Here is a 72,089-nt window from a genome sequence, read left to right on the forward strand (position 1 = left end):
GGAGGATGGCTCTTCTGAGAAGGACCAAACTGTGGAGAGAGAGCTTAGGCCCCTAGCAGAAATTCTGGGACCCCCAGTGGGGCACAAAAGGAGCAGTATAATCCCATAGCCCATAAGTAGAGGAGAGAGTAACATGGATGCAACTGAGGGATGTCCCAATGGCGACTGCATGGAACAGTGGATGTTGTGTGAGCCAAGGACTGGATGGGTCCTTGCCCCAGTGCACTGTCTTTATTCACATCTCTTGAAATTAGACTTAACCCCAAGACGGTAATGGCAGTGGGAAGAAGAGACTCCAAATTGATTGAGAATGCTTTGCCTGATCCTAGTGAAATGAGGTTTGAAATTACCAATGAGTAGAGATTTGGAAAACAACTTGGAAAATAAAGAAGGCTAGGTTCCTTGCACACTTAACGTTTGTAGACTGAGATATATACTTGTTATTTGTGTCTCTGTGACAATCCTGAAAATGACAGACTCACCAACTGTGCATGCTGCTGGCTTGGGAAGGCAGCAGGGGAGACACTTGTCTCTGGGGTCCATCATCAGTCCCATTGTGCATTTGACTTATCAGGGGTCGACTTGCAAGGTGAGGTTGTGGCGTGGAGGACCTCAAGTCACAAACAGAGCAACATGGGTCTGGACACTTCCCTATTGCCAAAGTAAATTCAATGCAAACTTTACCCAATCCAGTTTTAACTGTAAAACTGGACTATAAATCTCAGAAGAGCAGCCAGCATTGCCTGTCAGGTGGTTAACTTACCGTCTGCCTCAGCTCCTCATGAACCAGATGAACAATTTTCCCTTTGGTGCTTAATTTGATAAGTCTGTTCCCATTGTAAGCATAAAAGATGAGGTGTTAGAGCAGACAAAATGAAAAAGGGTGGTGGGACAACATGCATTCCATAAATCAGCATGAAGATTGTCTTTATTAGTATAACCAATTGGCTATGGGTATATAATCATACATTTTCAAAAATAAATATATATTCTTTGTTTTTAAGAAAAGTTCACATTACTGTATTCTTTACTACATCAAATTTATGTGTCTGTCTTCCTTGCCAAAACCAAGTTGGTGAGCTAATTTCCAACATGAAGTGATTCTGCCTTGTGGAAGGCAAGGGCCTGCCAGTGGCATGAAATAGTAGCAGGACCAACCTGCTCTCAGAAGCATACTGTGAACATTGGTCTGGAAAATAGGCAGACAGTGTCATAATAAATCCCCTTTTTTCAATTCTTTTGAAATAGGAGTTGGCCAGCTCAGTTCAAATCACCCATAAATCATTTTTTCAGACATCTCCTAGGTAGAGATAAAAATCTCACTAAAATTGGAGTTATTGAGTGGCATTTGTGATTTGTCCCTTTTCCCAACATCTCAGGGTCATAATGGAATCTACCAATCATAGCAACTGGCCACTTACTCACTGGAAGTGAAGGTGAAAGGCTCCCATTATACTGAGGCAGGACAGAAACTGAAAATGTCAACTTACATTTTCTGTTTTATTGTTTTTCTTTTCCTTGTGGCTGGAGATGAGGATGTAGACTAGGAAGGGGTCAGTCTCTGAAAGAACCTTCCAGAATTACTTCAAAAAATACCAGTAGTAGTGGATACTTTGTATTAGCTGTACTGTAATTTTATTTTATCTTGTTTATTGCTTTCAATCAAATTAATCAACAATAAGATCTTAAAGAAATCTTTGGTTATGGCATTTATATTCTCAGAGCAAGGCACAAAGTTATATATAATCACAATTTTTAAAAAAATCATAGGGGCAGAGTGGAAAGCAAGATAGAAATAGCAACAACTCCGTGATACCTATGGATGGTAAGATTGTAGATTTTTGTTTTCTCCTTTTTACTTTTTTGTGTTCTCTATGTTCATTATTAGTATCATACATTTTACCTTTTATGTTTGGGGGGGAATGAAATTGTAAGTGCCAGAGAAAAAAATACTTTAAAACCATCTAATAATTGTGAGTATTGGGATATACAGAACTGACTGGGAGTATGATAAATTAGGCAAACATTGAAAAAAAATGCTGTGGTTTATATCAGATGGAATAGATTGACTATAGCCCAGTTGAATCAACAGTGATAGAAAATGGAATGGTCCTATGTTCAACCCATTCTCTGCGAAGGTCCCTATACTAGTACTATATTTTTTTTTAATCTGATCGTGGGTTTGTGCTTAGATCAAGATCTATCATCTGATCTGATAGAACAATGGGATGTCTACAAGTGTACCTCATTTTTGAACATGACAGCGCCCCTCCCTCTAAACATGTACTTGCATCCAGTGATTCATGAAAATGCCAAGGAGCCTGGAAAAGGGGTAAAGACGGGAACTGAGAGAAAAAAGAACAAACTTATAGTGGCTGTACAATTGGCACTGAAGTATATGCAAAAATTGTTTAAAAAAACAAAAAACAAAACTCCTTTGTTTGGAGGTTGTGGAGAGAAGGCTGTCCCTGAAGTTGGGTTGCAGTGAGATTGCAGGAAACTGGGACGGAGTCTGAAATTGAAAAAGAAGAGGGGGATCTTTGTGATGACTAGACTCTGAATGGGAGGGGAGTCACGGCTTCCACATTCTTTGTGAGAACTGGTGCTTAGAACCTGTCTTAACTCAGCCACCCTGATAGGCATGTATGAGGTCTAGGGGAAAAGCAGTTTCACGAAACTGCTGCAAGTTTATCCTCTTTTTAACACTTCAGGGACCAAGCAATCCTTTTGCAGGATCCTCCCCATTCCCAATTACCCATAACTAGGAGTACATTTTCTCACTCTTACAGCCAAAGAGCATCATGGGCCCAGGTAAGTCACCTACACCACAGGGTGACAGAGACAAGCAAGAGACAGGACTCAGGTCAGAACACACCCCTCAACACCCTGGATGAGCAACTCTACTGGCTAGAAGGGCAGCTGAGCTCCTACAGCAACAGAGGCCCCAGCAAGGTAGGAGCAGGACTTTTATGGAAGTTGTAAGAGACCTCTTGGGGAGTCAAAGGGACTTTGTAAGGGGTTTGGGTGCTGCGTTCACAGGTACAGGTCAAGAGTCAGAATTCATGCTACTGGGACTACATTAAAACTAAAAAGCTGATGATGCCTGAGTACTAGCAGATACAGAAAAAAAGAGCCTTATTCATGGGTTTTTAATCCCTCTAACAATTATATAATTTCACACAGAGAAAATACAGGTTCATAACCAAAGAAAGGGAACTAACTTCAGCCACCATTTTACCTCCAAAATGTGTAACTCTGAGGGACAGTGACATTTTCAGTTGCTTTTTGAGTATTCTTGAGGGTGTGTGTATGTCTTTCACTGTGTTCCAAGAAACTTTTAGGCCATTTAAGACAAATCAAAACATTAATATGCCTTAAAAGTGAAGTTAGAGTACTGCAAATTCCAAGCCACTACAGACTTTAAGCCAAATAACAATTAATTTAAAAAGTAAGACATGCAGGTTTTGAAAACCTCTGCTGCTGACTGTGAAAAAGTAACTGACATTCTTGGATTACCTGCTCTGTACCAGGCACACGATGGCCGTTTTGTCTGCTGCACTACAAATGCAGCTGGTCTGGAGACAGATTCTAAGCATCCTTCTTGCATTTTATTGCTGCTTCCAAACCACTATTTCTCCCTCACCTCTATTTTTCCCTACACAGAGACTCTGAAGATAAGATCACAAGACAATACTACCAGATACCTCCCTTTGTTGCAGTCCTCTCCAGAATTAAAGAATCCCAACCTTCAGTACTTGAAAATGTTCACACCCAGCGCTTGTCTCTCTCTGTCTTGTGCTATAGTTCTTACTGATTTCAATACCCATGTGGACTATTTTCTCAAATACTGGCCGGCTCTCCTCCCATATTTTACACCATACCTGAGACTCTTACGCCCATGACCATACCCTAGATACTGTCATCACCTAATTATGACATCTCATCCATTATGCTGGTTTCCTGGCCATCATAACTTATCTTTGTATCTCATTCATTCTAGTATCCTGATTCCAACATTTCTTTCACCCCACTCCTCTAAGACCCCAAATATATTGACTTAACTACCTCTCCACTGGCTATCACTTCCTAAGGTACTCACTTACCTCTCTTCCAGCTTAGATTCTATAGTCCATCATTGCTATCACTCCCTTACATACACCAAAATTCCTTTATTTCTTTTTCACTCCTTCAATCTCATCATATTTCTCTAATCCAGTAACTCTTCTACTCTTCTAAATGTCAACTTTATGTTTTCTTTTCTCTCCCCAAACTAACAGTATCTTTCCCTTCCTTCCTCATCTCAACTGGTGACCATGAAAAAAATAAGACCAATCAGAAGCAAGCTTCCCCACACTCCCATCACCAAATCTACCAACCCGTATACAATGGTCCTTATAAACTCTACCTTTTTTCATCTACAATGGATCAACCATCCATGTTCCTTTTTATGGACACTTGTTCACTGGAACTTAGCTCTCACATTCTCAGGAATCTCACTTCTGAAATTATCTCCTCTCTCTCCTGCATTATTTTTTTTCCTTTCTGTTGTAATATCTCCCAAATTTAAGAAAAAGAGAGAGAGAGAAAGGGAGGAAAGGAGGAGAAGAAGAGAGGAGAAGAGGAAGAGAGGAAGGAAGGAGGGAGGGAGGGAAGGAGAGAGGAAGGAAGGAAGGAAGGAAGGGAGGGAGAGAGGGAGGGAGAGAAGGAATGTAGTACCTCCCTTGGTGCTACATTTCCCTCCAGCTATCATCCAATTTTGTGCTATTCATTATGGCTAATCTCTTCCTTATGGCTAAGAGTTGTTCCTAACCACACTCTCCACTTCTCTCCTTCCATTCTCCCTTTCACTGTTCTAGTCAGATTGAGTCCTCATTACTCCATTTTTATTGTTCTTACCAATAACACCAGCCACCTCCATGTTGCCAAATCCATTAACCAATTTTCGGTTTTACTGCCCTCATGTATCTGCACACTTTGACTAGTCACTCACCCCTTCTTGAAACAGCTTCTTCACATGTCCCCCAGAGCACCACTCTCACGGTTCATCTGACATACTTGATGCCCCTTCTCAATCTCCACTCTGATTTCTTCCCTTCTCCCTGCCTGCTATTATTTTAAGTCCTCCAAAAGTCAGTCCTTGGAAGTCTTTTCTTCTCTACTCACATTCACTCCTTAAGTAACATCACACGGGCCATGGTTTTAAGTACCATATTTATGAGGTTGACTCGAAGTTTTATCTCACACAGCTGAACTCTAAGCTTCTAAATCTGTCTCCTTTACATCCTTACTTGGATGTCTAATAAAAACCTTACATCTAACTTGGTTAAAGATGTGATTCCTACTCCTTAACTTTTTCTTTATCCAGTCTTTATTCACTCAATAAAAGGAAACTTTTTCTGATTGCCCAGAACAAAAGGATCAGTCATCTTTGACTCTTCTTTTCTTTTATACCCAACATGTAATTCATCATCAAATCCTATTAGATTTACCTTTAAAAAGAACCCAAAGTTCTTAGATGTGAAATCAAAAGCACAATCCATAAAAAATAATAAGTAGGACCTTATCAAATTTTAACACTTTCATGGTTCAAAGGATACTTTAAGAAATTAAAAGACAAGCCAAAGATTAGGAGAAAATATTCGTAAAGGATAAATATGACAAAGGTCTTGTGTCCCAAATATATGAAGCACACTTATAACTCAATAACAAGAAAGAAAGTAAACCACTTAAAAACTCAGTAGAAGATTTGAATAGACAATTCATTAGAGAAGATATACAAATGGCCAATAATTGCATGAAAATATGTTCAATATCATTAGTCATTAGGGACATGCAAATTAAAATGACAAGATACTACATCATATCTACTAGAATAGCTACAATAAAAAAGATGATAAGTTTTGGTGAGGATATGGAGAAACCTGAATCCCCACACATCATTTAATGGTAATATATAATGACACAGTCACTTTGGAAAATTGTTTTTCACTTCCTTAACATGTTGGATATAAACTTACATTAAGATCCAGCAATTCCACTCCTAGGCATCTATTCAAGAAAGATGAAAGCATACATCCACCCAAAGACTCATGTATAAATATTCAAAGGAATATTATTCATATTAAGCATTAAGTAATGACTAATGTCCATCAATTGTTGAATAAACAAAATGTGATCTATTCATTCAGTGGAATACCATTCAGCAATGAAAAGGAATAGACTACTGTTCCATGCTACAACACAGATGAACCTCAAAAGCTCAATGTTAAGTGGAAAAAGCAAGATGCAAAAGACTACATATTGTATGATTTCATTTATATGAAATGTCCGGGAAAGGCAAATCCATAGACAGAAAGCATATTAGTGGTTGCCTGGAACTGGGAGTGGGAGCAGGAATTAAACGCAAATGGCAATGAGAGATCTTTTGGGAATGATGGAAATGTTCTAAAACTGAATTGTGGTGATGCTTGCACAAATCTATAAATTTTTATAAAAATTACGCATTTTAAATGGATGAAATTCATGGTATATAAATGATACCTCAACAAAGATGTTAAAAATATGGGGAAGAAATCTGAAGTATGACCATTTTTTTACTACCTCTCCTACTGACCATGCAGCCACTGTCTCTTGCATAAATTACTTTAAAAGCTTAACAGAAATCTGTTTCCACCCTTTGGAATCTAGTCTTTACACAACTGACAGAAGAATCCTTTCAAAATAAAAAACAAATTGCATAATGGCTCTGCTCATAAATCTCTAATGACTCCTCATCCTGCTCAGAATAAAATCCAAAGTCCTTCTATGGCCAACGAAGTGCTGCATGCTCTGCTCTGTGAGGTCCCTGACTCTAGTTCTATTATTCCCTTCTCATTCATCAGTCCCAGCCACACAGGCCTTCTTGCTGCTCTTCAACACATCAGTCATACTCCTGCCTCAGGGCCTTTGCATTAATCCTTCCCCCTGCCTGTAATATTTTTTCTTGAGGTATCTTCATTGCCACTCTCACTTCACTTGGGTTTCCTGAATCTTATCAAAGAAGACATCCCTGACTACATCATATTTAAAGGAGAACACCATTACTCATTCCCTGTCCCCTCATATCATCACTATCCTCTTATCCGCTTTATTTTTTTTATAGCACTTATCATCTTTTTACACATTTTGATTTGTGTGTGTTTGTGTGTGTGTGTGTGTGTGTGTGTGTGTGGTCCCCTCACCACCCTGCCTAGAAAGGAAGCTCCATGAAAACAAGCAACCAGCCTCTTGTCTATTTTGTTCATCGCTGAATCCCATTTGATTCCCACAAACACCATGTGACCTAGGTCACTTACAGAGGAAAACAATGAAGCTCATGAGATTTAGGCATTTATCAAAGGTCATACAGACACTGATCACGTAAGCTGGAATTCAAGGCTAGGGCTGCCTGACTCCAACCAAGAGAGACTCCCAAGAAAAAGAGTTAAATCACATCCCAAAGAACAAAGTTTTATTTATTCTGTTCCTCTTCAATCAGAGTTAACAGTCTTAATCACCATGTTGAATTCCTTGAGTCTTTGTATGGCAGCAAGATCTGTGTAATACAAAAGTAAGAGATGTTGCTGCAATATCTTGGCTTCTTCACATTTGCTTCAGTTTTAAAGAATTCAACCCCCTTGTTCCATAAGCTGAAGTAAAAACATTTCAAAAAGAAAAATTAAAAATCCCAACGCTTACATAACTCCAATTTAACGTCAAGATTAGAAGGGTAGGAATATGTAAGACAGATGACACCAATCCATCACAATCCCTCTCTTCCTCCAGAGCAAATACACTTACTACACATCTTCATAGCAATCTGCATGATATATTAGTGTAATCACAAGATAGCCGTACCTTTTATTTTTTTATTTTATTTTTTTAACATCTTTATTGGGGTATAATTGCTTTACAATGGTGTGTTAGTTTCTGCTTTATAACAAAGTGAATCAGTTATACATACACATATGTTCCCATATCTCTTCCCTCTTGCATCTCCCTCCCTCCCACCCTCCCTATCCCACCCCTCCAGGCGGTCACAAAGCACCGAGCCAATATCCCTGTGCCATGCGGCTGCTTCCCACTAGCTATCTACCTTACGTATGTTAGTGTATATATGTCCATGACTCTCTCTCGCCCTGTCACATCTCATCCTTCCCCCTCCCCATATCCTCAAATCCGTTCTCCAGTAGGTCTGTGTCTTTATTCCTGTCTTATCCCTAGGTTCTTCATGACATTTTTTTTTCTTAAATTCCATATATATGTGTTAGCATACAGTATTTGTCTTTTTCTTTCTGACTTACTTCGCCGTACCTTTTAAAATTGTGGTTTTGTTCAAAAATTGTATGCATAAAATGTAATCAAGGAAAGAATAAACTATTTATTTACATCTAAGCTCATTTCAATGCCAAGAGACTTTGTTTTTACAGTTTCCTTCTTTCTATCTCTTCCTTTATATCTTAGAAATCTTCCCGATATACAGATGTACTTATGGACACAGTGATGATTCCAGGATGCTCTGAGGATATTAGTTAGTGCCAGAGAGAAAAGAAAGAAACAAAAAGGAAAAGTGATGCCTGGGGCAATGATAGCATGACTTAGGAAGTGTTCTTGAGGCTGAAGATTTAACTTTATCTTGTAGTCATTTTGAAGAGTTGACTACAGCTCCAGTGAATAATGCAAGTAAAAATGTTCCTAAAAGGACATATGTAAACAGAAATATTTGGTGTTGTTTCTTACTTCCAAGGCATCAAGATAATGTACCAAGGGTGTACATCAAGGGTGTACTGGGATCTTTTCATTTTTATGCAGTTTTCCTCTCCTTGTTGATCTTGCTTTTGGCAAGATAGATGGAGAAACACTTCATTGGTTAGGAGGAAAAAGATTTCCAAACTCTTAATCTTTCATCTTTAGCCATGAAGTTATTCATTATTTGGAAACACACAGGTGATTACGATTAATATATCAACTCTATGAAATTAATTTTTCAAGGTGAATGTGGTGAGAAATAAGCTATCTTCTTACATTACTAGCCACCCTAAATCTTCCAACTTTCAAATAATCTGCTACCTCTATATTTTGTCAAATTTAACTCTCCTGTGTTCTTAATGGATTCCAGCCTTAAACATGATGAAGAGAGAGCTAACTAAGCAATGACTTCTTTCAAATTTTTATTGAAGTATAACACACATATCAAAAAATACACATAAGTTAACAGCTAAGAGAATTTTCATGATCTGAACACATGAGTGTATTCACTATGCAGATCAAGAAACAACCTCAACTGCACTAAGTAACTCATTTTTTAATTTAACGTTCATCTCCAATGTCTTCTTTACTAAACATTATGAATCTATTATATGGAATGTAAACTTTTTAGTATACTCACATTCAATCCTATAAATATAAGTTTTAATCCAAACATACAAAACACGATTTCTTTAACAAATATCAAAGGATTGTTGGTCTCGATGAAGTGCAGCCAATCTCACCATTATGTTCCTTTGTTGTTGTCAATCAAAATATTTAAATAATCTTGATTCCTTCAATTCTTTGGAATTGACCCAAGACAATTGTTTCCAAACATCCCACAAAATTTGAATACTGTAATGAGATAATAAGTTGGGGAATTCCAATCAAGAGACAAAAATAATCACAGAAAATAATTAAAACAATCACAACAGTACACTAATAATCAGTTTGCCTATTCTGTTTACAATGAAGAATAAACACTAAGGCCTATATTTAGCCCAGGTGGAAAGTTAATGGCTTAGACGTAAATAACCATTTTTTCTCTCAACTTATTTTGATGTGGATATGCCTCAAAGGCTAAAAGTACAGCTCTTTCATGTAGTTTTCCTAAGGTATGAAATGAATCTTCTTCCCAAATGGAGCTGCCATTAGTGGTACGAGGAGGACAGAGAAAAGTATTCATGCTACAGGTTTCTCTGCTTATGACTGTGTCGCCTTGGTCTGCAGCCCACTCACAAATGGTCTGTTGGTCTGTGGCAGGAGACAGTAGTCTGTCCATGGAACACCTGAGGCACACAGGATACTCGACCTCAGCTGAACAGCCCCAGAGATTTGCTTAGATGTCCACGATTCATTGGGACTTGCACTTCCTACTGGTGAAGGTACAGGTATATGATACTGTAAAGAGACCCATCATGGGAAATGTTTCTAAATAAATTATATTAATTTGGTTGTGAGATATATTACCCAAATACCACAGAAATCCCAATGGAACTCAAGTTGTCCCCTAAAAAATCTCAACTCTTCAAAATGACTACAAAATAAAGTTAATTCTTCAGCTTCAAGAACATTTCCTAAGTCACATTTTTGTTTATCCGTCACTGCTTCTCCTTTCTTCTTTCCTACTCATCTCCTGGCTATACTCCCTACTCACCTAGCACATATTTGCTGAGTGTTTGCATTGTCCCAGTCACTCTGCCAGACACTGATATAAAGTCCTGAGTAGAGCAAAAATTGGCCTTACCTTAAAAGAGCTTATAGTCTAATGCGAGAGGCAAATTAATCAAATAACCAACAAAAATATCTTGGTCTGTTATACCTCCACTCCTTTTTGCTTACATCATTGCTCTCCTTTTTTTTTTAACAACTTTATACGAGTATAATTGCCTTACAATGGTGTGTTAGTTTCTGCTGTATAACAAAGTGAATCAGATATACACAAACATATATCCCAATATCTCCACTTTCTTACGTCTCTCTAACCCACCCCTCTAGGTGGACACAAAGGACCGAGCTGATCTCCCTGTGCTATGTGGCTGCTTCCCACTAGCTACCTATTTTACATTTGGTAGTGTATATATGTCCATGTCACTCTCTCACTTCATCCCAGCTTACCCTTCCCATTCCCTGTGTCCTCAAGTCCATTCTCTACACCTGCATCTTTACTCCTGTCCTGCACTAGGTTCTTCAGAAACATTTTTTTTTACATGCCACGTATATGTGCTAGCATACGGTATTTGTTTTTCTCTTTCTGACTTACTACACTCTGTATGACAGTCTCTAGGTCCACTGACCTCACTACAAATAACTCAATTTCATTTCTTTTTATGGCTGAGTAATATTCCATTGTATAGAAGTGCCACATCTTCTTTATCCATTCATCTGTCGATGGACACTAAGTTTGCTTCCATGTCCTGAATATTGTAAATACAGATGCAGTGAACATTGTGTTACATGACTCTTTTTGAATTATGTTTTTTTCAGTGTATATGCCCATTAGTGGGATTGCTGAGCCATATGGTAGTTCTATTTTTAGATTTTTAAGGAAACTCCATACTGTTCTCCATAGTGGCTGTATCAATTTACATTCCCATCAACAGTGTAAGATGGTTCCCTTTTCTCCACACCCTCTCCAGCGTTTATTTTTTGTAGATTTTTTGATGATGGCCATTCTGACCAGTGTGAGGTGTTACCTCATTGTACTTTTGAATTGCATTTCTCTAATGATTAGTGATGTTGAGCATACTTTCATGTGTTTGTTGGCAATCTGTATATCTTCTTTGGAGAGATGTCTATTTAGGTCTTCTGCCCATTTTGGGATTGAGTTGTTGGTTTATTTCATAATGAGCTGGATGAGCTGCCTGTATACTTTGGAGACTAATCCTTTGTCAGTTGCTTCATTTCCAAATATTTTCTCCCATTCTGAGTGTTGTCTTTTCATCTTGTTTATGGTTTCCTTTGCTGTGCAAAAGCCTTTAAGTTTCATTAGGTTCCATTTGTTTATTTTTGTTTTTATTTCCATTTCTCTAGGAGGTGGGTCAAAAAGGACCTTACTGTGATGTATGTCATAGAGTGTTCTGCCTATGTTTTCCTATAAGAGTTTGATAGTGTCTGGCCTTACATTTAGGTCTTTAATCCATTTTGAGTTTATTTTTGTGTATGGTGTTAGGGAGTGCTCTAATTTCATTCTTTTACATGTAGCTGTCCACTTTTCCAAGCACCACTTATTGAAGAGGCTGTCTTTTCTCCATTGTATATTCTTGCCTCTTTTTATCAAAGATAAGGTGACCATATCTGCATGGGTTTATCTCTGTGCTTTCTATGCTGTTACACTGATCATATTTCTGTTTTTGTACCAGTACCATACCATCTTGATTACTGTAGCTTTGTAGTATAGTCTGAAGTCAGGGAGCCTGATTCCACCAGCTCCATTTTTCTTTTTCAAGACTGCTTTAGCTATTCGGGGTCTTTTGTGTCTCCATACAAATTTTAAGATTTTTTGTTCCAGTTCTTTAAAAAATGCCTTTGGTAATTTTATAGGGATTGCATTGAATCTGTAGATTGCTTTGGGTAGTATAGTCATTTTCACAATACCGATTCCTGTAATCCAAGAACATGGTACATATCTCCATCTGTTTGTATCATCTTTAATTTCTTTAATCAGTGTCATACTTTTCTGCATACAGGTCTTTTATCTCCTTAGGTAGGGTTATTCCAAGTTCCCTATATGCCTACTTTTTGGAGGTTTTTTGTCATAAATCGGTGTTGAATTTTGTCAAAAGCTTTTTCTGCATCTATTGAGATGATCGTATGGTATTTTTCCTTCAATTTGTTAATATGGTGTATGACATTGATTGATTTGCATATATTGAAGAATCCTTGCATACCTGGGATAAACCCTACTTGATCATGGTGTATGATCCCTTTAAGGTGCTGTTGGATTCTGTTTGCTAGTATTTTGTTTAGGATTTTTGCATCTATGTTTGCTAGTGTTATTGGTCTGTAGTTTTCTTTTTTAGTGACATCTTTGTTGGGTTTGGTATCAGGGTGATGATGGCCTCATAGAATGAGTTTGGGAGTGTTCCTCCCTCTGCTATATTTTGGAAGAGTTTGAGAAGGATAGGCGTTAGCTCTTCTCTAGATGTTTGATAGAATTCGCCTGTGATGCCTTCTGGTCCTGGGCTTTGGTTTGTTGGAAGATTTTTTAATCACAGTTTCAATTTCAGTGCTTGTGATTGGTATGTTTATATTTTCTATTTCTTCCTGGTTCAGTCTCTGGAGATTGTACTTTTCTAAGAATTTGTCCCTATCTTCCAGGTTGTCCATTTTATTGGCATATAGTTGCTTGTAGTAATCTCTCATGATCCTTTGTATTTCTGCAGTGTCAGTTGTTACTTCTCCTTTTTCATTTCTAATTCTATTGATTTGAGTCTTCTCCCTTTTTTTCCTGATGAGTCTGACTAGTGGTTTGTCAATTTTGTTTATCTTCTCAAAGAACCAGCTTTTAGTTTTATTATTGTTGCTATTGTTTCCTTCATTTCTTTTTCATTTATTTCTGATATGATCTTTATGATTTCTTTCCTTCTGCTAACTTTGGGCTTTTTTTGTTCTTCTTTCTCTAATTGCTTTAGGTGTAAGTTTAGGTTGGAGATGTTTCTTGTTTCCTGAGGTAGGATTGTATTGCTATAAACTTCCTTCTTAGAACTGCTTTTGCTGCATCCTGTAAGTTTTGGGTCATCATGTTTTCATTGTCATTTGTTTCTAGGTATTTTCTGATTTCCACTTTGATTTATTCAGTGATCTCTTGGTCATTAGGTAGTGTATTGTTTAGCCTCCATGTGTTTGAATTTTTCACAGATTTTTTCCTGTAATTGATATCTAGTGTAATAGTGTTGTTGTTGGAAAAGATAGTTGAAACGATTTCAATTTTTTAAAATTTACCAAGGCTTGATTTGCGACCTAAGATATGATCTATCCTGGAGAATGTTCCATGAGCACTTGAGAAGAAAGTGTATTCTGTTGTTTTTGGATGGAGTGTCCTATAAATATCAATTAAGTCCATCTTGTTTAACGTATCATTTAAAGCTTTGTTTCCTTATTTATTTTCATTTTGGATGATCTGTCCATTGGTGAATTTGGGATGTTAAAGTCCCCTACTGTGATTGTGTTACTGTTGATTTCCCCTTTTATGGCTGCTAGCATTTGCATTATGTATTGAGATGCTTCTATATTGGGTGGATAAATATTTACAATTGTTATATCTTCTTCTTGGATTGATCCCTTGATAATTATGTAGTGTCCTTCTTTGTCTCTTGTAATAGTCTTTACTTTAAAGTCTATTTTGTCTGATATGAGAATTGCTACTCCAGCTTTCTTTTGATTTCCATTTTCATGGAATATCTTTTTACATTCCTTCACTCTCAGTCTGTATGTGTCCCTAGGTCTGAAGTAGGTCTCTTGTAGACAGCATATGTACAAGTCTTGTTTTTGTATCCATTCAGCCAGTCTATGTCTTAAGTGTAAATGGATTAAAGTCTATGTCTTTAATCCATTTACACTTAAGATAGTTATTGATATGTGTGTTCCTTCGACCATTTTCTTAATTGTTTTGGGTTTGTTATTGTAAGTGTTTCCCTTCTCTTGTATTTCCTGCCTAGAGAAATTCCTTTAGCCTTTGCTGTAGAGTTGTTTTGGTGGTGCTGAATTCTCTTAGCTTTTGCTTGTCTGTAAATGTTCTAATTTCTCCATCGAATCTGAATGAGATCCTTGCTGGATAGAATAATCTTGGTTGTAGGTTTTTCCCTTTCATCACTTTAGATATATCCTGCTACTCCCTTCTGGTTTGCAGAGTTTCTGCTGAATTATCAATTGTTAACCTTATGGGGATTCCTTTGTATGTTATTTGCTGCTTTTCCCTTGCTGCTTTTAATATTTTCTCTTTGTATTTAATTTTTGACAGTTTGATTAATATGTGTCTTGGCATGTTTCTCCTTGGATTTAACCTGTATGGGACTCTCTGTACTTCCTGGACTTGATTGACTATTTCCTTTCCCATATTAGGGATGTTTTCAACTATAAACTCTTCAAATATTTTCTCAGTCCCTTTCTTTTTATCTTCTTCTTCTGGAACCCCTACTATTTGGATGTTGGCGTGTTTAATGTTGTCCCAGAGGTCTCTGAGACTGTCCTCAATTCTTTTCGTTCTTTTTTCTTTATTCTGCTCTGTGGTAGTTATCTCCAATATTTTTTCTTCCAGGTCACTCATCCGTTTTCCCCCCTCAGTTATTCTGCTATTGATTCCTTCTAGAGAATTTTAAATTTCATTTATTGTGTTGTTCATCATTGTTTGTTTGCTCTTTAGTTCTTCAAGGTCCTTGTTAAATGTTTCTTCTGTTTTCTCCATTCTATTTCCAAGATTTTAGATCATCTTTACTATCATTATTCTGAATTCTTTTTCAGGTAGGTTGCCTATTTCCTCTTCATTTGTTTGGTCTGGTGGGTTTTTACCTTGCTCCTTCATCTGCTGTGTATTTCTCTGTCTTCTCATTTTGCTTAATTTACTGTGTTTGGGATCTCCTTTTCGCAGGCTGCAGGCTCATAGTTCCCTTTGTTTTTGGTGTCTGCCCCTAGTGGCTAAGGTTTGTTCAGTGGGTTGTGTAGGCTTCCTGTTGGAGGGGACTGGTTCCTGTTTTCTGGTGGATGAGGCTGGATCTCATCTGTTTGGTGGGCAGGACCATGTCCGGTAGTGTGTTTTGGTGTGTCTGTGAACTTATTATGATTTTAGGCATCCTCTCTGCTAATGGGTGGCATTGTGTTCCTGTCTTGCTAGTTGTTTGGCATAGGGTGTCCAGCACTGTAGCTTGCTGGTCGTTGAGTGGAGCTGGAGATGGAGATCTTCACGTTGAGATGGAGGTCTTTGAGAGAGCTTTCGCTGTTTGATATTACATGGTGCTGGGAGGTCTCTGGTGGATCAGTGTCCTGAACTCTGCTCTCCCATCTCAGAGGCTCAGGCCTGACATCCAGCTAGAGCACCAAGACCCTGTCAGCCACACAGCAGGTTTGTCTTGGGCACTGCAAGATAAGCAGACCTCCGCACTGGACTCCAGAACCTTAAAATGTATATAAAGTCTTTAATGAGGTTCAGTCATGTATACAGACCATCCAGGTGGTCTCAGCCACCTATCGTACTCCTCTCCTTTGGCTTTTAAGTGCTACTCATCTTCCATGGCCAGGTTGAAGTCTTTTTACCCATACAAGCTTTTGTTGACTTACTGCAGTCAACCCACAGTAACCTGCACTTTCTCTGAAACCCATACACCATTAACCTTACCAGCATCATCAAATCATCTAAATGCATGCCACCACTAATGAGTTTATAACACAAGGCAGACATCAGTAACTGATAACAACACTCTTTCCACCGAGCCAGGAAGTCACCTCAAGATTGCACTCAATACAGAATGTCAGGCAGCCTTGCCAGTCAAGTGGAGTTTATTCTTTTAAAGAAACATACTGTCATCCTCCCTCCATTCCATTAACTAGGCAATTATCATTCACCTCTATCTTCTGTTGTCATTACATCCTCATGTGTAGGTATTATCTCCACAACCACATACTAGATACCTTAAGTGATGGCAACTATGTCTTATGTTTCTTTTAATAGTTCTAATTCAGCAGCTATATGTTGAGCTCAGAGGATGGGAAAGCCCTGTTTTTGGTGCTACAGAGAATACAGGGATGAATAAGACACAGTCCCTCCTGCCAAAGGTTCCATTTTTTTGAGGGATAAGTAGTTCATAAATATCTACAACTCATAGCAGAGTAAAATGAATGTCATAAGAAAGTCCTGAAGGTTCAGAGAAGCCACAGATCAGATCCAGTTGGAAGGAGAGGGAAAGGTTTCTTAGAGAAAGTGGTACCTGAGATGAACACTGATGATTGGAGAAAGAGAAAGAGGAGGAAGAATGTCACTCTCCAGGCACAATGAAGAGCATTAGCAAAGCCACCAAAAGAGGAAAGTTTAGAACCCTTCACATATCTACTTTGGCCTCAAAGTATTGTTACTTAGTCTGATCTCTCATTCGTAGTAGGTATTCAGTGAGTGCTAGTAAGTAGATACTTTAGGCAGTACCTGATTAATTAACAACATAAAGGAACCAAAGAGTCTGTGAGCACCTTATATGAACACACGCACACCCACACAACACACTCCAGAAGATCAGACATTTCCAAAAATGGGACTCCAGGCTCCAACCGGTTACAGAGATATAAGTGAGGGAACACGGAGCAGATTCCTTTTTCTGATTGTGTTGATGCTATTGATGGATTACGGTTTTATTCTTTTGGGATTATGGATCTGAGAGATTTTTAGTCTTCAATCTTTTGAGGAATTTATGTTCAATAGATGTTCTTGGGATGTTTATCAATGGTATGGAAAGAAGTTTTGTACTCAGGTTAACTTGAGGAAACACGTGTCAATTGAGGAGAAAAAAAAAAGCACAACATGAGAATTTTGAGTTAAGTTTTATTTGAGACGAAATAAGGACTCTAGCCTGAGAGACAGCCTCTCAGATAGCTCCGAGAAACTGCTCTGAAAAGGTGGGGTTGGGGGGTCAGTCTACATGTGATTTTGGTGAAGGGGGATACATGCAATCAGGCACACATTTTGGTAGAGGCTTGCTGCTAGTCACAAGGAGCAGATGTCTCCGTTAATGATTTTAGTGCTTTTCTGGATATGAGAAGATGCAAGAATTTGGGCTCATAAAATCTCCCGAAAATATTTATCTGAAGGCCTGTTCTGCCAGTTTTTCTCAGAGCAGAGTGCCTCATTCCTGATCTCCACACTGAACTCCACACTGAACTCCTTTCACGGTGTGTTGAAGGTCAGCAACTGCAGTGGCTAGTGACTTCATTCTTGTAGAGGCAGATGGCAAGTGACAATTCTTAGCTGGCACACAGGGCTAAGTGAGGTTTAATAGCTATCTTTTTCATAGTACTTTTCAGAGACTTTGACAAGCTATGTCACCATGATTCTCCAACAGAAGGAGGATGGTATGATCATTTCCTAAATACCTTTGACTAGAGTACCTTTTTCTAAATGGAGGCTCTCATGGTACAAATATTCCATAGAACAATTTATGACTTGATGAGTTAAATACAATTATTTAGAAAATACAGAAAATTAAATCCAGTTTTGCCTAAATGGTGAAGACAGAAGCATCAACCAGTAAATGTAAGCATACGGGAAATCTTATAGATTCTTGATCTATTCCCTTTTTTATCTATCCTCCCTTTTACCACCTCCTATTCCAGCCTATCCACTAGGGATAATAAAAGCTATCATTTATTGAGTCTCCACTATGTGCCAGGCTCTGTTTTCAGTGTTTTGACCCTCGTAATAATCCTATGAAGTCAGCACTATTATTATTCTAATTTTATAAATGAGGCAACCTAAGGCACAGAGAAATTGAAGAATTTCCCCATGGTCACCCATATAGTAAGTGGTAAAGCCAGTATACAAATGTATAGCAGGAGAGCTACACTTCTAACTACCACATCAGTGTCTACCCCAGAGAGCAAGAAGGGGAGAGAGAGAAAGATAGAGAGAGCACATGACTAGTCTTCTCTCCTCTTTCACCCGCTGCTTATGACAGGTTAATTTGCCGATACTCCTCTCACCCATCCATCTCTTCACCCACCCATCCATCTCTGCACCCACGCATCTCCTCTACCCAGGCTTCAGAGAAATGGGAATCCACTCTTCCCTCATACAGCACCTGGTGCTTCTGGTTAAGATCATCTCAGTCTAGCCATGTGGCCTTTTGTTTCCTTACTCTATAATGTGAAACTTCTTCCCAAATATCTCATTCAGCAGTTCCACCTTGATGAGAGAAATCACAAGTTTCAGGAGGAAGCAAATTATACAGCCTTAGCAATTACTCTAGGCAGCACAGTGTGAAAGGAAATCAACATATATTACTTGTATTTGATTGAAATTTCTTTTGGAAGGATTGAGGGGAGAGGCGGTGGGGGGGGGTGCAAATTTCTCTCAGCAGAGATTCCTCTAAATTTCCTTCCTAGCTTCCAAAATAATAATTCCAGGTCACTGCTCTGGCCTTCCACTTTCAGCAGTCTGTCCCAATTTTTACTACTTCCTCCCAAAGAAAGAAAAAAATCTCTTTGACCTTCTCCCTCGTCCTCTCTCATCAAACTCCACCTTGCTGTCATGCTTGGGCACTCCTAACTCCCACACAAAACCTTTTCTTTCACCTCATTTCTTTTTTTTTTCTCATTATGGATTCATATCTTTGCTCCTCTCTGCCTCTCACTGCCATGTGACAAATCCCTCTTAAAATAACACTGGTGACTCACCCAGTGGATACTGTATTCCCTTTATGTGTACCTTTTTTCCCCAAGGGGCATAAGGTTTCACAGATATTCAGTTTTATTTTTACCTCATCCTTGTAAAAAGATAGTCTGTCAAACAGGGATAGAAATGTAGTTTGGGCTTTAAGTCTGAATTATTTGAGTATTAAGGTTGATAATCAGTTTTTTCATCTTTCAGACCTCCTCCTTCTCTGCATCCCTTCCTTGGTACTATTTATTTTCTTCAGAGTCTATTAGTAACCACACTAAAATCTTACCAATCAGTCGTGCTGTTTCTTAACCATCCACCCAAGCTGGAAACCTCAGTGCAGTTTCAACTCCTCCAACTAACTTATTTTCCACATCCAGTTGATAACCAAGCCATTCTAATTCTGTCTCAGGCCCCTCACTGCTACAGCCTAATTCAGGCCACCATATCCTCCAGCCTGGACCCATCTTTTCCAACCTGACTCAGTGTTCACTTTACTATTCCCCTCCACCCTCAACCATTTTCTGCCCTCCTCCAAGTCAAATCTGATTATGCTGCTCCCTGGGACCCACTATTTAAAATCACACCCTTTGGCATGGCACTCTGGGTGATCTCAATCTAGCCTTGGCTTCCTTTCCTCTGTGATTTCTGAGTTCTATACCCCCAGCTACCCTAGAAATGAGCAGTTTCCCTGAACAGGCCTTGATTTACCTGCCTCTGTTCTTTCTCATTCGCACAGTTCCCTCTGGCAGGAGTGTCCACCCTTACTGTTTCATCCTGGCATTTTTCTTCTCAGGTTTAAAGGTACAGTTTTTATATCACCTTTTCTGCAGAGCTTTTCCTAACCTTCCCAGCACAGATTTAAATATTCTCTCTTCTGCATTCCTATAGCTCTTTATGATAACTGCTAAGGTACAGATATGTATAATGTAGTGTATATGCCACAAAAATGTATTGGAAGCCTATGATGTGCCAGGCACTATACCAGGTACTAGGTACATAGAGATCAAATTCGCAGTCCCTACCCTGACTACTAAGTAAGATAGAAAGTAAAGAAAAATAAATTTGTATTTCAGAGTAATATGAATGATAGTAGAGGTAAGCCCAGGGGCTGAGTGGGCCCATGAGAGGGGTGTCACCTAGGCTGGGGACATCAGAAAGGTCTCTAAGAGGAGGTGAGCCCTGAGCTAAGTTGTTTGGAACATTCAAGTGGGAAAGGCTTTGGTGACTGCACTTTCTCCCCATGAGATCATGGGCTTTATGATAGCAGACTAGATCCTGTGCTCCTTGTAGTATGCAGGTGCTCCACAAATATTCAGAAAATTGAATAACTGATATCAAGTTTATTGCCTCTCAACCCTGCCTTCTCCTTCCTCTTGGTGGTTGGCTTCAATCTTGACTACACAGATCCAATCTCAGCTCAGCCAATAAAAAAGTGTAAATAATAAAGCAAGTCCCATAAATGCAATATTCTCCCATCTCAAATCTGGCTCCCCACATCCAAAGAAGCAGTGATTGGATTTGCTGGTCTGAGGCATTTGGCATGTACAGCGGGGCTACACAGCCAGAGTTAGGCAATTACGCATCGTTAATGTGCTCCCGGGCTAAGCAGAAAAAAAACATGAGGAAAAGGAAAAATGTGTCACAGCATGCCAGGCCAAGTTCAAAAGTTATCAAGCCCAGAGCCACTTCCCAACTGTCTTCCCAGCTCCTGTCTTCCTCTCTGCACACCGTTTACCACCTGGCAGCCAGCGTCATTTCCCACTACCTTTAGGATGGAGTAAAACTCCTCCATCTGGCAGACAAAGCCATTGGTGATCTCCTCCATCTCTCTAACCTCACCTTTTGCTCACACTCTCTTTTTTGTCAAAGCTTAGCTTTGTCCCTCAGTCATATTAAACTACTTTCATTTCCTTAATGCATCTGGATTTCTCTCGCCTGCTGGTCTTTTCATGTGTTGCTTGTTCCTTTGCCTGGATTGCACTGAACTCCCCTGGATAACTCTGACTCATTCTTTAGGTCTCAGGTTAAAAGGTATTTTCAAGGGGAAGCCTGTCCTGACCCTCTCCACCTGCTAAGACCTGGACAGGTTTGCTCCTGTCTGCCCAAACTTCACACTCCCTGCTTCCCCTATCATCACAGGTTACAGTATTGTTGAAATTGTCTGCTTAGTTGGGTAAGCTCCCTGAAGGTGAGGATTGTGTCTGGTTTCACCACTGCGTTCCAGTGCTCAGCAAAGTGTCTGAACTACGTTAGGCACTCAGTAAGAATCTGTTGGTTGAGTGAGTAGATAAAAGAACCCTGGGGTGGAGTGGAAGGTTGGGGTTAGCAGATGCAAACTATTATATATAGAATGGATAAACAACAAAGTCCTACTGTATAGCACAGAGAACTATATTCAATCTCCTGTGATAAACCATAATGGAAAAGAATATAAAAAAGAATATATATATACATATATAATATACACATATATAAAAAACGGAATCACTTTGCTGTACAGCAGTAATAACACAACATTGTAAATCAACTATACTTCAATATAAAAAAATAAATATAAATAAATAAATAAATACCCTGGAGTAAGGAATAGAAGGCACATCTTATCAGAATGTAAGCTCTGTGAAAGCAGGGGCTTTGTTCTGCTTATGGTTACAGCCTCTGGCATATAATAGACCCTCAACAAATATTTACTGAATGAATGAGCTAATTAATTAATTAGGTTGGTTAAATGAAAATATTATGTAGGTCTTAGTAGACTTTTCATGGATATATTACATATGGTTTGGTCTTCGGGAAACTGGCTCCTAAAGCGAGGAAGGCAGCATGACATAGTGGTCAAGAGCATGAACTTGGAGCCAGGCTTCCATGGGTTCAAATCTGAACTCTATCCAACACAAGACAATAGTTTATGTCTTAGGCGTTTTGTCTTTAACTGAGGTCTATAATGTGATTAAATGTCTTAACATTTGAAAATCAATGAAATAGTGCTGGTTACATAGTAAACACTATTTAAGTATTTGCTATAGACAACAGAACAATATTACAAAATGGAAAGTCAAGAAGTATTGTCCACAGTTGACCAAATAAGAAATAAATGATAGGTGTATTACCTAAATCTATAAACATAGATAATTAAAATATCAACATAATCATATGTAGAGAATGGAAGAAGTGAACTAAATCCTCATGTATCATAAAGGCAGCCACAAACAATGCCCAAAATTCATAGCCCGGGAATTAATGGTGACCAAACATTGGTGATTTGAAGGTGACTATCAGAAGAACCATCAGCTAAAAGAGTTAAAGCAGTTGTCTGTGAGGAGGAAGGTTAGAAAACAGGAAGAATAGGGCAGGAAATTATCCATTTTCATTAGTACTCCTTTTGTACTACTTAAACTTTTGACCATGTTCACGTATTACTTTGATAAAATAAAAATATTTTTTAAATAATTGCATAGAAAAAGGCAAATGGGAAGTACTTGTTGTAGTCTTCAAATTCTTCTAATTTATTTGTAAAAATCTGAGACTGGTGAGATAATGTGGCCCTGCTCAGAGATTGCCTACATCATACCCACTCTAAGAAGACTTGTACATTATCACTCTCCTTCCTGAGGCTGAGATATCACAGAAAGTTGCTATCTGAGATCAGGCTCAGTTTCTCAATAACTGTGTGCTCTTAGCCAAGACAATCAAGCTCTCTGTGGCTCAGTTTTCTCACCAATTAAATTGCAGTAACAGTTTTATACTCACTTTATTGTTACATCAAATATCTAGGAAAGAATAGAATACGCTACAAATGTTACAATCACAGTGGAAGAATTTCCTAGAGAAGAGAGAAATATGTGACACCATCTTTCTTCAAACCAACTTAGGATGCATCCTCCATTTCTTATTAATAATAGTCATTCATAATTATATATAAATTCAGAAAAAAATTTAGAGAACATTCTCAGGATAATTATTGCCTTCTCTCTTGAGCATGCCCATATTATTACCTGTTTCAAACGCTTGACTACAATTGGTTTTCTTACATCATAGTGTCATCCACTGGACTATGATTTCCTGGAGAGCAGAAGTGGTGTTTTATTTATCTTGATGTATACTAAGCGTAACACAGTGACTGTCATATAGCAAGTACCCAAAAATGTTTGTTGAATTGAACTTTCTGTTAATAAAGTTTATTTTGTGTTATATATAATTTTAGAAATATGAAAGAGTAGAATGAAGGAAATAATGTAATATATGTTATCCCTCCCATTCATCCAACAAATATCAATTGACTCCCCACACACAGTTCTATGCTAGGCACTGGGGACCTGGTGTAATAATACACACAAGCAGCTTCCAGTCTAATTTCAGGATTGGGGTGGGGGAAGCACAGACAGGCAAATAAGCAATTTCAATATAAATTGGTAAGTTTTAGGTTAAAGTTAAGTATAAGACACCACAAGAGCACAAAAGGGGGGTCACCAGCCACTAAAAAAATTAATATTTTGAGATCTCTTCTTCTTAGATTATTTCTTTGAATTGAATTGAAATCCATTAAACCACAGCACTATAGTTAGTAGACACAGGTCCTACCTAAATGATTCAAAACATCGAGTCAGTTAGTTAAAAGTTATGTGCACTATTTGGTTGAAACCACTTAGCATCACATAGCCACCTTAGATAATGTGCCAAGTTAGTAAAATGTGTTTACCCATATCCTTCCACATGTCGTATTATTATTATCTCATGAAAACCTCTAGGGTTTGGGAGACATTTGGGGAATGCAAGTACATGTTCATTAAGGAAACTTTCCTTTCATCTTCTGTGACTTGACTTTGCTATGTTTCACCCCTCATAAAACAGGTGTTTTCTTCTCAGTGTTTTCTTAAAAACCAGCTTTGAAAGTTATTGTGGGCAAATAGCAATAGGGAAGGATAGATGACCCCACTTTTCACTATGAGGAAGTGTTTTAATGGTTTCCTCTGTGGTTCACTAGTTGGATGAGATTAGAAGTAAAACTGATTCCAACAAACTGCCCTCAGATAACACTCTAAAAATACTTGACATTGTGGAGTGTCCCCTTAGGACTAGAAAACAGTTAGTCCTTTCTCTTCCCTTGAAGTTATCAAGGTCTGATCAGTTCTTAACTATTTAAAGTCAGAAAAAAGTGAACGTGTACATCATCAGCTACTTGGATAGTAGAGTCTTAAACACGAAGCAAATTAGAAATTTAATAAGAACAGGAGGGCATGAGTCTGGGGTGTTTAGTGACCAGATGAAGTAGCTTTAATTAAAACTTTACTGCAAATTGTGATCACATTCAAAAAATATTCCTGGTGACAGTTTGGGATGTTAAAGCCTTACTGGCAAAAAAAAAAAAAAAAAAAAAGCATGACTTGTATGATAACTAGAGTAGTGACAATTATGGAAATCACAGAAAGACAGTGAGATCATTGCCCAATTTGAGGAGAACTCATTTTTGTTTGAATAAATTATCCTTTCATCAAAAGTCTGATCCTTGCTACTTTGGCAAATGAAAGAAGTGGCAAGTTATATTTGTTTTCTTTCCTTTACAGGACATCAAATGAAACACAGAGGTATGTGTTTGCTCCAGATCAAACTTGAATGAAGCCACTTTTTGAGTAGCAAACCCTCAGTATGGGGACCAAATAATTGTTGGATGATTTTCTTGCTTATTCCATAAAAAAAGAACTCCGTTATGAAGACAGGTTGAAATAGATATTAAATTGTCATTACCACAGGTGTCAACTATGACTCATGTGTAGGTTGAAATAGATATTAAATTGTATTGTCAGAGGTGCCAACTATGACTCATGTGTAGATAACCATTTCACTCTAGAACCTAAAAATGATGAATATATCTTTCATCGCTGATAAACACTGACCAAAATCTCTCCCATCATGGATACCATCAACGAAGTACAGTTAGGCCAGAAATAGAACACAAATGATGTATTATTTTTCCCAATATGTAATGAATAAACTTTGGGACTGTTCTTAATAATAAATATTTATTAATTAGAGCATCTAAATGAATATGAAAGACATAAAAATATAAAAACAATAATTTGACTCATGCAGCACTTTTATGAAAGGTGAATATAATGTAATGAGTCCATGAGCTTTAAAGGGAAATGAGCTGCCTGGCTAGTGAGGGGACAAGACGCCAGAGGGTCACTACCCACTCAGGGTCACAGCTGTACTGCTGGATTGCTGGGCTCCTGTAGGCTTGGTCTGGCTCACATTTCTCCTGGTGGACTTTATTGTTCGGACTGCTTTCTTCACCCATTCAACTTGTGGATCAGCACAGACTTTAAGGCCACGTCTGGTAATAAATCTGCAATGCAAAGAAAAAATAGACAAAGTTAGTCACATCCTCAAAGCCTTGGGACCAGAAGTTAAGATCAGATCATATATAAGAGATCTTGTGCAGAAATGACCGGACAAAACAGTCTTTCAGATTCAGGAGAACATAAATGAAAATCTTTCCTCTGCAATCTATTTTCCCATAAAGGAGAAATAGCTCCAGGTAATACCCAGATCCCTGGCTCAGCATAAATTGCAGGCTCCTTTTCTCATCATTGCTACCAGGTGATGTAATTAAACTGGACATTTGAGGTCATCTAGTCCAATTATTACATATCATCTTCTTTTTCAAATTTAAATACACTCATCTTATTTTCTGGACAAAAGGTAATTTCTTTATCATAGTTTTGGGGGTAAAGTTGCAATTGTGTGTTGGGAAGAGTTGCTGTTCTGAAGATGAGATCCTAGAAAGAGAACGGTACCATGTAGGTTAGTTGTTGACACTATTCCTCGAGATATGGCAACTGATAAAATATGGCACTCTACTCCAGCCCACCATAAGGGCAGAGAAAGGCAGGGAACGGGAAGGATGGGAAGGGAGGCATCCGACACCAGTGTGTCTCTATGGTCAAATCCTGATCTGAACCAGCCAGCTCTAAACCTAACCCTCGGGACTGAGCATATTATTCATCTGATTCCCAGTTAGATTCTTCTGCTAAGATAAATGAGAAAGGAGTGTGATATCCTTCACTTTTTGCCAATTTTTCGTCATTAACATTGTTTGGGGCTACATAAAGACATGGTTCATATGGAAAAACAGAAAGACTATTGGCTATGTTGAGGTTTTCCTCCTTGTTGACATTTTTCCTGAGGAGGGCAGCATTTCTATATACTGTGTTCCATCAAGCCCAGATCTGGGGGAGAGCAACTCACATCACTGCTTTCATGGGGCCCTCCTTGATGGTGTAGGTCTTGAGTTTTTTAATTGGCAGTTGCTGGGTAGTCAGACTCACACAGATGGTCTTTTCTAGGACTTCAGTCCCCACACCTGGTAAAGAAAACCAAACAAACAAAAATAAAATATAATTGTTAATACTATCAATGTTAGAGTGCTGTAAATAAAATAAAGAGTGATCTGATAAAGAGTAATTTGGGGAAGGCAACACTAAATGCGGGAGAGGTAGTTCATTTTTGACTGAATAAATAAAGGTGTCCTCATTTTAAATGGTAAAATGTGAAATATGTAAGGGAAGTAGTTCATTAAATACTCATCCTCAATAGAAATGGCCCCGGAGGATTAAACCTTCTAAGTTTAGAGAACATCTTACATTGGAGAAGGGAAAATAACTTGGGAGAGTTAATAATAGTAAGGGTTTTCTAAAATCTAAAAAGGGTTTCTAAGTGCTGATTTATTCCTAAGCTGGAGACTGGCATTTGCTACTCAGGGAAGCAAGTATTCTCAGAGAATATTTCTCAGAGAAATATTCAGCAAAAAAGCATCTTAAATAATAGCCAATGTTGATGAAGTTTGAGCTATAGTGTTGCTGGTATCAGAAGGCTTTTTATAAACATGAAACTGACCCGGTGTTCACTACCATTGCTCTTCAGCTCTCCTTCTCTCCATCACACAATATCCAGCCTGCACATTCTTAATCCTCTACATTTGCCAACTTACTTTTAATGCTGAACTGTCGCTGACCGCAGTGAAAGAGGGAAATACCCAAGTGTCTACAGTCTTCCTCAGTCTTATTTCCCCTACCCGTACATGGGTTTCTACCAAATGGCAGCCTGTTTTCTCAGACAAATGCCAGCCAGCCATGGTTAAGACATTTGGCCTAAAGTTTTTGTTTCATCAATATTTTTTTTTTAATTTGGGGCACAATTTCAGGGAGTTCCAGACATTGCCATCTCTATTTACGGACACCCTTGGCATCCATGATCAGGTTCAGATATTCTAGTCTAAGTAATAAGTCTACGGATTAGGAGGTTGAAAGGAGAGTTAACTGAAACATTAATTATACCCAAAGGATATTCCCTCTTGTGGCCAGAGCCACAAGGAGAAATATACTCCAACCAGCTTGGAAAAAATGATCTTTGAAGAAATATGTGTAGAATGCTCAGGTAAGTCTCAGTATAACTAAGTCTCATCTGGGTATGTCTTGTAGGTTTATCTGATTGTATATAAGACGTTGATATTTGTTAGCACTTATGGTCTCTTATAAACTCAAGAAATTGATCATCAGTAGGAACAACATTCATAGCAGTAATAACAGACTCTCCTACACACTTAATGTAAAATTGATTTCCTGGGTGTAAAGGTGTGAGCTACCAGTCATTTTTGTTTTAATAGAACATTGTTTTGCTTCAGAACATAAACCATCTACTTCATTCCCACTTTGCGAACTCTCAAAATTTTTGAGAATTTATCAAGGTCAGTATTAAATAGGCAAAAGCTTCAAAGGTATATACAATCGTCATCAGCATTCCACAACTAACATTAATCAAGAAGTTAGGACTTGTGTGGAAACCTGATAAGTGATCATAAGATTTATTTCACTTTAATCCCAGGTAAGTGTATCGGTTATTACATTCTTCTTATAGATAAGGAAGCACAGGCACAGAGAGGTAAAGAAATTTACCCCAAATCGCCCAATTGTGAAAAATAGGAGCCCAGACTGTAACCAAGTTTTATCTTCGAAATCTACAGTCTCCTAGAGTCAAATTATTCCCATTTTGCACATGGGAAGCCTGAGGCTTAGGTCGGAGAAAGTATACTCCAGTCAAAGCCTGAGTTAAAACCAAAATGTGTGGCCACTGCCTGCATACATAGATGCTCCTTATCTCATAAATAAGCTTTTGACTTACCTTCCACAGTGTATGCGGCGAGACAGCAGATCCCGAGGAAGGCCAGGATGAGAAGTCTCATGGCTGAGGTCCTGATGAGCTGTGCAGCGAGAGGCTGAGGAACTGATCCTTTCAGTCTCTTTTATTCCTCCAATGATCAGCGCACTTCCTGTGGTGAGAGGGCGCTTTCGAGGTGGGTGTGGAATCATGGAAAGTCTTTGCAATACTGATGCTTTCTTTGGTTGAAAAAATAAGTTCCTTTGTCCCCACTCATACTAACCCAACACCTTGTGGCCTTTTCTCCTCCTCCTGTGGTTAATGTGTCCGCGAAACCAAATATGTGCACAGAAGAAACATAGTTGTCTCATCTCCTGCCACCAGTCTAAATTCAAACCTTCCACTGCACACATGCCCCAAGGCCATGCCAGTGTCATGGCCCAGCACAGGGACAGTGTAAAGGAAACAAGGTGGAGTGGTCCCTGTGGTCCATCTCCCCCACCTGCCTCATGTAACATCAGCTGTGACATGAGGCTTCCACCACTGTGGATCCTAAGCCCAGTGACGCCTTAGGGAGGTGAAAGGATGCTGTTGCTTCCCTGAGCTCCTCACTCCTCTGCCTTAATCTTATTTCTCTCCTCTGCCCTCATTCAAGTGATCCCCTTTCTTTACACCAGCCTCCCCACATACCCAAGAAACATTTCAATAATGTTTGGAGCCTGTCTATATGCACGCGTTTGGTTTATTGTAACTTAATACATACCTTTTTAAAAGATTTTGAAAAGTTGTCCTGACATAAAATTTTGGAAAAAAGCAAAAGGAAATTATCTATAATCTTACCATTCTGACTGTTTTCATTTTTAATGTTTTTCAATGAGTCTCTATTGTTATACATGTTTTGCAGAGTTGTGACAATTATAAATACTAATTTTACATCTATGTAAATATGCTGCCATGTTTCTTCATAATCTTCCTGTTTCTACTCTGATTAAACACATACACAGACACATTAAACCATTCCCTTTTAACTTATTTTTATGTAAACCACATCTATAAGGTAAATTTTCATTAAATACACTGAATCTTTTGCTTTTAATCATCAGGAGTAGGTTTACTAGGCAAAATCATATGATCATCTTTATAACCCTTGCTACATATTGACATATATACTTCCCAAAATGTAATTTCCATTTGCAATGCTTCCAGCAGGGTTTCACTGTAATTGTTGCAAGACAACCTCTCTGTCGCTCCATTTGCTTTTTTGGGTTTTGTCTTGTTTTGTTTAATATAGGTATGTATAAAATGCATTTATTAATTATATGTGTAGCTAAAAGGTTTTGTCATTACTATTCAGGGATATGAAAATAATATTCTGATTAAATATATGTATAGCTAAAAGTTTTTGCCATTGCTATTAAGGATATGAAAACAAATTCCTATATTTCTAAGAAAATTATAGGTTAAGCTCTAAGATAGTTTTCATTAGTGGCATTTAATTTACCACCCAGATTTTACTCAGAAATTCAAATAGCTTTTTAGTTATCTCCACTTAGCTACACCATCAGTTCTTAAACTCTGAACACACCATTCCACTCAAAATGCTTCTCTTCCTATTACTCCTTGACATGGAATAATGTGTTGTCATCTATTCAGTTTCCAAATACAGATTACTTGCATCATCTTAGACATTGCTAGTCACCCATATGTTGTTCTCAACCAAGCTGGACTAAGTATACCTTCAAAGTAGCTCTTCTATATGTCTTCTCCTCTCTCTCCACACTGCTCAAGGCAGGACCTCATCACTCCTTGTTAGGACTACTGCAGTACACCAACTGATTCCCCAGGCCTGGGTCTCCTCTCTTTCCAATGTATCCTACACAGCCTTGCCAGAATAACCATTCTAAAGCCTTAATCTAATCAACTTGTTTTCCTGCTGAGAACCTCTTTGCTACTTCCCATTGCCTACAGGATTCATTTCAAACCTCACATCGTCATAAATAAAGGTGTTCAAGATATACCACACTTTTCTTTCAAGACTCATCTTTCACCACTCATGCACATGCTCCAGAACCTCTAGCCTTAATATGTGCGCGATCATCCAAATGGGTCATTCTCTTTTCTACTCCCAACATAGTGCTTCCTTTATCTGGAATGCCCATCTCAGCTCCCTACATAATTATTTGTAAATGCCTCCTCTTTCTACAAGTTTTCCTGAATTCTCCAGATACAATTAAGTTGTGCCATCTTCTATGCTCTCTTGGAACTTTCTAGCCACCACTGTTGTATCACTAATCTCATTTTATTCTCCTACTCAATTACATTTCTTCATCTTCCACTAGATGGCAGGCTCCTTGAGAGCAGGTATTTGCCTCAGTGCTGTCTGGGTCTCTGGCACTAGCAAAATGTTTGCTATATAGTGGTCACTCATCAAAGGGTTTTTGAATAAATGAATTCTTTTCAAAAGACCAACATTATAATGATTGTACATTACGTAAAGGATGAACATCTAAATACATAAAGCCAGAAGATTGTGCCTATGTCTTCCTCTCATGTTTATAGTCAAATCAGCAAATTGACCAATGGCTGAATTTTTACTTAGCATTTTGAAAGAGAATTTCTTAAACTCTGAGAATGAATTATTCATTTCAGTTTTTCCAAGCATGCACTAAAGTCTCTGATGGAGAAGAATTAAGCAACCAACAAAAATATAGAAACTTAGTACAAAATGGGCATAATCTGCTAATGTGTGGACATTGATTGACAACCAACTGAAAGATATTAGAACAAATATTTCTCATCCTTGACCCCTCTCTTTCTCTTACATGGCACACCCAATCTGTCAGAAAATACTGTTGTCTCTCTGTCTTCAAAATAGAATCTAAACAATTCCCACCACCCAAAGAGACCCAACTCCAAGCCACAGTCACTTCTTACCTGGATTTGTCCAACAGCCTCCTAACTGATTTTCCTAATTCCACCCTTACTTTCTTTTGGTCAATTTACCAACCTGACAAAGTTGATCACATCAAAATGTAAGTAATATGTTACTTCTCTGCTCAAAAATCCTTTGGTGTAGCAAATTTTCATGAGTGAAAACCAGAGACTTTTTTTCCCCATGTATTGTTTAATATATTTAGATGCTCTGCTGTACATTAACCACTTAACTCTAGTGTAAAGGGTAAAGGGCAAAAGTACTAATAATAAATATAGCGGAGAGACCTCCAAGATAGTGGAGGAGTAAGATGTGGAGATCACCTTCCTCCCCACAAATGCATCAGAAATACATCTACATGTAGAACAACTCCTACTGAACACTGGCAGAAGACCTCAGACTTCCCAAAAGTCAAGAAACTACCCACGTACCTGGGTAGGGCAAAAGAAAAAAGAAAACAACATAGACAAATGAATAGGGATGGGACCTGCACCTCTGGGAGGGAGCTGTGAAGGAGGAAAAGTTTCCACATACTAGGAAGCCCCTTCACTGGTGGAGACGGGTGGTGGGGAGAAAGCTTCGGAGCCATGGAGGAGAGCACAGCAATAGGGGTGCAGAGGGCAAAGAGGAGAGGTTCCCACACTCAGATGATTGGTGCCGACCAGCACTCACCAGCCTGAGAGGCTTGTCTGCTCACCCTCTGGAGCAGGTGGGGGCTGGGAGCTGAGGTTTGGGCTTTGGAGGTGAGATCCCAGGGAGAGGACTGGGGTTGGCTGCATGAACACAGCCTGAAGGGGGCTAGTGCACCACAGCTAACCAGGAGGGAGTCCAGGAAAAAGTCTGGAACTGCCTAAGAGGAAAGAGACCATTGTTTCAGGGTGCACAAGGAGAGGACATTCAGAGTACCGCCTAAACGAGCTCCAGAAATGGGCATGAGCCGCGGCTATCAGCGCAGACTGCAGAGACAGGCATGAGATGCTAAGGCTGCTGCTGCCGCCACCAAGAAGCCTGTGTGCGAGCACAGGTCATTATCCACACCTCCACTCCTGGGAGCCTGTGCATCCCGCCACTGCCAGGGTCCCGTGATCCAGGGACAACTCACCTGGGAGAACACACGGTGCATCTCAGGCTGTTGCAATGTCACACCAGCCTCTGCTGCTGCAGGCTTTCCCTGCATTCCATACCCCACCCTCCCCAAACCTGAATGAGAGAGAGCCCCCTAATCAGCTGCTACTTTAACCCCGTCCTGTCTGAGCAGGGAACAGATGCCCTCAGGTGACCTACACGCAGAGACGGGGCCAAATCCAAAGCTGAACTCCAGGAGCTGTGCAAACAAAAAAGAGAAAGGGGAATTTCTCCCAGCAGCCTCAGGAGCAGCGGATTAAATCTCTACAATCAACTTGATGTACGCAACATCTCTAGAATACCTGAATAGACAACGAATCATCCCAAAATTGAGGTGGCGGATTTTGGGAGCAACTGTAGACTTGGGGTTTTCTTTCTGCATCTAATTTGTTTCCGGTTTTATGTTTATATCAGTTTAGTATTTAGAGTTTATTATCATTGGTAGATTTGTTTATTGATTTGGTTGCTATCTTCCTTTTTTTTAAAATATAGATATATATTTTTTTCTTTTACTCTTTTTGTGAGTGTGTATGTGTATGTATCTTTGTGTGATTTTGTCTCTATACCTTTACTTTTACCATTTGTCCTAGGGTTCTGTGTGTCCGTTTTTTCTTTTCTGCTTTTGGGTCATTTTTTTGTATAGTTTTTAGCTCTTGTTATCATTGGTGGATTTGTTTTTTAGTTTGGTTGCTCTCTTCATTCTTTATTTTTTTAATTACTTTTTATTTTCTTTTATTTTTCATAACTTTTTTATTTTTTACCTTAATAACTTTATTTTATCTTATTTCTTTCTTTCTTTTTTACTCCCTTTTCTTCTGAGCCATGTAACAGACAGGGTCTTGGTGCTCCGGCCAGATGTCAGGCCTGTGCCTCTGAGGTGGGAGAGCTGAGTTCAGGACATTGGTCCACCAGAGACCTCCCGGCTCCACATAATCTCAAATGGCAAAAGCTCTCCCACAGACCTCCATCTCAATGCTAAGACCCAGCTCCACTCAATGACCAGCAAGCTACAGTGCTGGACACCCTATGCCAAACAATCAACAAGACAAGTACACAACCACAACCATTAGCAGAGAGGCTGCCTAAAATCATAATAAGGCCACAGACACCCCAAAACACACCACTGGACATGGTCATGCACAGGAGAAAGACAAGATCCAGCCTCATCCACCAGAACACAGGCACCAGTCCTCTTCACCAGGAAGCCTATACAACCCACTGAACCAACCTTGGCCAGTAGGGATAGACACCAAAAACAATGGGAACTACAAAAGTGCAGCCTGAGAAAAGGAGACCCCCAGTAAGTTAAGCAAAATGAGAAGACAGAGAAACACACAGCAGATGAAGGAGGAAGGTAAAAACCCACCAGACCAAACAAATGAAGATGAAATAGGCAGCCCAGCTGAAAAAGAATTCAGAGTAATGATAGTAAAGATGATCAAAAATCTTGGAAATAGAATGGAGAAAATACAAGAAATGTTAAACAAGGATCTACAAGAACTAAAGAGCAAACAATGAGGAACAACACAATAAATGCAATTAAAAATTCTCTAGAAGGAATCAATAGCAGAATAACTGAGGCAGAAAATGGATAAGTGACCTGGAAGATAAAATATTGGAAATAACTACCACAGAGCAGAATAAAGAAAAAAGAATGAAAAGAATGGAGGACAATCTCAGAGACCTCTGGGACAACATTAAATGCACCAAAACTCGAATTATATGGGACCAAGAAGAAGAAGAGAAAAAGAGAGACTGAGAAAATATTTGAAGAGATATTAGTTGAAAACTTCCCTAATGTGGGAAAGGAAATAGTCAATCAAGTCCAGGAAATGCAGAGAGTCCCATACAGGAGAAATCCAAGGAGAAACACACCAAGACACATATTAATCCAACTATCAAAAATTAAATACAAAGAAAAAATATTAAAAGCAACAAGGGAAAAACAACAAATAACATACAAGGGAATCCCTATATGGTTAACATCTGATCTTTCAGCAGAAACTCTGCAAGCCAGATCTTTCAGGAGTGGCAGGACATATTTAAAGTTATGAAGGGAAAAGCCTACAACCAAGATTAATCTACCCAGCAAGGATCTCATGCAGATTCGATGGAGAAATTAAAAACTTTACAGACACGCAAAAGTTAAGAGAATTCAGCACCACCACACCAGCTTTACAACAAATGCTAAAGGAACTTCTCTAGGCAGGAAACACAAGAGAAGGAAAAGACCTACAATAACAAACCAAAACAATTAAGAAAATGGTAATAGGAACATACATATCAAAAACTACATTAAATGTAAATGGATTAAATTCTCCAACCAAAAGAAGTAGACTGGCTGAATGGATACAAAAACAAGACCCATGTACATGCTGTCTACAAGAGACCCACTTCAGACCTAGGGACACATACAAACTGAAAGTGAGGGCATGGAAAAAATTCCATGCAAATGGATATCAAAAGAAAGCTGGAGTAGCAATTCTTTTATCAGACAAAATAGAATTTAAAATAAAGACTACTACAAGGGACAAAGAAGGACACTACGTAATGATCAAGGGATCAATCAAAGAAGAAAATATAACAATTGTAAATACTTATGCACCCAACATAGGAGCACCTCAATACATAAGGCAAAGGCTAACAGTCATAAAAGGGGAAATCGACAGTAACACAATCACAGCAGGGGACTTTAACACCTGACTTTCACCAATGGATAGATCATTCAAAATGAAAATAAATAAGGAAACACAAGCTTTAAATGATACATTAAATAAGATGGACTTAATTGATATTTATAGGACATTCCATCCAAAAACAACAGAATACACTTTCTTCTGAAGCACTCATGGAACATTCTCCAAGATAGATTATATCTTGGTTCACACATCAAGCCTTGGTAAATTTAAGAAAATTGAAATTGTATAAAGTATCTTTTCCAACCACAACGCTAGAGACTAGATATCAATTACAGAAAAAAATCTTTAAAAAATACAAAAACATGGTGGCTAAAAAATACGCTACTTAATAGCCAAGAGATGACTGAAGAAATCAAAGAGGAAATCAAAAAATACCTAGAAACAAATGACAATGAAAACTCAACAACCCAAAGCCTCTGGGATGCAGCAATAACAGTTCTAAGAGGGAAGTCGATAGCAGTAGAATCCTACATCAAGAAACAAGAAACATCTAAAAAAACAACCTAAACTTACACCTAAAGCAATTAGAGAAAGAAGAACAAAAAAAACCAAAGTTAGCAGAAGGAAAGAAATCATAAAGATAAGATCAGAAAAGGAAATGAAGGAATCAATACCAAAGATCAATAAAACTAAAAGCTGGTTCTTTGAGATGATAAACAAAATTCGTAAAACATTAGTTAGGCTCATCAAGAAAAAAGGGAAAGACTCAAATCAATAGAATTAGAAATGAAAAAGGAGAAGTAAAAATTGACACTGAAGAAATACAAAAGTTCATGAGAGATTACTACAAGAAACTATATGCCAGTAAAATGGACAACCTGGAAGAAAAGGACAAATTCTTAGAAAAGCACAACCTTCCAAGACTGAACCAGGAAGAAATAGAAAATATAAACAGACCAATCACAAGCACTGAAATTGAAACTGTGATTAAAAGTCTTCCAACAATCAAAAGCCCAGGACCAGAAGGCTTCACAGGCGAATTCTATCAAACATTTAGAGAAGAGCTAACACCTATCCTTCTCAAACTCTTCCAAAATATAGCAGAAGGAGAAACACTCCCAAACTCATTCTACAAGGCCACCATCACCCTGATACCAAAACCAGACAAAGATGTCACAAAGAAGGAAAACTACAGGCCAATATCACTGATGTACATAAATGCAAAAATACTAGCAAACAGAATCCAACAGCACATTAAAAGGATCATACACCATGATCAAGTGCGGTTTATCCCAGGAATGCAAGGATTCTTCCATATATGCAAATCAATCAACGTTATACAACATATTAACAAATTGAAGGATAAAAACCATATGATCATCTCAATAGATGCAGAAAAAGCTTTCAACAAAATTCAACACCCATTTATGATAAAAACGCTCCAGAAAGTAGGCATAGAGGGAACTTACCTCAATATAATAAAGGCCATATATGACAAACCCACAACAACATCATTCTCAATGGTGAAAAAATGAAACCATTACCTCTAAGATCAGGATCAAGACAAGGTTGCCCACTCTCACCACTATTATTCAACATAGTTTTGGAACTTTTAGCCACAGCAATCAGAGAAGAAAGAGAAGTAAAAGTAATCCAAATTGAAAAAGAAGAAGTAAAACTGTCACTGTTTGCAGATGACCGGATACTATACATAGAGAATCCTAAAGATGCTACCAGAGAACTACTAGAGCTAATCAATGAATTTCGTAAAGTAGCAGGATACAAAAGTAATGCACAAGAATCTCTTGCATTCCTATACACTAATAATGAGAAATCTAAAAGAGGAATTTGGAAACACTCCCATTTATCATTGCAACAAAAAGAATAAAATATCTAGGAATAAACCTACCTAAGGAGACAAAAGACCTGTATGCAGAAAACTATAAGACACTGATGAAAGAAATTAAAGATGATACAAACAGATGAAGAGATATACCATGTTCTTGGATTGGAAGAACCAACATCGTGAAAATGACTATACTACCCAAAGAAATCTACAGATTCAGTGCTATCCCTATCAACCTACCAGTAGCATTTTTCACAGAACTAGAACAAAAAATTTCACAATTTGTATGAAAACACAGAAGACCCCGAATAAGCAAAGTAATCTTGAGAAAGAAAAATGGAGCTGGAGGAATCAGGCTCCCTGACTTCACACTATACTACAAAGCTACAGTAATCAAGACAGTATGGTACTGGCATAAAAACAGAAATATAGCTCAATGGAACAGGATAGAAAGCCCAGAGATAAACCCACGCACATATGGTCACCTTATTTTTGATATAGGAGGCAAAATATACAATGGAGAAAAGATAGCCTCTTCAATAAGTGGTACTGGGAAAACTGGAGAGCTACATGTAAAAGAATGAAATTAGAACACTCCTGAACACCATACTCAAAAATAATCTCAAAATGGATTAAAGACCTAAATGTAAGGCTATAAAACTCTAGATGTAAACATAGGCAGAACACTCTATGACATAAATCACCGCAAGATCCTTTATGACCCATCTCATAGAGAAATGGAAATAAAAACAAAAATAAACAAATGGAACCTAATGAAACTTAAAAGCTTTTGCACAGCAAAGGAAAACATAAACAAGACGAAACGACAACCCTTAGAATGGGAGAAAATATTTGCAAATGAAGCAACTGACAAAGGATTAATCTCCAAATATACAAGCAGCTCATGTGTCTCAATATAAATAAAACAAACAACCCAATCCAAAAATGGGCTGAAGAGCTAAATAGACATTTCCAAAGAGCATATACAGATTGCCAACAAACACATAAAAGGATGCTCAACATCACTAATCATTAGAGAAATGCAAATCAAAACTACAATGAGGTATCATCACACACCAGTCAGAATGGCCATCATCAAAACATCAAAGCAATAAATGCTGGAGAGGGTGTGGAGAAAAGGGAACCCTAATGCACTGTTGACGGGAATGTTAGTTGATACAGCCACTATGGAGAACAGTATGGAGTTTCCTTAAAAACTAAAAATAGAACTACCATATGACTCAGCAATCCCACTACTGGGCATATGCCCTGAGAAAACCATAATTCAAAGAGTCATGTACCACAGTGTTCATTGCAGCTCTATTTACAATAGCCAGGATGTGGAAGCAACCTAAGTGTCCATCGACAGAAGAATGGTTAAAGAAGATGTGGCACATATATCCAAAGATATTTCTCAGCAATAAAAAGAAACAAAATTGAGTTATTTGTAGTGAGGTGAATGGACATAGAGACTGTCATACAGAGTGAAGTAAGTCAGTGAAAGAAAAACAAAAACTGTACGCTAACACATATATATGGAATCTAAAAAAAAAAATGGTTCTGAAGAACCTATGGCAGGATAGGAATAAAGTCACAGGCATAGAGAATGGACTTGAGGACACGGGGAGGGGGAAGGGTAAGTTGGGACAAAGTGAGAGAATAGCATAGACATATATACACTACCAAATGTAAAATAGGTAGCTAGTGGGAAGCAGCCACATAGCACAGGGAGATCAGCTCAGTGTTTTGTGACCACCTAGAGGGGTGGGATAGGGAGGGTGGGAGGGAGGGAGATGCAAGAGGGAAGAGATATGTGGATATATGTATATGTATGACTGATTCACTTTGTTGTTCAGCAGAAGCTAACGCATCATCCTAAAGCAATTATACTCCAATAAAGATGTAAAAATAAATATTGTATTTCTTTAATTACTAATAAATTGACTGACTGCAATAAAAATAAATAAATAAGTAAATATAGCTACCACAATTTGTTAATGATACACAATATAAAAAAGAGGAATATTAAGGCATAAAAAACATAAAATGGAGCAGGGATTAAAGGGGTAGAGTTTTTCATGCAAACAGTTAGGTTGTTAATCAGCTTACAGTAGACTGCTATATTTGTAAGATATTTATATAAGCCTCACTTACAATATATACACTGAAGAAAAGAGGAATCAATGCATATCACTATAGAAAATCAATTCACAAATAAATTCAGCAGAGGAAGAAAGAAACAAGAGGACTACAAAACAACTAGAAAACAATTAAGATGCCATTAGTTAGTCCTTATTTATCAATAATTACTTTAAATGTAAATTGATTAAATTCTCCAATCAAAAGGCATGAAGTGACTAAATGCATTTTTTAAAATGACCCAAATACATACTGCCTACAAGAGACTCACTTCATCCCTAAGGACACACATCATCTCAGAGTAAAGGGATGGAAGAAAATACCTTATGAACGTGGAAACCATAAGGAAGCAGGCCTAACTATACTTATATCAGACAAAATAGACTTTATGTCAAAAACCATAGCAAAGTGACAAAGAATGTTATTATATAATGATAAAGGGGTCAATTCATCAAAAGGATATAACAATTGTAAAGACTGTATATATTTACAGTCTTTACAATTGCTATATTGTAAAGGGTTTACAAGTACCTCCATGAGCTATGCTCTCATCTCCCATTTACTCTCTGACATCATCTCCTGCTACTCTTCCCCCCTTCTTTCTCCACTGCAGTCACAATGACCTCCCTGTTGTTTCTCAGACATGTCAGCATGCTCCTGCCTTCAAGTCTTTTCACCTTCTGTTTACTTCACCTGGTATTTTCTTCCCTCAGACATAAGCATGGCTCAGTCCCTTACCCCCTTTAATCTTTTGCTCAAATAGTGTTTTCTCATCGTGGCTTTCCCTGACCCCCCAGTTTAAAAGTGCACACACATATCAATTCTGGTATTATTTGATTTCTCTTTGCTGCTCTACTTTTGTTCATAGTACCTAGCACCTTCTAATATAAAAATAATTTACTTTATTATCCATCATTTTCCTGGAATTGTTTGTCTTTTTCATTTCCTCAGAATCTAGGACAATGCCTTGCACAAAAAAAGTGCTGAATTAATATATCCATACTAAATGTAAATGTATAAGAATGCATAAGTGTATGACTGTGTAAGAAGGCATAAGCACACATAAAACATTTGTAACCGCAAAGTCTAGTACTCTGGAAGATCAGTACCATTTATATATGATTGACCGCAGAGTGGAATTGTAGAATCCTTTTTTGAAGGAAAACATTGCTTTTTATAAGAATGAAGAGTGAAAGCAAGAAAACTCAATATATTTTCTCTTTTCTTTTTACTGTATGGTTTGAATATTTTGATTCATCTGAAAAGAAAATTAGTTCATATTTTATCATATGTAATATATATTTCACATAAAAATTTCTTCTTTTGTAGAATGCATGTTTGTATAATATTCCATTTTTCTGTTGGATACTTTGTCATTTTCTTATTGATATATATGATTTCATTATGTATTTCCATACTAATTCTTTGTCTTTTATAAGTGTTGCAAATATTTTCTCTCAGTTGGTAGCTTAGCTTTTCACTTCCTTTATGATGTCTCTAATGGAAAAAAATATTAATACCAATGTAATCAAATTTATCCATATTTTATTCTATATTTAGTACTTTCTGTGCTTTAATAAATTCTTTTCTTCCCCAAAGTCAGCAAAATTTACACCAATAAGAATTTTAAACTCTTGTATTTGACACTTAAATTTTTAGTCTTTCTAGTGGGTATTTCTGTATGTATTGTGAGATAGAGATCCAAATACATTTTTTTCCTCTTTAGATCCTGAATTTTCTGGCTCTGGTTTTGAATAGTTCTTCCTCTTCCCATGCTACCTGTCACATATTAAATTTCCACATACATGTGCATCTCCTTCAAATTCTCTACTCTGTTGCATTGGTAAATCTGTCTATCCTTGACTCATACCATTCTATTACTATTTAATCACTATAGGCTTATAATTTAACCTTAATTTCTAGTGGGGCAAATCACCTTTCATTGATCATTTTCTTCAGAAGTGACTTGGCTTAAGCTCACTAGTGATCATGAAAATGTAAACAAGACCACAGTGTGACCCCAATTTATTCCCATTCAAATGGCCAAATTAAGTCTGATAATTATTGTGATGGCAGCGATATGGAGCAACATGAATTAGTCGTGGCATTAGAAATTGGTACAACACTTTGAATAGCAATTTGGCATCATTGTGTAAAGCTACACATTTGCATATCCTGAAGATCCAGAAATTTTACTCCTAGATATATACTTAGAGAATATTAAAAGGAAGGAGCACATAGATAGGAGTTATTTGAAATGCTCAAGTTATTTGAAATGTTAAGTTGGAAGTAGGTTACTAGTGGAACATTATACAACTTAGTTAATTGTATAAAAGAAGGTCATATGCAGACCAATGATGGTAACCTATAATTCCATAACTCAGATTGGACTAACTGCTATAACAAGCAAACAAAACTCTCACTGCCATAACACCAAAAAAAAAAAAAATTTACCATTCACTCACACAAAAGTCAATGCAGAAATTCCTAGAAAATTGTCTTTCTTCAGAGCTCTTCTCCAAAATGTGATTCAGGAATCTAGTCTGCTTCCACCTCTGAGCAAAACCATCCCTTACAGCCTGGGAGTCCTTTTCTTCCAGCTGCAGGAAGGGAACAAAAGAGCATGGAAAAGCACACCTATTCTTAACTACTTTGATCTGGAAATAACTTTTTTCCTTTGGTCACATTTCACTAGTAAGAACCAGTTATCTGGTCTGATCTAGAAGCAAGGACAGAGGGGAAGAATGGGGTTGCATGTGGGAAATGTGATCTAGATCTGTGTTTGTAAAAAAGAGCAATGCAGGTCTATGTTGCAACTATGCAACATGCAGGTCTATGTTGCAACATGCAGGTCTATGTTGCAACTATGCAACAGTGATTAATCCAATTGTGCAGCTACGGTTCTGGTTTTTTTATACACTCTAAACAACTTTATTATTCTTCTGCCATTTCATTTCTATTTTTTTCCTCACAGTTTCATTGAGATATAATTAACATGCAGCACTGTATAAGTTTAAGGTGTACAGCATAATGATTTGACTTACCTACATCATGAAATAATTATCACAATGTTTAATGGACATCCATTATTTTATATAGATGCAACATTAAATAAATAGAAAAAATATTTTTCCTTGTGATGAGAACCCTTAGAATTTACTTTCTTAACAGCTTTCATATATAACATACAGAAGTGTTAATTATTTTTATCACATTGTACATTAATCACTAGTACTTATTTATCTTACAACTGGAAGTTTGTACCTTTCAAATACTTTCATCCAATCTCCCCTCTCCCCACCCGCCGCCTTTCGTAACCACAAATCCAATCCCCTTTTTTTCTGTTTGTTTGTTGATTTGTTTGGTTTTGACGTATAAGTAACCTACAAAACTATGTTAGTTCCTGGTACCAACACAGTGATTCAATATTTTTATACATTTCAAAATGGTCACCATGATAAGTCTAGTTGTCACCATACAAAGATATTACAAAATTATTGACTATATTCCCCACAGTGTACATTTCATAACTGACTCATTTATTTTGTCACTGAAAGTTTGTACCTCTTAGTTTCCCTCACCTATTTCTCTCCTCCCCTCACCCCCTTCCCTCTGGCAACGACCTGTTTTTTCTCTGTATCTCTGACTCTGTTTCTGTTTGGTCACGTTTTTAAAATTTTTTTATTTGTTTTTTTTTTTAAGATTCCACATATAAGTGAAATAATACACTATTTGTCTTTCTCTGAGTTATTTCACTTTACATAATTCCCTCTAGTTCCATCCATGTTGTTGCAAATGGCAAGATTTCATTATCCTAAGGTTCTATCTTTTCAAAGACAAAAATAAAAGCAAGGACTTCCCTGGTGGTGCAGTGGTTAAGAATCTACCTGTCAACGCAGGGGACATGGGTTTGAGCCTTGGCCCAGGAAGATCCCACATGCTGCGGAGCAACTAAGCCCATGAGCCACAACTACTGAGCCCACGTGCCACAACTACTGAAGGCCATGTGCCTAGAGGCCGTGCTCCACAACAAGAGAAGACACCACAATGAGAAGCCCGTGCACGGCAACGAAGACTAGCCCCTGCTCACAGCAACTAGAGAAAGTCCGCACACAGCAACGAAGACCCAAAGCAGCCAAAATAAATAAATAAATAAATTTATTTTTTAAAAATTAACCATTCATTTAAAAATAAATAAATAAAAACAAGATTACTACTATTGTTTTCTTTGAAACATACTTCCAGTATATTTTTTCTTATATTGTACTTAGTTTTCTTCCCCCTAATTTAAAATAGCTTTGTCATATTTTTTCTGATAAAAACAGTATGGTTATTGTAAAAAAAAAGTCAGACGCTATAGAAAAAATAATTTTTTTAAGAAAATTCACCTAAATCCCACTACCCAAGATAGCCATTTAACCACTACTGATGGACCTTCTTCCAAGCGTCTCTCAGATAAATATGCCTACACGTATATCACTTCACAGTCCTTTTGCAGCATTCAATGGCTGTAGATTTATTGTACATTTGCAGTGTGTGAGGCTTTGTGCTAAGCGCTCAAGGGCATTAACCTATTTAAGAATAGCAATATTATAAACTAAGTAGAATTATTATCTATATTTCATAGATGAGAAAATTGAGGCTAGGAGAAGTTAAGTAATCCACTCACAATCCCAAGGCTTAGTGATAACAGAGTGAAGATTCAAACTCAAATCTGCAAGATCCCAAAGCCTAAGCTTTTAAGCAGTGCCCTATGCTGTCAGATCTTCTCTGATGCACCTACTACTCCCTATTGATAGAGTCTCTAGGTAATTTCCTTTCTAAACCGCAGACCACACAGCAACGAGAATAGACATGTCTTTGAACTTTCTGTACTTTTCTGTGTATCTCTTTGTCATCAGTTCCCTCCAGAAAGTTTTCACAAATCAGTCTCTTACTTTCATACATACTGCTTTCTTAAAAAGCTGTGCAAAGGTTGAATATGTAAAAATGAAGCTTGCTGGCAGGTAAATGCCACATAAGATACCTCTCAATGGTCGTTGCTTTTCCACTGATCTGCAGAGCCAAATTTGTTACATGAAAGTCAATTTATACCACTCAGACTTTGGAAATACTTCCATTTATGGTATGTATTGACTTGCAATTTTTAATTTATTTTATACCAGCTCAATGGTTCTCAGATATCATGTTTTGTACCCCTCAATTAGAAAACATCTTTCTAAATCTGAACACCTAGATTCATGTAGTTTGTTGGTCACAGATACTCCATGTTGCATGCATGTGGATTAATGGTTCATTAGCTTGTTCTTTTACTAAAGTCTCACATCGTTTGGAGTGTGTTGTTTTGATTACCTTTTAGTAAGTGTTCGTTGTTGTATATTGGAAAGGCATGGTCTTGGACATCAGATAGAAGTGGCCACAAATACCAAGTCTGCATTTTTAATAGTTGTGTAAATGTGGGTGAGGCACTTTGCATTTCTGAACTTCAGTTACCTTATTTTGAAAGATGCTTTAGCATTCTTCAAGCACTATTGAGAATACACGATTATGAAATAGATGAACCTAAAATAAGTAATCAATAAATTTGTTTCCTTCCTTCCTAAAAAAAACAAATCTATGGATATTTATTTATAACATCTGAAACTGTGGCTTATAGTAATGTCAAAATAGGGCCTAAATTACCCTCCCACTAATAAGGTATGAAAACACAAGTTTTCCCAGATTAACCAATACTGGGTCTTATCAATCATTTTAGCCATTGCAAACATATAGGTGAAAGGTTAATGTTTATATCTTCTTCAGTTTCAATTGCTTTGACTACTAGTAAAGCTGATAATATTTTACAAATTGCCTTTCAGTAATTTTTGCCCATTTCCTTTGGAATGTTTGTACCTTTCTTTTTATTTGTGAGAGTGTGCTGTCATATTTATTACAACTATTTTTCTACTAAATTTCCTGACTATTGCAATGCTAGTAATACATAAAAAGTGAGAGTACTAGGTATATACTGGTTTATTCACTTTCACAGGAACTACACATACTTCCTGCAAACCTCAAGAGTGCCTTTTCTAACAGAAAACCTCAGCTTAAAAGTACAGATAAAATATTTTAGTTTGCATATTTCTTGTGCAAGATCTAGACCAGGGGTTTCTCCATGAGGGGAAAGTATCTTGTTGCTCTGACATTTTGTTTGGGGACTCTCATTTAATCCATAATGAATAAAACACTGCTTATTACTCAGAGCTCTTCTACTATGTGTTCCTTACTTATTAATTAGGTGGCTTATAAAGAAACACCACTTAAAATGGAGTACAAGAAACTATGCCACGGATACCAGTAGAGGCTCTACCACAAACTAGTTTTGAGGAATCAGCCAACCAGTGACTGTCAGTGACTCAGTGCTTCTATCTTTACTTTCATTAACCTCTTGGACATATGATGGAAGCTGGTAGTATTATGTCTACAAAATACTCAGATAATATACAAAGTACAAGTGTAATTTGTAACCATGCTCTTTCTCTTTTGCCATGTAGATCATAGTATGTCAGACAATAATGCAGGTAAAGAAGTGAAATTAAGGAAATTAGGTAGCTCAAGGGTACGTTTTTATGTTCAAGTTCAGGATAATTAAAAGGCAAAGAGGAGAGGGAGAGAGAGAGAAAAAATAGTACCTAATATGAATTGAATGAGTAGCCTGTTCTCACTCCCAAGGGTTTCTAAGCAGAGTTTTGCAGGTACTGCCAATGGGTACTGTGAAAACAAGTGGCCTTCATACTTTGATTTTCAAGTTGCCACCAAAATCTCTCCTGACCCAAAGCAATACTCCCATGATTCTGACATATCAGAAATCCCTCCATTAAAGTCATTTACTCATAAAGTTACACCTTCATTCAACAAAAACAGTTTTTATTATGTGTAAGATACCATCTTAGAAATAAGGGAAAAGAAAAGAATAAGGTATGACTCATGTTCTGGTGAGTGATATATATCTATATCTACAGATATATAGATATATATCATAATCCATTGCAACACGACCTGTACTATCATAGCTTGATTAATTACTTGAAAAGGAACATTGAATCTCCAGGAGCCACAAACAATCCTGGGGGTGCATAGAGCATAGAGCCTCCCTCTCAGATATTAACACTGAATTATGGTTAATACATTACATAATAGAATGTCACTCTATGAAGCAAGAAGGTCCCTAAGGGAGCTCACAGAGAAGATAATTCTGAAGAAAGAACGTGGGAAGATTGGCTCTATTGGCATTTTCCCAAGTGTTTTATACCAAACACTAGTTTTGAAGGTTATTCTATGATAAAAGAAGATGGGGTCCACTTCTAATAAGCTTGGGATATTTTTGTGTATTATTAAATCACAGTATACATCACCATATTAAAAGTTCTGAGAAGACCTGCAGTAAAATTTAGCTAACCCAGCTTTTCCTAAATATTTTTAACTTACAGAACCCTTTTTCATAGAAGACTTAAACAAACTGGAGATGTATTTTAGAAATACTAATCCAGTGCATTGGTATTCTGTCTAGCAAGAGCCATACTAAAAGTTAGGTGTGATAGGGGTGGGTGCTAAACATAGCACTGTCGAAACTAGTAAGCACAGGAGTCATTTTAAGTTTTGTTTTCCTTTTTTTCAGAAGGCTGACATTTTGGCCACAAAGTCTGCCATAATCTTAAAATCCTCTGTCATGCAGAATTCAAACACTTACGGGTTTCCTAAACTGGATGTCAGGTAGCCTCTATCTGCCTGAAAAGAAATATACCTGAGGCCTGACATCCATGGGCAGCAGCCATCCTAAGGAGCCTTTCCTTGAGAAGCCACATACTGCAATGGAAACCACGAGCTGTAAAATCACATCGTTCAATCTTATCCTGATCCTGGTTCAGTTGATACAAGATGTGTTACACGAAGGAGAATCAAGATCATCCCCACCTCACAGACATCAGAATTAGAAATGGAACATATAACTTGTCTGGATCATAGGAGGGACTCAATAAATGGCACTGATTACAGTCAAAAGATAGTCACTGAAACCAACACAAAGACTCAAAACTAGAGCCAAGACTGCCAGAAAAGTTGGTGACAAGAGAGGAATGTGGTTTTTATGAGAGGTTATCATTTTATTTTTATGAATACTAATGACTGATTTTTTGGAGTCAGCCAAACCTATGATCCTCTGTTTCCCTTACCTGATCTCCTCCCCATACTTGAAATACCAGGAGGAAGATGTATGTCACTAGACAACTTTGACCTCAGGCTAGAAGACATTTCCATCTTCCCGATGAAGGATCACTCACAAATACAATAAGACTTCTTTATTGTGGAATAATTAGTGTGTGAGTGTTATGGATGACCTAACTCTCTGATTAACCAAAACAATTTTTAACTTTATTCTTTACTGAAAATTTTTCCAATTTTTTTTTCTGATAGAGCAGAGGAAAAATACTGAATCCTTAATGATTGAGCCTCAGTCAACACATTTCATATTAGTACCACAGACCAATAACCGATACACAAAACCTAGAAGGAGTCTGACAATGTATGCATTCACTTAAAGAACATATGATACTAGATTGAACCTGAGTGGGTCCCCAAAGTTGATTCCAAAAACAAATTGATCAAATGTTGTCTTATCAGAGTCTTAGCCTGGATATTCCATATAAAAGAGCAGCCACCACCCCACTCCTAAAATTTCTCGTCACCTGCTTTATTTGGACTCATAGCTCTTATCATCACCTTTGACACATCTTTGTATATTCTGTGTATTGTTCTTCTCTCTCTACTAGAATCTAATGTCCTAAGAGCTGAGACTGTTTCAGTCTTGAATTCTCAGTGCCTATAATGTAGGAACTCAATAAACATTTATTGATTAAATAAAGGAATAGAAACTGATTCTCTTGTCATTTTCTTCAAAGAACTAAAAAGAGAAGCCCTGTTCAATTTAACTTGGAACAAACTATTATACTTTACACTGATAGTATCCTAGTATGATGAAATATATGCAGAGGGAAAAGGTTAAAGTATATGGGGACTAGAATAGATTTTAAAAGTGATCTAGCCAATCCACTATCTTTTTATGAATGGGAAAACAAATTACACTTACGGATGCACACAGTTCAATGCATTTTGAGAAATGAATGCACCTCTGTAACTAGTACCACAAGACATAGAACATTTCTGTTGCCCTTTGTGTCCTTTCCCACTCAATCCTCTCCATCCCCGGGCCCAGGCAACAACTGACCTGCTTTCTGTCACTGTAGATTAGTTTTCCTGTTCTAGAATTTTATATAAATGGAAGCATACAGTGTGTCATCTTTTGAGTCTGCTTTCTTTTACACAGCATTGTGTTTTCAAGATTCATCTATATTGTTCCATGCATCTGAAGTTCGTTTCATTTTATTGCTGAATACTATTTCATGGCATGGATTTAGAACAATTTGTTTATCTAGTCACCTGCTGATGGACATTTGGGTTGTTTCTGGTTGTGGGCTTTTATTAATAAATTTGCTATGAATACTCTTAAAAAGCAAAATTACAGTTATGGACAACACCAGGAAACTAATGCCTGTTCTGTCACATCCCTAGGGCAGGGCTCAGTGGAAGTCAGAAGAGTGACCCCGCCAACAAAAAATGTGATATAGGGCTTCCCTGGTAGTGCAGTGATTAAGAATCCACCGGCCGATGCAGGGAACACGGGTTCGAGCCCTGGTCCAGGAAGATCCCACATGCCACAGAACAACTAAGCCCATGCGCCACAACTACTGAGCTTGCATTCTAGAGCCCATGAGCCACAACTACTGAAGCCCACGAACCACAACTACTGAAGCCTGCGTGCCTAGAGACAGCGCTCTGTAACAAGAGAAGCCACCGCAATGAGAAGCCTGCGCACTGCAACACAGAGTAGACCCTGCTTTCCGCAACTAGGGAAAAGCCAATGTGTAGCAATGAAGACCCAATGCAGCCAAAAATAAAATAAATACATTTAAAAAAAATAAAAGAATAAAGAGATGAGATTGACAAACATGAATCATTTTTTCAAAAATGTGCTCTATATGGGGGAGAATGATTAATGCATTTCTTTGTTTGCTTTTCCAACTACACAAGACAGAGCCCCCATGGAAAAAGTACACAGCGATGGGTTCATGTGGTGGATGCACGCTTGCATGCTAGTCTTCCCCCATCACCTGCAGTGGCTCCTTTTCTGCGATCCTCTTCACAGTTCACTGCATCCAACCAGGACAGACATTAAAGTAAAATTAAGTATGAACTGCATTGTGACCTGGGAAATCCACACAACTCTAACCCATCTACTTCCCTTCTTTCTGTAAATGACATTAATCAAGTAACTTTTAAAAAATTCAAAGTGTTGATCATCACCTTCTTTTTAAAAGTTGTGATTAGTACCCCTAATTTCATTATACATTTTCTTACTTATGGTATTTTAATATGTTCCATAATAAGCTATAAGTGTAAAGCTGTCCCCGAAAATTTCCCTCAAATACCTATAAAAGTTTTATACTCCCCTTTGCTGCTCAGGTGAGTTTATTTACCTTTTCCTTCTCTTCACGACCATGATCATTTTTCTTTGGGTCACAGTCAATAGTCTACAAAAATGAGTCACCATATTTGCACCAATCTCTACACTCCCAGAGCCTCCCATTTTTTTTTTTAGTTCTTGTTTCTTCTTTCTTTCCTCATGTCACTTATATTATCCCTGCTGTAGGAATTTACTTGATCTTTGTATTATTATCTCCTATTGGAATAAAGCCTATTAATTTCTGAGTTTACCATCAAAACCAAAGATGGAATCATCCTCCCACTGTTAGAATCAGTTGATAGTCCTAACATTTAAAAAATAAATCTTTAGATATTCAGCATATGGATTTTTCTTACATAGTCAAAATAAATTTGTTAGGGGTATTTACATTTGCATAACTGACATGAAAGGAGTTTAATAAATGTGTAAACTTTGCGAATTTAGTGCCTAAACTGTTAGTGTGAGGAAATGCTAACACTTTTATTAAACAGTTCCTAGAAGTGAATGTATGAATGTATTGAAAGAAGGTAGAAAAATTACACGTGCACTTAAGTATTTCTGGCAGGGATATCTCCACCAAAAAAAAAACAAAAACAAAATGGTGCACATATAGAAACAAAAATGGTGCACATATAGAAATTCAAGGAAGCAAATATCAAAATGAAGAAGACTTTTTTTTCTATTCAATGGGGAGAAGAGAGTGAATTAATTATTCAGGTATTATGCCTATAATGGAGTTAGTCATTGAAATATATTACTGTGGGTTTTTTCCCTTTCCACATTTGTGTTTGTAGTGGGTATTTGCCAGAATGGTGGCAATATGACTTCCTATGTCTGTGGACATTCCCATATCATAGTCCTTTCTCCCAATGTAGAGTCCTGAGTCCATCTCCAACCTGTCATTGTCATATGGCTTACATTGAACCCATCAAACTACCGCTACAAGTTTGGATTTGGAAGAGATTAATATGCAGATAGAATGCTCCACATGGAATCCACGTTTTGGGAGAATTTTTTGATTGTGGACAAAAGCCATGGAGTTTGTTTTTAGTTAACTGACTTTATTTTTAAGGTCAGTTTTAGTTTCACAGCAAAATTGAGCGGAAAGTACAGAGTCCCCATATATCCCCTTGCCCCACACACATGTATAGCCTCCCCCTATCATCATCCCACACCAGAGGGGTCCATTTGTTCCACTGATGAACCTACATTGACACATCGTCACCCAAAGTCCACAGTTTCCATTAGGACACAATCTCTGTGTTGTCCATTCTATGGGCTTTGACAAATGTACCCACCCTTTACAGCTTCATACAGAATAGTTTTAGCACCCCAAAACTCACCTGTGCTCCACCTATTCATCCCTCCCTCAGTCTAAATTTCCGGAAACCACCACTCTTTACTGCCTCCATAGTTTGCCTTTTCCAAAATGCCATATAATTAAAATCATATATTATGTAGTCTTTTCACTTTGACCTCTTGCACTTAATAGTATATTTTTAAGTTCCTTCCATGTCTTTTGTGACTTGTTCGCTCATTTCTCTTTACTACTGAATAATATTTCATTGTATGGGCGCAGCAGAGTTTATTTATCCAGTCTCCTGTCGAAGGACATCTTGGTTGCTTCCAAGTTTGGGCAATTTTGAAAAAAAGCTATTACAACATCCATGTGCAGGTTGTGTGTGAGCATATGTTTTCAACTCATTTGGGCACATTCCAAGGATAGCAAGTGATGGATCATATGGCAAGACTATGTTTAGCTTTGTGAGGGACTGCCAAACTATTCATAAGTGGCTGCGCCACTTTGCATTCCCACCAATAATGAATGAGAATTCCTGTTGCTCCAAATCCTTGCCTTCATTTGGTGTTGTTAGTGTTTTGAATTTTTGCCATTGTAATAGGTGTGTAGTGGTGTGTCATTATTATTTTAATTTGCAATTTCCTGATGAGGTATGATGTTGAGCATCTTTTCCTTTGTTTATTTTCCATCTGTATATCTCCTTTGGTGAGGTATTTGTTAAAATCTTTTGCCTGGGTTCTTTAGTCAAGTTGTTTGTTTTCTTATTGTTGAGTTCTAAGAGCTCTATGCATGCTTTGGATAACAGTCCTTTATCAGATATGTCTTTTGAAAATATTTTCTCCTAACCTGTGGCTTATCTTCTCCTTCTCTTGACAGTCTTTCACAGAACAGAAGTTTATAATTTTAATGAGCTCCAACTTAATTTTTTCTCTTAAGGAGCAGACCTTTGGTTTTATACCTAAAGCAAAAATAATCTCCAAACACAAGGGCATCTAGATTTTCTCCTATGTCATGTTCTAGATGTTTCATAATTTTGTGTTTTACACTTGGCCTATGATACATTTTGAGTTAATTTTTCTTGAAACGTGTGAGGTCTGTGTCTAGATTTTTTTTTTTTTTTTGCTTGTGGATACCCAGTTGTTCCAGAACTATTTATTGAAAAGATTATCCCTTCTCCCATCATACCCACTCTAAGAAGAGTTGTACATTACCACTCTCTTTCCTGAGGCTGAGATATCACAGAAAGTCACTACCTGAGATCAGGCTCAGTTTCTTAATAACTGTGTGCTCTTAGCCAAGACAGTCAATCTCTCTGTGGCTCAGTTTTCTTACCATTTAAATTTCAGTGACAGTTTTAGACTCGCTGTATTCTTACATCTAATATCTACGAATAAATATAATACTCTACAAGTATTACAATCACAGTGGAAGAATTTCCTAGCGAAGAGAGAAACGTGACAACATCTTTCTTCAAACTAGCTAAGGATGCATCTTTCATTTCCTATTTAATAATCGTAACTCATACTTATATATAAATTCAGAAAAATTTTAGAGAACATTCTTGGTATAATTCTCCCCTTCTCTCTGTTATTTCTATTTCTTGATCATGTCCATATTATTACCTATTTCAAATGCTGTACTGCAATTGGTTTTCTTACATCATAGTGTCATCTGCTGGATTGTGAGTTCCTGGAGAACAGAAGTGGTGTTTTAATTATCTTGACATATACTAAGCTTAACAAGCTGCCTGTCTTATAGCAAGTACTCAAACCTATTTGCTGAATTGAACCTCCTGTTAATAAAGTTTATTTTCTGTTATACATAATTTTAGAAATATGAAAGTATAGAATGAAGGATATAATGTAATTTGTTATTCCTCCCATTCATCCCCAGAATATTAATTGACCCCCTCCCACCATTCTGTGCTAGGCAAGGGGACCTGGTGTCACACAAGCAGCTTCCAGTCTAAATACAGGATTGGGGTGAGGGAAGCACAGACAGGCAAAGGAGTAATTTCAATATAAATTGGTAAGATTTAGGTTAAAGTTAAGTATAAGATGCCACAGAAGCACAAAAGAGGGGTTGCAGTCACTAAAAATACAAATACAATTAATATTGTAAGATCTCTCCTTCTTAGATTATTTCATTGAATTGAATTGAAGTCCAAAAGACCACAGGGTTATTGTTAGTAGACTCAGGTCCTACCTAAGTGATTCAAAACATCCAGTCAGTTAGTTAAAAGTTATGTGCACTATTTGGTTGAAACCTCTTAGCCTTACCTAGCTCCCTTAGATAATGTGATAACAAGATATGTATACCTATATTCTTCCACATATATTATTATCTTTTGAAAACCTCTAGAGTTTGGAAGACATTTGGGAAACTCAAGTACATGTTCAGTCAGGAAACTTTCCTTTCATCTTCTGTGACTTTGCTAGGTTTCACCCCTCATAAAACAAGTGTTTTCTTCTTAGTGTTTCATTTAAGACCAGCTTTGAACATTATTGTAGGCAAATATCAATGAGAAAAGACAGATGACACCACCCTTTGCTAGGAGGCACTGTGTTAATCATTTCCTCTCTGGTTCACTAGTTGGATGACTAGAAGTAAGCTGATTCCAACAAGCTGCCCTCAGTTACCCTCTGAAAATACTTGACATTGCTGACTCTCCCCTTAGGACTAGTAAAACAGTCCTTTCTCTTCCCTTGAAACTATCTAGGTTTGATCATCTCTTAACTATTTAAAATCACATAGAAGTGGATGTATACATCATCAGCTACTTGGATAGTAGAGTCATACACATGAATCAAAATAGCAACTTAATAAGAACAGGGGGGCATGAGTCTGGGGTGCTAAGTGACCAGGTGAAGTAATGTTAATTAAAATGTTACTGCAAATTGTGATCACATTCAAAAAATGTTCCAGGTGACAGTGTTTGGAATGTTAAAATCTTACTGGCAAAACAAAAAAGCATGACTTGTATGATAACTAGAGTAGTGACAGTTACGGAAATCACAGAAAGGCAGTGAGATCATTGCCCAATTTGAGGAGAATTGATTTTTGTTGGAATAAAGTATCTTTCCATCAAAAGTCTAATCTTTGCTACTTTGGCAAATGAAAGAACTCGCAAGTTGTATTTTTTTTTCTTTCTTTTAAGGAGATCAAATGAGACACAGAGGTATGAGAATTTACTCCAGATCAAACTTGAATGAAGCTAATTTTTGAGTAGTGAACCCTCAGAATGGGACCCCAATAGTGGTTGGATCATTTTCTCCTTTATTCCATAAAAATAGAACTCCATTATGAAGACAGGTTGAAATAGATTTTAAATTGTCATTGTCACAGTTGTCACCTATAACTCATGTGTAGAGAACCATTTTGCACTAGAACCTAAAAATGATGAATATAGCTTTCATCTCTAATAAACACTGACCAAAATGTCTCCCATCATGGCTATCATCAAAAGGAGGTACAGTTAAGACAGAAATGGAACACAAATGATGAATTACTTTTCCCAATATGTAATGAATAAACTTTGAGACTGTTCTTAATAATAAACATGTATTAATTAGAGCATCTAAATGAATATGAAAGACATAAAAATATAAAAACAATAATTTGACTCATGCAGCACTTTTATAAAAGGTGAATATAATGTAATTAGTCCATGAGCTTTAAAGGGAAATGAGCTGCCTGGCTAGTGAGGGGACAAGATGCCAGAGGGTCACTACCCACTCAGGGTCACAGCTGTACTGCTGGACTGTTGGGCTCCTGTAGGATTGGTCTGGCTCACATTTCTCCTGGTGGACTTTATTGTTCGGACTGCTTTCTTCACCCATTCAACTTGTGGATCAGCACAGACTTTAAGGCCACGTCTGGTAATAAATCTGCAATGCAAAGAAAAAATAGACAAAGTTAGTCACATCCTCAAAGCCTTGGGACCAGAAGTTAAGATCAGATCATATATAAGAGATCTTGTGCAGAAATGACCGGACAAAACAGTCTTTCAGATTCAGGAGAACATAAATGAAAATCTTTCCTCTGCAATCTATTTTCCCATAAAGGAGAAATAGCTCCAGGTAATACCCAGATCCCTGGCTCAGCATAAATTGCAGGCTCCTTTTCTCATCATTGCTACCAGGTGATGTAATTAAACTGGACATTTGAGGTCATCTAGTCCAATTATTACATATCATCTTCTTTTTCAAATAAACACACTCATCTTATTTTCTGGACAAAAGGTAATTTATCATATTTTGGGAGGTAAAGTTGCAATTGTGTGTTGGGAAGAGTTGCTGTTCTGAAGATGAGATCCTGGAAAGAGAACGGTACCATGTAGGCTAGTTGTTGACACTATTCCTCGAGATACGGCAACTGATAAAATATGGCACTCTACTCCAGCCCACCATAAGGGCAGAGAAAGGCAGGGAACGGGAAGGATGGGAAGGAAGGCATCCCACACCAGTGTGTCTCTATAGTCAAATCCTGATCTGAACCAGCCAGCTCTAAACCTAACCCTCGGGACTGAGCATATTATTCATCTGATTCCCAGTTAGATTCTTCTGCTAAGATAAAGCAGAAAGGAGGGTGATAGTCTTCACTCGGTTGCCAATTTTTTGTCATAAACATTGTTTGGGGCTACATAAAGACATGGTTCATATGGAAAAACAGAAAGACTATTGGCTACGTTGAGGTTTTCCTCCTTGTTGACATTTTTCCTGAGGAGGGCAGCATTTCTATATATCTGTGTTCCATCAAGCCCAGATTTGGGGGAGAGCAACTCACATCACTGCTTTCATGGGGCCCTCCTTGATGGTGTAGGTCTTGATTTTTTTAATTGGCAGTTGCTGGGTAGTCAGACTCACACAGATGGTCTTTTCTAGAACTTCACTCCCCACACCTAGGAAAGAAAACCATGTAAATAAAAATAAAATATAATTTCTAATACTATAAATAAACCAACAAAGAGTGACATGATAAAGAATAATTTGGGAAAGGAACACTAAATATGGGAGAGGTAGCTCATTTTTGACTGAATAAATAAAGGCATTCTCATTTTAAATGGTAAAATGTAAAATATGTGAAAGAAGTAGTTCATAAAGTACTCCTCCTCAATAGAAATGGTCCAGGGGATTAAACTTTTTATGTGTAGAGAACATCTTACATTAGAGAAGGGAAAATTACTTGGAAGAGTGAATAATAGTAAGGGTTTTCTAAAATCTAAAAAGGGTTTCTAAGTGCTGATTTCCTCCTAAGTTGAACAGACTGGTATTTGCTTCTCAAGGAAGCAAATATTCTCAGAGACTATTTCTTAGAGAAATATTCAGCAAAAAAGCATCTAAAATAATAGCTGATGATGACAAAGTTTGAGCTACAGTGTTGCTGATATCAGAAGTCTTTCTATAAACATGAAACTGAGCAGAAGGTATTCACTAACATTGCTCTTCATCTCTCCTTCTTTCCATCACACAATATCCAGCCTGTACATTCTTAACCCTCTACATTTGCCTATTTATTTATTTACTTATTTTTTATTTTTTGCCAATTTATTTCTAATGCTGAACTATCTCTGAACCCAATGAAAGAGGGAAATACCCAAGTGTCTACAGTCTTCCTCAGTCTTCTTTCCCCTACCCATACGTGGGTTTCCACCAAATGGCAGAATATTGTCTCAGACAAATGCCAGCCAGCCATGGTTAAGACAACATTTGGCCTAAACTTTTTGTTTCATCAATATTTTTTTATTTGGTGCACAATTTCAGGGAGTTCCAGACATTGCCATCTCTATTTACAGACACCCTTGGCATCCACGATCAGGTTCAGATATTCTAGTCTAAGTAATAAGTCTACGGATTAGGAAGTTGAAAGGACAGTTAACTGAAACGTTAATTATACCCAAAGGATATTCTCTCTTGTTGCCAGAGCCACAAGGAGCTCCAACCAGCTGGGAAAAAATGATCCTTTAAGAAATATGTGTAGAATGCTCAGGTAAGTCTCAGTGTAGTTAAGTCTCATCTGGGTATGTCTTGTAGGTTTATTTGATTGTATATAAGATGTTGATATTTGTTCGCACTTATGGTCTCTTATAAACTCAAGAAATTGATCATCAGTGGGAACAACATTCATAGAAGTAATAATAGACTCTCCTACACACTTAAAGGTAATATTGATTTCCTGGATATGAAGGTATGAGCTACCAGTCATTTTTGTTTTCATAGGAAACATTGATTTCCTTCAGAACATACACCCTCTAGCTCATTCCCGCATTGTAAACTGTCAAAATCTGGAGAATTTTCAAGATCAATACTAAATAGGCAAAAGCTTCAAAGTCGTCATCACCATTCCACAGCGAACATTAATCAAGAAGTTAGGAGTTGTGTGGAAACCCGATAAGTGATTATAAGATTTATTTCATTTTAATCCCTGGTAGGCGTATCGGTTATAACATTCTTCTTATAGATAAGTAAGCATAGGCACAGAGAGGTGAAGAAATTTACCCCAAATCACCCAATTGTGAAAACTAGGAGCCCAGATTGTGACCAAGTTCTATCTTCAAAATCTACAAAGTCTCCTAGAGTCAAATTATTCCCATTTTCACTAGGGAAGTCTGAGGCTAAGCTGGGCGAAAGTTTACTGCAGTCAAAGCTTGAGTCAAAACGAAAATGTGTGGCCACTGCCTGCATACATAGATGCTCCTTCTCTCATAAATAAGCTTTTGACTTACCTTCCACAGTGTATGCAGCGAGACAGCAGATCCCGAGGAAGGCCAGGATGAGAAGTCTCATGGCTGAGGTCCTGATGAGCTGTGCAGCAAGAGGCTGAGGAACTGATCCTTTCAGTCTCTTTTATTCCTCCAATGATCAGCGCACTTCCTGTGGTGAGAGGGCGCTTTCGAGGTGGGTGTGGAATCATGGAAAGTCTTTGCAATACTGATGCTTTCTTTGGTTGAAAAAATAAGTTCCTTTGTCCCCACTCATACTAACCCAACACCTTGTGGCCTTTTCTCCTCCTCCTGTGGTTAACGTGTCCGTGAAACCAAATATGTGCACAGAAGAAACATAGTTGTCTCATCTCCTGCCACCAGTCTAAATTCAAACCTTCCACTGCACACATGCCCCAAGGCCATGCCAGTGTCATGGCCCAGCACAGGGACAGTGTAAAGGAAACAAGGTGGAGTGGTCCCTGTGGTCCATCTCCCCCACCTGCCTCATGTTACCTCAGCTGTGACATGAGGCTTCCACCACTGTGGATCCTAAGCCCAGTGATGCCTTAGGGAGGTGAAGGGATGCTGTTGCTTCCCTGAGTTCCTCACTCCTCTGCCTTAATCTTATTTCTCTCCTCTGCCCTCATTCAAGTGGTCCCCTTTCTTTACACCAGCCTCCCCACATACCCAAGAAACATTTCAATAATGATGATTGGAGCCTGTCTATATACACAGGTTTGCCTTATTTTAACTTGATACATACCTTTTTAAAAGATTTTGAAAAGTTGTCCTCAGAAAAACTTTATTTTGGAAAAAAGAAAAAGGAAATTATCTATAATCTTACCATTTTGACTGTTTTCATTTTTAATGTTTTTCAATGAGTATCTATCGGTATATATATGTTTGCAGAGTTGAGACAATTATAAAGACTATTTTTACATCTATGTATATATGCTGCCATGTTTCTTCATAGTCTTCATGTTTCTACTCTAAATAAACACATGCACAGGCACTTAAACCATCCCCTTATAACTTATTGTTATATAAACCACATCTGTAAGGCAAATTTTGATTAATTACACTGAATCTTTTGCTTTTAATCACCAGACGTAGGATTACTAGGCAAAATCATATGATCATCTTTATATATCATCTTGCTACATATTGACATATATACTTCCCAAAATGTAATTTCCATTTGCAATGCTTCCAGCAGGGTTTCAGTGTATCGGCTACAATACAACCTATCTGGCACTCAATTTGTTGTTCTTGGTTTTTGTCTTGTTTTATTTAATGTAAGTATCTATAAAATGCATTTATTAATTATGTATGTAGCTGAAAGGTTCTGTCATTACCATTCAGGGATATGAAAATAACATTCTGATTAAATATATGTATAGCTAAAAGGTTTTGCCATTGCTATTAAGGATATGAAAACTAATTTCCTAAATTTCTATAGAAATTATAGGTTAACCTCTAAGATGCTTTTCATTAATGGCATTTAATTTTCCACCCAGATTCTACTCAGATATTCAAATAGCTTTTTAGTTATCTCCACGTGGCTACACTGTCAGTTCTTAAACTTTGAACACATCTTTCTACTCAAAATGCTTCTCCTCCTATTACTCTTTGACATCAAATAATGTGCTATCTACGATTCAATTTCCAAATACAGATTACTTGGGTCATCTTAGACTCATTGCTAGCTACCCATATGTTGTTCTCAACCAAGCTGGACTAAGTATACCTTCAAAGTAGCTCTTCTGTATGTCTTCTCCTTTCTCGCCACAATGCTCAAGGCAAGACCCCATCACTCCTTGTTAGGACTACTGCAGTATACCAACTGATTCCCCAGGCTTGGGTCTCCTCTGTTTCCAACTATTTTCCACAGCATTGCCAGAGTAATCATTCTAAAGTCTTGATCTAATCAGGTTGTTTTCCTGCTAATTCCCATTGCCTACAGGATTCATTCATTGTCATATGTAAAGGTGTTCAAGATATAACACTGCTTCTTTTAAGACTCATTTTCCAGCACTCATGCACATGCTCCAAAACCTCTAGCCTTAATAAATGTCTGTGCAGTCAACCAAATGGGCCATCCTCTCTTCTACTTCCAATATATTGCCTCCATTTTCTGGAATGCCCATCCTAGCTCCCTACATAATTATTTGTAAACTCATCCTCTTTCTACAAGTTTTTCTGAATTCTCCAGATACAATTAAGTTGTGCCATCTTCTATGCTCTCTTGGAACTTTCTAGCCACCACTGTTCTATCACTAATCTCATTTTTATTCTCCTACTCAATTACATTTCTGCATCTCCCACTAGATGGCAGGCTGCTTGACAGCAGGTATTTGCCTCAGTGCTGTCTGGGTCTCTGGCACTAGCAGAAAGTTTGCTATATAGTGGACGCTCACCAAATGGTTTTTGAATAAATGAATTTTTCAAAAGACCAACATTATAATATTGTACATTAAGTAAAGGATGAACATCTAAAAACATAAAGCCAGAAGACTGTGCCTATGTCTTCCTCTCCTGTTTATAGTCAAATAGACAAACTGACCAATGGCTGAATTTTTACTTAGCATATTGAAATGGAATTTCTTACACTCTAAGAATGAATTATTCATTTCAATTGTTCAAAGCATGCGCTACAGTCTCTAATGGAGAAGAACTAAGTAACCAACAAAAAAGTAGAAACCTATTGCAAAATGGGCATAATCTGCTAATGTGGACGTTGATTGACAATCAGTTGAAAGATATTAGAACAAATTTTTCTCATCCTTGACTCCTCTCTTTCTCTTACATGCCACACCCAATCTGTCAGAAAATACTGTTGTCTCTCTGTCCTCAAAATACAATCTAAACCATTCTCATCACCCCAAGAGACCCAACTCCAAGCCACCCTCACTTCTCATCTGGATTAACAGATTCATGCAACAGCCTCCTAACTGATTTTCCTAATTCCTCCCTTATTTGCTTTTGATCAATTTACCACCCTGACAAAGGTAATCATTTCAAAATGTAAGTAATATGTTACTTCTCTGCTCAAAAATCCTTCAATGGAGCACATTTTCATGAGTGAACAACAAAGTCTTTTTTTTTTGCACGGGCTCCGGATATGCAGGCTCAGCGGCCATGGCTCACAGGCCCAGCCGCTCCACAGCATGTGGGATCTTCCTGGACCAGGGCACAAACCCGCGTCCCCTGCATTGGCAGGCGGACTCTCAACCACTGCGTCACCAGGGAAGCCCCTCTTTTTTTTTTTTCTAAGTATTGTTTAATATATTTAGATGCTTTGCTCTATGTTAATCACTTGACCCTAGAGTAAAGGTTAAAGGGCAAAAGTATTAAAAATTAATATAGCTACCATAATTTGTTAATGATATACAATATAAAAAAGAGGAAAATTAAGGCATCAAAAACATAAAATGGAGTGGGGATTAAAATGGATAGAGTTTTTACATGCATACAACGTTATGTTGTCATAGTAGGCTGCTATATTTGTCAGATGTTTATGTAAGCCTCACAATAACCACAAAGCAAAAACAGTATATACACAGAAGAAAAGAGACAGAGATCAAAGCATATTACTATAGAAAATCATCAATTCACAAATAAATTCAGCAACAGAGGAAAAAAGAAACAAGGGGACCACAAAATAACTAGAAAACAATTGAGATGGTATTAGTAAGTCCTTAATTATCACTAATTACTTTAACTGTAAATGGATTAAATTCTCCAATCAAAAGGCCTAAAGTGACTAATTGGGTTTTTAAAAAAGACCCAAGTACATACTGCCTACAGAGACTCACTTCATTGTTAAGGACACAAATCAGCTCAGAGTAAAGGGATGGAAGAAGATATCCCATGAAAATGGAAACCAAAAGAGAGCAAGGCTAGCTATACTTATATTTAGACAAAATAGACTTAGGTCAAAAACCATAACAACGTGACAAAGAAAGTTATTTGTCTAGAATGTAAAGACTGTAAATATATACAGTCTTAACAAGGGTTTACATGTACCTCCATGACCTATGCTCTCATCTCCCATTTACTCTCTGACATCATCTCCTGCTACTCTTCCCCACTTCTTTCTCCACTGCAGTCACAATGACCTCCCTGGTGTTTCTCAGACATGTCAGCATGCTCCTGCCTTCAAGTCTTTTCACTTGCTGTTTACTTCGCCTGGTATTTTCTTCCCCCAGACATAAGCATGGTTCAGTCCCTTACCACCTTCAAGTTTTTGTTCAAATACTGCTTTCTTATTGTGGCTTTCCTGACCACGCAATTTAAAAGTGCACACACATACCAATTCTGGTATCACTTGATTTCTCTTTGCTGCTCTACTTTCATTCATAGTACCTAGCACCTTCTAATATAACAATAATTTACTTTTTTATTATCCATCTTTTTCCTGGAATTGTTTGCCTTTTTCGTCAGAGTCTAGGACAATGCCTGGCATAAAGAAGGTGCTGAATTAATATATACATTCTAAATGTAAATATATAAGAATGCATAAGTGTATGAGTGTGTGAGAAGTCATATGATCACATAAAATATTTGTACCTGCAAAGACTAGTACTCTGGAAGATCAGTACCATTTATATATGTGTGACCACAGAGTGGAATGGTAGAATTTTTTTTGAAGGAAAAAATTCTTTTTTGAGGGAAGAAAGTATAAGCATGAAGGGTGAAAGTAAGAAAATTCAATATATTTTCTCTTTTCTTTTTACTGTATGGTCTGAATATTTTGATTCATCTGAAAAGAAAATTAATTCATATTTTATCATATGTAATATATAATTCACATAAAAATTTCTTCTTCTGTAGAATGAATGTTTGTATAATATTCCATTTTTCTATTGGATAATTTATTTTCTTATTGATGTGTATGATCTCTTTATGTATTTCCATACTAATTCTTTGTCTTTTATACATGTTGCAAATATTTTCTCTCAGTTGGTAGCTTATCTTTTCACTTCCTTTATGATGTCTCTGATGGGCAAAAAAATATTAATACCAATGTAATCAAATTTATCTATATTTTATTCTATGGTTAGTACATTTGTGCTTTAATAAATTATTTTCTTCCCCAAAGTCAACAAAACTTACTCCACAGAAAGTTTTAAAGTCATGTATTTGACACTTAAATTTTTAACATTTCTAGTGGTTATTTCTGTCTGTAGTGTGAGATAGAGATCCAAATGCATTTTTTTCCTCTTTAGATAACTGAATTTTCTAGCTCTGGTTTTGAATAGTTCTTCCTTTACCCATGCTACCTGTCACATATTAAAGTTCCACATACATGTGCACCTCTTTCAAATTCTCTGTTGTGTTGGTAAATCTGTCTATCCTTGACTCATACCATTCTATTACTATTTAATTACTATAGGCTTATAATTTAACCTTAATTTCTAGTAGGGAAAACCCCCTTTCCTTAATCTTTTTCTTTAGAAGTGTCTTGGCTTAAGCTCACTGGTGATCATGAAAATGTAAATCAAACCACAGTGTGACCCCACTTTATTCCCATTCAAATAGCCAAATTAAGTCTAATAGTACTACTGTGATGGCAGGGATATGGAACAACATGAATTACTCATGGCATTAGAAATTGGTACAACACTTTGAATAGCAGTTTGGCATCATTGTGTAAAGCTACACATTTGCATATCCTGAAGATCCAGAAATTCCACTCCTAGATATATACTTAGAGAATATCAAAAGGAAGGGGCACATAGATAGGAGTTATTTGAAATGCTCAAGTTATCTGAAATGTTAAGTTGGAGGTAGGTTACTAGTGGAACATTACACAACTTAATTAATTGTATAAAAGAAGGTCATATGTAGACCAATGATGGTAACCTATAATTCCATAACTCAGATTGGACTAACTGCTATAACAAGCAAACAAAACTCTCACTGCCATAACACCAGAAAAAAAAAGTTTACCATTCACTCACACAAAAGTCAGTGCGGAAGTGCCTAGCAAATTGTCTTTCTTAAGGGCTCTTCTCCAAAATGTGACTCAGGCATCTAGTATGCTTGTACCTTTGAGCAAAACTAACCCTTACAGCCTGGGAGTCCTTTTCTTCCAGCTTCAGAAAGGAAATGAAACAACACAAAAAAGCACACCTACTCTTAATTACTTTGATCTGGAACTGAAAGTTTTTTCTTTGGTCACATTTCACTTGTAAGAACCAGTTATCTGGTCCCATCCTAGAAGCAAGGACAGAGGGGAAGAATAGGGTGCATCTGGGAAATGTGATCTAGATCTGTGTTTGGAAAGAAGAGCAGTTAAGGTCTAGTATGCCCTGCCTCAGCCATACAAGTAGCTAAGGACTCAACGGCATTAACCATTTATGAATAACAATATTATAAATTAAGTGGAATTATTATCTATACTTTATAGATGAGAAAATTGAGGCTAGGAGAAGTTAAGTAATCCACTCACAATCCCAAAGCTTAGTGATAACAGAGTGAAGATTCAAACTCAGATCTGCCAGATGTCAAGGCCTAAGCTTTTAAACAGCGCGCTAGGCTGTCAGATATTCTCTAATGCACTTACAGTTCCCTATTGATAGTCTCTAGGTTATTTCCTTTCTAAACCCCAGACCACACAGCAACAAGGATAGACATGTTCTCCTTCTCGATGGTGAAAAACTGATGCCATTTCCACTAAGATCAGGAACAAGATAAGGTTGCTCACTCTCACCACTATTATTCAACATAGTTTTGGAAGTTTTAGCCACAGCAATCAGAGACGAGAAAGAAATAAAAGGAATCCAAATAGAAAAAGAAGAAGTAAAACTGTCACTGTTTGCAGATGGCATGATATTATACATAGAGAATCCTAAAGATATTACCAGAAAACTACTAGAGCTAATCAATGAATTTGGTAAAGTAGAAGGATACAAAATTAATGCACAGAAATCTCTTGCATTCCTATACACTAGTGATGAAAAATTTGAAAGAGGAATTAAGGAAACACTCCCATTTACCATTGCAACAAAAAGAATAAAATACCTAGGAATAAACCTACCTAAGGAGACAAAAAACCTGTATGCAGAAAACTACAAGATGAAAGAAATTAAAGAAGATACAAACAGATGGAGAGATACACCATGTTCTTGGATTGGAAGAATCAACATTGTGAAAATGACTATACTACCCAAAGCAATCTGCAGATTCAGTGCTATCCCTGTCAAACTACCAATGGCATTTTTCACAGAACTAGAACAAAAAATTTCTCAATTTGTATGAAAACACAAAAGAGCCCAAATAGCCAAAGCAATCTTGAGAAAGAAAAACAGAGCTGGAGGAATCAGTCTCCCTGACTTCAGACTATACTACAAAGCTACAGTAATCAAGACAGTATGGTACTGGCACAAAAACAGAAATATAGATCAAGGGAACAGGATAGAAAGCCCAGAGATAAACCCCTGCACATACGGTCACCTTATCTTTGATAAAGGAGGCATGAATATACAATGGAGAAAAGACAGCCTCTTCAATAAGTGGTGCTGGGAAAACTACACTACAATGGACAGCTACATGTAAAAGAATGAAATTAGAACATGTAAAAGAATGAAATTAAAACACTCCCTAACACCATACAAAAAAATAAACTCAAAATGGATTAAAGACCTAAATCTAAGGCCAGACACTATAAAACTCTTAAAGGAAAGCATAGGCAGAACACTCTATGACATAAATCACAGCAAGATCCTTTTTGACCCACCTCCTAGAGAAATGGAAATAAAAACAAAAATAAATAAATGGGACCTTATGAAACAATGAAACTCTCTCACTTCATCCCAGCTTACCCCTCCCCCTTCCCATGTCTTCAAGTCCATTCTCTACATCTGTGTCTTTATTCCTGTCCTGTCCCTAAGTTCTTCATAACCATTTTTTTTTACACTCCTGTGTATGTGTTAGCATACAGTATTTGTTTTTCTCTTTCTGAGTTACATCACTCTGTATGACAGACTCTAGGTCCATCCACCTCAATACAAATAACTCAGTTTCATTCCGTTTTATGGCTGAGTAATATTCCATTGTATATATGTGCCACATCTTCTTTATCCATTCATCTGTCGATGGACACTTAGGTTGCTTCCATGTCCTGGCTATTGTAAATAGAGCTGCAATGAACTTTGTGGTACATGACCCTTTTTTGAATTATGGTTTTTTCAGGGCATATACCCAGTAGTGGGATTGCTGGGTCATATGGTAGTTCTCTTTTCAGTGTTTTAAGGAACCTCCATACTATCCTCCATAGTGGCTGTATCAATTTACATTCCCAGCAACAGTGCAAAAGGGTTCCCCTTTCTCCACACCCTCTCCTGCATTTACTGTTTGTAGATTTTTTTTTTTTTTGTGCTGTACGCGGGCCTCTCACTGTTGTGGCCTCTCCTGTTGCGAAGCACAGGCTCCGGACGCGCAGGCCCAGTGGCCATGGCTCACGGGCCCAGCCGCTCCGCGGCATGTGGGATCCTCCCTGACCGGGTCATGAACCCGTGTCCCCTGCATCAGCAGGCAGACTCTCAACCACTGCGCCACCAGGGAAGCCCTGTTTGTAGATTTTTTGATAATGGCCAGTCTGACTGGTGTGAGATAATACCAAATACTAGCTTTGAAAGTTATTCTGTGAAAAAGGAAGACAGGGGTCCATTTCCAGTAAGTTTGGGAAATTTTGTGTTTTATTAAATCACAGTGTGTATCACCATATTAAGGGCTCTGAGAAGAACTGCAGTAAAATTCAGCTAACCCAGATTTTCCTAAATATTTTTAACTTACAGAACACTTTTCATAGAAGACTTAAACCAACTGGAGACGTGTTTTAGAGATACTAATCCAGAGTGTTGGTATCTACTTAGGAGTGTCATAATAAAACTTAGGTGTGATAGGAGTGGGTGCTAAAAATAGTCACTGTCCAAAACTAGAGCATGGCCTAGAGCACGGGAGGTTGGAAATATTTTGATGGTGAATTCAACACAGGTATAGAACTTGATGCTAGTTGGAAATCCAATTGTATTATAAATTTTTCAGTTGAATTACCCAGCCAGGGGAGAAATCTTGACTCTGTGGCAGTTTTCCCCATGATTACTACTCTGTTTCTGCTTACTTTCCAATAAAATGTGTAATTGTACATCTTGTTTTTCTCACAGCTTAGAAAAAATATTAGATCCTAATCAGAAACCAATTAAAACAGTAACTGATGTTTTTTCTTTCAGAAACTGCTAACAATGAGTGCTTAACTTTTATAGGATTTTTTTTTGTACACTTAAGTTGAGATACTGTGCAAAGAGAATTAATTTTTTTCTCCTGAAAACAAGAATTATATAGAAAATATCTATTTCACTGGCATGAACTTTGAGTAATTAATTATAGTCAAATCTGTAAAATTTTATTTATTAAACTGAGTCACTGGATTTTTTTAAATTAGTGAATTCTAATGAGCTGTGCCGCACAGATATTATCTCTAAATGATAGATACTGTTAGTAAGTCTATACTAGTAGCATAGCACATACACCCACCTCATGTTTTGTAAATAAATTTTCATCAGAACACATCAATGCCCATTTGCTTACATTTTTACTGGATGCTTGCACACTGCAACAGCAGAGTTGGTGAGTTGGTCTTCAAAGGTTAAAATATTTGCCGTTATAGAGTTTGCTGACCCCTGGGTCCCCCCCTGATTTGTATGTATTATTGAAACCAAGCTATGTTTAATATACTATCAATGATGTAAAACATGCAGAGAGAGAAAAAAAGACTAAATAAGTAAACCAAAACATTTCCGCGCATTCCCTTAGGAAGTTATCAAGTTCATGGTCAGGCTGGCAGAGTGAGGAAGACATCCAGTAAGAGCTAGCTTCTGACATTTCAATTCCCTGTGTCATTTATTAGCTATTTAATTTATTTATTCTTTATTAATAAAAGTATATGCCACTAGCAGGCAGGCACTTCGTCATTAGGTAGGTTTGTATTCACCTTTGTTCCTTGATAAAAGGTACAGTCACCAAAAAGGACACAAAGAAATTTCTAAAAATGTTTGTGGTTATCGAAAGGTTAAAAACTACTGCTCTCCACTATATGGGAATGTGTTACTCAGGGCCAGGGATCCACAGGATGAAGCAGGATCAAGGTGACAGAGGAAATACTGCATGTTGGTCACTGTACAGAAGTTGCTTAAACATAGTCTTGCTTACATTGTTCATTGTTCACAGATCAATGAGGAAGCTGGACAGAACAGGCAATCCAGTCAAAGTAACCAACTCTCCAGGGAAGGTTAGGTTGGGACGAAGAAGTGTGCTCAGTCTCTATGACGTCAAGTCAATCACTTTGTCGGGAATTAAAATTAGTAAGCACGGGAGTCATTTTTGGTTTTGTTTTCCTTTTTTCCAGAAGTCGGCATTTTGTGGTGCAGAATTCAAACATTTATGGATTTCCTAAACTGGATGTCAGGTTGACTCAATCTGCCTGGAAAGAAATATACCTGAGGCCCAACATCCATGGGCAGCAGCCATCCTAAGGAGCCTTTCCTTGAGAAGCCACATACTGGAATGGAAACCACGAGCTGTAAAATCACATCGTTCAATCTTATCCTGATCCTGGTTCAGTTGATACAAGATGTGTTACGTGAAGAAGAATCAAGATCATCCCCACCTCACAGACATCAGAATTAGAAACGGAACATATAACTTGTCTGGATCATAGGAGGAACTCAATAAATGGTAGTGATTACAATCAAAAGATAGACATTGAAACCATCACAAAGACTGTGAACCTAGAACCAAGTCTGTCAGAGAAGTTGGTGACAAAGAGCGGAAAGTGGTTTTTATCAGAGTTTATGATTTTATTTTTATGAATACTAACGATTGATTTTTTGGAGTCAGCCAAACCTATGATCTTCTGTTTCCCTTACCTGATCTCCTCCCCATATTTGAAATACCAGGAGGAAGATGTATGTCACTAGACACCTTTAACCTCAAGCAGGAAGACATTTCCATCTTCCCAGTGAAAGAATCAGTCACAAATACAATAAGACCTCTTTATTGTGGAAATATTTGTATGTGAGTGTTATGGATGACCTAACTCTCTGACTAACCAAAACAATTTTTAACTTTATTCTTTACTGAAAATTTTTCCAATTTTTTTTCTGATAGAGCAGAGGGAAAACACTGAATCTTTAATGTCACAGCCTCAGTCAACACATTTAATATTAGTGCCACAGGCCAATAACCGATATACAGAACCTAGAAGGATTCTGACAATGTATGCATTCACTTAAAGAACATATGATACTAGATTGAATCTGAGTGGGTCCTCAATTTGTTTGATTGTAAAAACAAATTGATCAAATGTTGTCTTATCAGAGGTTTATCCTGGTTATTCCATATAAAAGAGCAGCCACCACCCCACTCCTAAAATTTCTCGTCACCTGCTTTATTTGGACTCATAGCTCTTATCATCACCTTTGACACATCTTTGTATATTCTGTGTATTGTTCTTCTCTCTCTACCAGAATATAATGTCCTAAGAGCTGAGACTGTTTCAGTCTTGAATTCTCAGTGCCTATAATGTAGGAACTCAATAAGCATTTATTGATTAAATAAATGAATAAAAACTAATTATCTTCTTTCTTCAAAGAACTAAAAAGAGAAGCCCTGTTCAATTTAACTTGGAGCAAACTATTATACTTTACACTGATAGTATCCTAGTATGATGAAATATATGCAGAGGGAAAAGGTTAAAGTATATGGGGACTAGAATAGATCTTAAAAGTGATCTAGCCAATCCACTATCTTTTTATGAATGGGAAAACAAATTACACTTACGGATGCACACAGTTCAATGTATTTTGAGAAATGAATGCACCTCTGTAACTAGTACCACAAGATACAGAACATTTCTATTACCCTTTGTGTCCTTTCCCACCCAATCCTCTCCATCCCTGGGCCCAAGCAACTACTGATCTGCTTTCTGTCACTATAGATTAGTTTGCCTGTTCTAGAATTTTATATAAATGGAAGCATACAGTGTGTCATCTTTTGAGTCTGGTTACTTTTACTCAGCATAGTGTTTTCAAGATTCATTTACATTGTTCCATGCATCTGAAGTTCGTTTCATTTTACTGCTGAATACTATTTCATGGCATGGATTTAGAACAATTTGTTTATCTAGTCACCTGCTGATGGACATTTGGGTTGTTTCTAGTTGTGGGCTTTTATTAATAAAACTGCTGTGAATACTCTTAAAAAGCAAATTGCAGTTATGGGCAACCCCAGGAAACATGCTTATTCTGTCATAGCTCTTGGTAGGTCTCAGTGGAAGCGAGAAGAAAGACCATTACCAATAAAAAAAATGTGATCTATATGGGGGAGAATGATTAATGCATTTCTTTGTTTGCTTTTTCAACTACACAAGACAGAGCCCCCGTGGAAAAAGTACACAGCGATGGGTTCATGTGGTGGATGCATGTTCGCACGCTAGTCTTCCCCCATCACCTGCAGTGGCTCCTTTTCTGCTGATCCCCTTCGCAGTTCACTGCATCCAACCAGGACAGACATTAAAGTAAAATTAAGTATGAACTGCATTGTGACCTGGGAAATCCACACAACTCTAACCCATCTACTTCCCTTCTTTCTGTAAATGACATTACTCAAGTAACTTTTAAAACTTTCAAAGTGTAGATCATCATCTTTTTAAAAGTTGTGTTTTGTACACGTAATTGCATTATACAGTTTCTTATTTATGGTATTTTAATATCTTTCATAATAAGCCATAACTGTAAAGCTCTTCCTGCAAATTTCCCTATAATACTTATAAAAGTTTTATACTCCCCTTTGCTACTCAGGTGCGTTTATTTACCTTTTCCTTCTCTTTATGACCGTGATTATTTTCCTTTGGGTCACAATCAATAGTCTACAAAAATGAGTCACCACACCTGCACTAACATCTACACTCCCAGAGCCTGCCCTTTTTTTAGTTCTTGTTTCTTCTTTCTTTCCTCATGTTGTTTATATTATCCCTGCTGTAGGAATTTACTTAATCCTTGTATTTTTATCTCCTATGGAATAGCAAAGTCCATTAATTACTGACTTTACCATCAAAACCAAAGATGGAATCATCCTCCCACTGTTAGAATCACTTGATAGTCTTAACATTTAAAAAACATGTGTTTAGATATTCAGCATCTGGATTTTTCTTACATAGTCAAAATAAATTTGTTAGGGGTATTTACATTTGCATAACTGACATGAAAGGAGTTTAATAAATGTGTAAACTATGCTTATTTAGTGCTTAAAAAGTTAGTGTGAGGGGCTTCCCTGGTGGTGCAGTGGTTGAGGGTCCGCCTGCCGTTGCAGGGGACACGGGTTCGTGCCCCGGTCCGGGAGGGTCCCATGTGCCGCGGAGCAGTTGTGCCCGTGAGCCATGGCTGCTGGGCCTGTGCGTCCGGAGCCTGTGCTCCGCAACGGGAGAGGCCATAACAGTGAGAGGCCCGCGAACCGCAAAAATGAATAAATAAATAAATAAATAAGTTAGTGTGAGGAAATGCTAATCCGTTTAGTAAACAGTTCCTAGAAGTGAATGTATTGAAAGCAATTTAAAAAAGTTACACGTGTGCTTTACGTATTTCTGGAAGGTATTTTGGTATTTCCACCAAAAAAAAAGTGCACGTAAGGAAATTCAAGGAAGAAAATATCAAAATGAAGAAGACTTTTCTTTTCCATTCAATGGGGAGAAGAGAGTGAATTAATTATTCGGGTATTATGCCTATAATGGAGTTACTCATTGAAATATATTAACGTGGGTTTTTTCCCTTTCCACATTGGTGTCTGTAGTGGGTATTTGCCAGAATGGTGGCAATATGACTTCCTATTTCTATGGACATTCCCCTATAATAGTCCTTTTCCTCAACGTAGAGTCCTGAGTCCATCTCCAACCTGTCATTGTCATATGGCTTAGACTGAGCCAATCAAACTACCACTACAAGTTTGGATTTAGAAGAGTTCACTATGCAGATAGAAGGCTCCACATATCCATATTTTGCAAGAGTTTTATGATTGTGAACAAAAGCCTTGGAGTTTGTTTTTAGCTAACTGACTGTTTAAAAACTTTTTTATTGGAATATTATTGATTTACAATGTTGTGTTAGTTTCAGGTGTACGGCAAAGTGAATCAGTTATACATACAAATATATACACTCTTTTTTATTGGCTTTATCTTTAAGAGCAGTTTTAGTTTCACAGCAAAATTGAGCAGAAAGTACAGAGTCCCCATATATCCCCTCGCCCCACACACATGTATAGCCTCCCCCTATCATCATCCCACACCAGAGGGGTCCATTTGTTCCACTGATGAACCTACGTTGACACATCGTCACCCAAAGTCCACAGTTTCCATTAGGACACAATCTCTGTGTTGTCCATTCTATGGGCTTTGACAAACGTACCCACCCTTTACAGCTTCATACAGAATAGTTTTAGCACCCCAAAACTCACCTGTGCTCCACCTATTCATCCCTTCCTCAGGCTAAATTTCTGGACACCACCACT

General features: G+C 37.5%; 2 protein-coding genes across 2 annotated transcripts; both read right to left on the reverse strand.

The window, feature by feature from the left end:
- Positions 1–25,263: 25,263 nt before the first annotated feature.
- XCL1 (X-C motif chemokine ligand 1) lies at positions 25,264–28,367 on the reverse strand. The gene is made up of 3 exons (XM_060142208.1): positions 28,307–28,367; positions 26,375–26,489; positions 25,264–25,472 (listed from the first exon to the last, which is right to left on the reverse strand). Exons 1-3 carry the CDS (start codon positions 28,365–28,367, stop codon positions 25,313–25,315), a joined length of 336 nt encoding a protein of 111 aa, XP_059998191.1. The 3' UTR covers positions 25,264–25,312.
- Positions 28,368–54,548: 26,181 nt separating this feature from the next.
- Positions 54,549–57,677, reverse strand: LOC132515854 (lymphotactin-like). The gene is made up of 3 exons (XM_060142209.1): positions 57,546–57,677; positions 55,607–55,721; positions 54,549–54,708 (listed from the first exon to the last, which is right to left on the reverse strand). Exons 1-3 carry the CDS (start codon positions 57,604–57,606, stop codon positions 54,549–54,551), a joined length of 336 nt encoding a protein of 111 aa, XP_059998192.1. The 5' UTR covers positions 57,607–57,677.
- Between the last annotated feature and the right edge of the window lie 14,412 nt (positions 57,678–72,089).

Source organism: Lagenorhynchus albirostris, chromosome 2, assembly GCF_949774975.1.
Source record: "Lagenorhynchus albirostris chromosome 2, mLagAlb1.1, whole genome shotgun sequence".
Classification (NCBI taxonomy): Eukaryota; Metazoa; Chordata; class Mammalia; order Artiodactyla; family Delphinidae; genus Lagenorhynchus; species Lagenorhynchus albirostris.

Coding starts and splice junctions, on each gene's coding strand:
- XCL1 (XM_060142208.1), bottom strand. CDS start 28,367: ATGAGACTTCTCATCCTGGCCTTCCTCGGGATCTGCTGTCTCGCCGCA. Junction 26,490..28,306: donor CGCCGCATACACTGTGGAAG/GTAAGTCAAAAG, acceptor TTTCTTTACCAG/GTGTGGGGACTGAAGTCCTA. Junction 25,473..26,374: donor GGCCCCATGAAAGCAGTGAT/GTGAGTTGCTCT, acceptor TTTGCATTGCAG/ATTTATTACCAGACGTGGCC.
- LOC132515854 (XM_060142209.1), bottom strand. CDS start 57,606: ATGAGACTTCTCATCCTGGCCTTCCTCGGGATCTGCTGTCTCGCTGCA. Junction 55,722..57,545: donor CGCTGCATACACTGTGGAAG/GTAAGTCAAAAG, acceptor TTTCTTTCCTAG/GTGTGGGGAGTGAAGTTCTA. Junction 54,709..55,606: donor GGCCCCATGAAAGCAGTGAT/GTGAGTTGCTCT, acceptor TTTGCATTGCAG/ATTTATTACCAGACGTGGCC.